At 40.7% G+C, this 60359-nt stretch overlaps 2 protein-coding genes across 2 annotated transcripts; one reads left to right on the plus strand and one right to left on the minus strand.

Moving 5' to 3' along the window:
- The first annotated feature begins 5892 nt into the window (after window positions 1–5892).
- CLDN10 (claudin 10) lies at window positions 5893–19046 on the plus strand. Its single transcript, XM_014881350.2, has 5 exons — window positions 5893–6181; window positions 12897–13058; window positions 13223–13304; window positions 17852–17959; window positions 18677–19046. Exons 1-5 carry the CDS (start codon window positions 5962–5964, stop codon window positions 18789–18791), a joined length of 687 nt encoding a protein of 228 aa, XP_014736836.1. The 5' UTR covers window positions 5893–5961; the 3' UTR covers window positions 18792–19046.
- Window positions 19047–19538: 492 nt separating this feature from the next.
- DZIP1 (DAZ interacting zinc finger protein 1) lies at window positions 19539–57488 on the minus strand. Its single transcript, XM_088159291.1, has 21 exons — window positions 57422–57488; window positions 55658–55757; window positions 54888–55191; window positions 54309–54803; window positions 49617–49701; window positions 47988–48112; window positions 45726–45887; window positions 45087–45224; window positions 44054–44116; window positions 42673–42813; window positions 40332–40380; window positions 38992–39060; window positions 33102–33161; window positions 29935–30080; window positions 29451–29646; window positions 26870–26999; window positions 26641–26691; window positions 25629–25834; window positions 25166–25296; window positions 21628–21799; window positions 19539–20874 (listed from the first exon to the last, which is right to left on the minus strand). Exons 1-21 carry the CDS (start codon window positions 57486–57488, stop codon window positions 20792–20794), a joined length of 2973 nt encoding a protein of 990 aa, XP_088015417.1. The 3' UTR covers window positions 19539–20791.
- Between the last annotated feature and the right edge of the window lie 2871 nt (window positions 57489–60359).

Consider the following 60359-nt stretch of genomic DNA (forward strand, 5'->3'; position numbering starts at 1 on the left):
GGTTAGGAGGGACCTCCAGGGGTCATCTAGTCCAAAACACATCTAATCAGATGGGCTTGTTCAGGGCCACGACCGGTTAAGTCTTGAGCACCTCCAAGGAGGTAGATGTCTCTCTGGGCAGCCTGCTCCCAGTGCTTGACCATGCTCCTGGTAAACTATTTATTCTTAAAACCTAAAGGGAATTTCCTGCCTTCCAACTCGTGCCCCTTGTCCTGTTGCTGTGCTCCCCGCAGAGGGTCAGCTCCTGCTTCTGTGTGTCCTCTGCTGGGAGCTATCCTGGTGCCTGTAAAACATGGCAGACACCTCATGCCCAGACCTACCAGGTGCTCAGGAAACAGCAGAAACCAGCTGTGACACACGAGGGCAGAGGACATGCTCGGTGGGAAAGCATTCCCACTGCAGGGACACCAATATTCAAACACTGTCCTGCTGTTCAGACACTGGTCAGGACTCTGTCTCTGTGGCTCACTGGCAAGGATGAGGCAAGGATGACTTTTGAACACTGACTGCTCTGGAAAACCATCTACCTCTCTGCCTGCTACCTCAGTTAAATCCTTTAAAATCCCATTAGATAAAATTCTTTTGTTTTGAAAACCTTCTAAAATTTTACAAGCTTTCTAAATTGCATTACATAGGGCTGCATGTTCTTAAAATCTACCAGGGGTTTCCTGCCTTTCCACAGCAGCCTGCTTGTGCTTAGCAAAACTTAATTTGATGTGGCGGCCACTTCTGACAGACAAGAGCTGCACCTGTGCTGTTGGCCAGGAGGAATGCACCTCCAGGAAAGTAAGAGATGCACTTCTTCACATTTCCTGCTGAGTTTGTTAAACAGGTTATATCTATTTTTAAAAGATTGTATTACAAACTTTCAGGGAACAACACAGGCTTTTCTCAACAAAATTAAGGCAAGCTGAAAAAAAAAAAAAAAAGAAAGAAAGAAACAATGCATTAATCACAGTGTCAAGAAACAAGGTCGGTAATGTCCGAATGCCCTAAACAGAGAGAGGGAGAGGGGAAAGTTTATTGGCATGTGGAATGCAATTTTTCACTGCTTTAAAATGCTCTGGTTTGTCAGTTCTTATTAATTTTTTACTTTTTGTTATGTAATGTATGAACTGCATAGCTAAAAATCATTCTTGTCCTGGCAGTTTACAAAAGACATGCAGTAATTTAATTTAATTCCTTTTCCCACCACTTAGGAAAAACAAAGATAGCAACCCCAGCAAGGACTGGTGATTATTAACTGATGTTCCCAATTTGATGGATTTTTTTTTTTTTTTTTTTTTTTTTTTTTTGGTGAGACAGAAGCATTCCTTTGTTTGCTCTCTTTTGAGGGAGAGGATCTGGTTGCTCATTTTTGAGGCGGCACTTTGTTCTGTGCAATGCAGAGCACCGTGCAAACTCCTCACCTACTGTTGTGTTAATCTCCTCTAAGGTACCTGCCAGTTTGGGGTGCCCTCCCCACACCCAGCACTGCCAACAGGCCTGACCTAGCCCAGGTGATGACAATCTTATGGGCCTGTCTATGTTACCCACATATCTGCTTTACTTTTTCAATATTCAGGAAAATCCTAGCAAACAAGGAAGCTGTCCTTCAGCCTAAGAAAAATAAAGTTGGGGCTTTTTTCCTTTTGCACAAGTGCTCTAGGCATCCTGGAAATCATAACATGGCAAAGCCAGCAAAGTGTTTCAAATTGCCCAACCTATGCATGGTAAAATTACAAGAAAAATTACTCCAGGACAAAGGCATGACGACCCTGGCCTGCTAATCCTGGCTGCAGAACAAATGCTGTTGTCATCTGGTGTTTAACTTATGAGGCAATTATGATTACTTGTGATTTTTAGCCTGTAAGAGCTAACATAATACTCAGTATTTCAGACTTGGGAGCAAAACTGTCTCTTGAAGGGTTCTTCTATGCTTGGCAATATAATAAAAGTTTGCACATTATAAAAATTCAACTATTTATTAATATTTCTGCCTGATTTGTAAAATGTATATAGTTCAAAAACCCCAGTAGCCTGGGATTGGTCTCTGCTGACTGGAAGCTAGCCAGTGTTATTCCAATCTAGAAGGAGGATGTGAGGGAAGACCCAGGGAACTACAGACCTGTTAGTCTAACTTCAGTTCCTGGAAAAATTGCAGAGAAGATCACACTGGGTACTGTCAAAAGGCATTTAAAGAACAATGCAATCCACAGGCACAGTCAACATGGGCTCACAAAGGGAAAATCCTGTTTAACTAATTTAATATCCTTCTATGATAAGGTCACCCACCTAGTGGATGAAGGGATGTGGGGGATGGATTTAAGTCAGGGTTTTCATACAATCGTCCTGTGAGGAGTGGCTGAGTACTCTGGGCTTATCTAGTTTGGAGAAAAGGAGGCTGAGGGGTGATCTCATTGCTCTTTGCAGCTTCCTGAAGAGGGGAAGATAGAGACAGATGTGATAATCTCTTCTCCCTGGAATCCAGCAACAGGATGTGTGGGAATGATTCAAAGCTGCAACAGGGAAGGTTCAGACTGGACATTGGAAAGCATTCTTTACTGAGACCATGGTCAAACCCTGGAAGAGGTTTACTAGAGAGGTGGTTGTTGCCCCAAGCCTGTCAGTGTTTAAGAGGTATTTGGTGGACATACCCTTAGTAACACACTCTAACTTTAGGTCAGTTCTGAAGTGTCAGGCAGCTAGATTAGGTGATCAGCACAGATCCCTTCCAACTGAAACAGCCTATTCTAAACACATACTAATATTTCTCTACTAAATGCCACTTTTATGCACAAGAGTCAATGAAACTTGCCACAAAAAATGAACAGTAGGGGTTCTTTTTCTTAAAAAAAAAAAGACATGAGCACCTTTCTTAAGTCCAAGGGAATAAACCCAGCCCCCAGTCCAAAGGAACAAACCCCATATTCAGTCAAATGACCCAGCACAAAACTGTGCTGTTGTATTGACATAAGAAAACGCAAATCAGTCCCACAGTGGTCTGAGGAACTTTCGAAAACTGCCCAAGTCATAACTTGTCCTGAAACACAGGAACAAAAAAAAAACAACAAACCCAATCCAACCAAAAAAAAATCCAAAACAAAGGCCAACTCTTTTGCTCTACTACATAAACTATAAATAGGTAAGAAAGCCAAGTAAGCAAATCCAATGCTAGAGCTATGGTGGCAGGAAAACAGAGGTTGAAAGGAGATGTAGAAATGTCTTCATATGGATGTTAAAGTTCCTACCACATCAACAGGAAGAAAAGAGACCACTGTATCCTGGAAAACTGGAAGATGCATGAGTTAAGCTCACGGTAAAGGGACTAGCAGTTGCACAAGAGAAAGAAGCTGAAAAAATTATACAGGGGAGAAACATAACCTCCCAGATGTTTTCCAATGTCTTATCCCTGAAGATTCCAGCCAGCAAGAAGAAAATGTCACAGGGGAACAGTGTATCTTGAAACTTCCCTTACTCTTCAGCCTGGGGTGAATGCTCAGCTGTGCACTGTGTCATTTTGGGTTTACATCACCAAAGATGAGATCAGAAGTGCAACATTTTGCTCTGATTTTATATGAGAAAGATGGTAACCACTGGACTAATTACATAAAACATCCTCAGAAGTAACAGTGTCAGGAGATGAAAGGAGGAACCTTTCCCTGAAGCTAAAGCCAGTCTTGTTCTCATGTACACTGAGGCCACTTCACAACATCCTGGATTAAACAAGGTTTACAAGGGAACAAACGTATAGATTAGTCCTGCTTGAAGGGTCCTTACGGGCAGAAAGAGAGTGAGGTTGAAATAATTTAATTTGCCCTAAGCCCCCGGCATGGGCTCACCCTGAAGTCCCTGGCAGCAGACAGGTGGCCCTGGGAGAGACGTGGATCCACACTGCACACGGCAGCCAAGTCTGGCTCTGTTGAAAGCAGCACGGTCTGGGACAGCCCAAATGGTTGTTGGACATCACAGCCAGAGGCCATGGCAGCTTCAGCAGGACTACCCACCCTGAGCAGGCTCACTCACCAGCCTGCCACTTCTGCTGGCCCTCTGGGGAGCAGTGCCCATGCTCCTCAGGAAAGACTCTCTTCCTCTCCTTCCCAGACTCAGGAGCTCAGACTCAGGCCTAGAGGTGTCCTGGTTGTGTTCCTGCCCTTCAACACTCACTCCAGCTTTCTGGTTATTGCATGACAGTGCACCAAAAAGTTCTGATGGGCCCTGGCCAAAACTTGCCCAAATGCTACTCCCTGGATTCACCAAGCAAAGCAGTGTTATCAACAAAAGAACAGGTGAGCTTTCCATGTCCAGAAAAGACGATGACCCAGGTTTGGACTCGAGTGTCTTACCTCAGACTTGATTAGATCCTAGTTGATAGCTTGGATTGATCTACTTTATCACCACCAACATAATTTCTGTCTGCAAGAGCTCAAAGCACTATGACGAGGGAAAATATTAAAAATCTTTCTTTCCTTTTTTCCCTTCTGTTGCTATGCCCTATGATAACTAGATCATAACATCATGGAGATGGGACTTGGATCTACAGTCACCTCAGTGTTCCAAAGTGAGCTCTGGCTACAGCCTGACACCACACTGGAGGGTGGCTCACCTTCTTCATGACCCTTTTTTTCCCTCCTGGGGAGAGAAGAAGGCATCTTGGCACAGAGGCTGAATGGAGTGTAGCATGCCCCATGCCCAGTGCTGCTGTGCAAACAAGCCTCCTTCCTGCTTTCCCCCCTCCCTCTTCCCTGCCAATGCTGCTGTGCGTCACCTGAAAGTCACAGGGTACCAAGGAGGCAGAGAGCCACTGTGTCAGCAGATGCATCTGTGGACCCCGTTTTTTCCTGATGGAGCATTAACAGATCAAGAAACACCCTGTTCCCACTGAGCTCTGACCCACATCCAAAGGTACACCCAACTATGAGGTTTTTCTTTTTTTTTTTTTCCTTTTTTTTTTTTTTTTTTAATATGGGTCTGTAAGGTGATTACATCCGGGTTTGTGACCACACTGCAAAAGAGCATTCATCAGAAGAACAATGATGCAAATGTGGCTTCTTATCCCCCAGTGACTGCCCATCTGGCAAAAAGGTTTAGAAAATGTAACAATAGTTTTGAAATAAATAGGAGGAAAGTAAAGACCGGCAGTGTACTTTACACATCAGTAGTATATTTGCCATTGATGTGGAAAGTAAACAGCTTCAAACAAGAGGAGAAACCACTGTGGATAATTCTTCACCTGTGAGCTGCAGGCTTGAATGCCACCGCATGAAAACTAAGGCAGAAAATCCTAAGTTCATCACCTCACATTGCAAAGACAGGTATCAAACGCTGTATCACCTGTGGCTGGATAATATCAGGAGCCAGCTGAAATTCAGGGGATCAAAAAACCCTGTTACGAGTTTCAAAACCTTACGTCCCTGCAGGAATACGGAGGGCTCACGGTCGGCACACCTGTATTCTACGGGCATTCCTCAAAGCCTCTTTCCTGGCAAGGCAGTTCGCGGGGAGGATGGCTCGGGGGCATACGGAAAGAGATGTAAACCTGCAGCTAGGGACGAGATGCTAAGGACGCACCTGTCCCGCTGCTGTCACCCCCTCCCGACCCGTGCACGAGCAGCAGCAGAGGAAGGGGGAATCCAACCCCAAATTACAGATCTCGCCGCTGTTTGCTTTCGGGTCTGGTTCAGTTCGTCACCCGGAGGAGCGCCCCGCCGGGCCGTGCTGGGCTCCGCTCTGGGGGCTCTGGGGGCTCTGGGGACTGTGGGGACCCCGGGGCCGGGCGGGGCAGGGCGGGGCCGGTCCCGGGGCGATGCCGGCACCTGCCGGTGCTGATTGGGCTGCGCGGCCGCCGCCACCGCCCCCGCCCCGCCGCGCTTGGTCCGGCTGGGCCCCGCTCCGCCCGCTGCCGCCGGGATCCACCGCCCCCGCCGGGATCGGCCGGGATCCGCCGCGGCTCCGCGCCGCCCGCCGCCTGCTGCCGGGCCCATGGCGAGCACGTCGGCGGAGATCATCGCCTTCCTGCTGACCATCTCGGGATGGGTGCTGGTCTCTTCCACGCTGCCCACCGACTACTGGAAGGTGTCCACCATCGATGGCACGGTCATCACCACCGCCACCTTTTGGGCCAACCTCTGGAAGACATGCGTGACCGACTCCACCGGCGTCTCCAACTGCAAGGACTTCCCATCCATGCTGGCGCTGGACGGTCAGGCTCCCGCTGGCCCCCCCCCCGACACCTCCCCGTGTCCCTGTGCCGCTCTGCGGGGGCTCCCGGGGCCGCTCCCGGGCCGGGCTCGGCGGGGCGGGGCGGGGGGCAGCGGGGTTGGGGGCTCGCCCAGCGGGGCCGGGGGGCGGCGGGGACCCCGCGGGCTCACGGGCAGGTGCCCCCGCGTCCCCAGGCAGGTGGCAGCGTGCTGCTTGCGCACACCTGTGGAAGCGGGGTTTTTCCTCCCAAAATCTCACTAGATGAGGTTGTATTTGGTGCCCAAGTGTCCGTTTTGGCTTCTCGCGCTGTCGCCACCTGCGTTTTTTTCCCCATCAGAAGAGTGTATGTGTGGATTTGACACAAGAAGAATGCAGGCAAATTTTTCTCGCCCGTTTATTTTCCGACTGTCGTGACATTCCTCTTTTTTATGGTTTTGCCAGCCATGCAACGGTCGGTGGAGAAGAACAAGCCTTGGCGTCGTTTTGTTTTAATTAATGTTCCTTTGCTGGTTTTGCTAAGTGGTTATTAACTCAGGTGTAATTGTTTCATTGATAAATGACAGTGTAAAAGCTCGGGGGCAGTCAGGGATGCAAAGGTATGCATAGCTTTGCTCAGCTTTAGGGCAGTGTTATTTTGAAGCAAAGCTGAGAGTTTTGCTATAGGGCTTGAAACCAAAGATTGAGTTGCTGCTGCGTTTCTTCCCTGGTTAAGGGGAAACATTTTTGCCCTTTAAGGAAGCAGTACTGGGAAACTGGTTCACTGCAGAAAATCTTTGCAACTAAACTTTTAGTTGATAAATCCACACTGATTGTGGCTATTAGAAACAGAAGTGTGTATGACATCAGTTTATAGCGTCAGAAGTGACTGTAAAGAAAGGGAGGAAAGGCTTCTAAAATTATGGCACCTTTTCTAAGTTATAAATGAATGCAATATGTAGTGTTCCAGTGGCTTTGATACTCACAAAAGATCATGCCTACTGTTAACATTCTGGCAAGACATTCCCTTTGCACTGGAGTCTGAGAAGGTATTTTCACGTAAGAGCCCTGTTTAAGAGGAAAGGAAGGTCTCTTAACCTAATCACTAACAGAGATTAATAGTAATTTTAACAGGGATTAATATGAACATGACGTTAGTACCAATATCAGGAAATCTTTAACCTCTGTATGTAGAAAGGGCTGAAAGAGGTCAAGATACCAAAAAGAGGTAGCACAGGCAACCCTTAAGCACCGCTATTGCAGGATGCTTCCCTCGGGGGGAGAAGTGCTGTTCCTGGACCTTCTTTTGACCCAGCCCTGTCGAGACAGAGGGATTTGCCAGGTCCTCCGAAGGGATAGGAGAACTGGCTGGCCTCCATTGACATCAGTCACTCTGTAGCTAAGAGTAGAAGCTGAGAGTGTGGTTTCCAGGACTAGGCAAGGAGCAGGGGATTTTTGTGCAGGCTGGCACGGAGTGATCATTGGTGCAAAACCTTTTGGATCCCTTGAATCCATTGTTTAGCAGTTCCTTTAGGTCTGGGTGAATCTGTTTTCAAAGTAAGAAAAGCATAGTTACAAAGTATGCAGGATTTGGAACATTTAAATTTTCAAAAAGAAGACAACTCTAAGCAAGATCCTTACCCTCCTTTCCCCCAAATGCTTGTGCATTGAAACCTTGTGTGTTGGGTAGCATGTTCCACTTGGACAAAGAATTAGTGTCCAAGGTGCCTTGTGCACAGTGAAAGAGCTCATTTTGGACAGAAGTGAATCTGAAATGCACATCTGGAAGGGCCCTGTCCCAATCCTTCTGGCCAGGTTGTTTATCAGTAGTGGAAAGTTCTTGGCTTCATTGTTTCTCAACAGCACATTTAAATGCTGTGGGGCCAGATTCTGGTACCCAGGCATAATATGAATGAGAGGCAGGCTGGAGGGAAAATGATGTACCCCCCCAGCACAGACCAGGCAATCTGGGTGGGGTCAGAGGGGCAACTGCTGCAGTCAGGGGTGCTTTCAGTAGGTAGCCTAGCCCAGCCTCCTTTCCTTGTAGTTACAGGCTCTGCAGGGAACCTGCCAGCAGCTGACTGTGGGTGTGTATGTCCCCTCTTCACCCTAACCCTTCCCCTGTGGGGGAGTGCACTTCAGGGCTTGTCACTTGTGGCTTAAAGAATTTGTGTCTCAACAAGTAGATAAATCTACCTCAGCCCTTGTCTAGCCTCTTCCTTCCCTCCTCTTCCTCTTTGCCCAGACTTACAAGTCAAAGGTGGATCCCATTCCCTGTGACTGGGAATGTGGGAACTTCCTGACTCCATCCTCAGGTGGGGGACTTAGAAGGTACAAACAGAGCAGATCGTTTCCTGTTCTCAAGGAAGGGTTTGTGAGCAGGAACAATAACCCTCTAAAGATACAGGTAGTGACAATATGTTGCTCTCTTCAAGTCACCAGTCATGCATGGTAGAGCATGACTGGAAAATTCCTAAAAATATTTCTGCTATCCTAAGGAAATGTGACTCTGCTCCACTCCTTCATCACACAGATGGAGAGGATTTGCATCTCAGAGCAGTTCTTCTTCTATTGAAGGGTTTTTTTGGTCAAACTGGAAACCTGTAAGTAAGCTGGACTTCTTATCCCAAGAGGCTGCCCAGGTCTTCCAGGGGATCAGAGACAAAATGAGGGGGAAAGAAATCAGGATGTGACCATGCTTTGAGGAACCTGGTCTATGTGAGGTGTCCCTGCCCATGACACGGGGTAGGAACCAGATGGCTTCTGAGGTCCCTCCCTACCCAAACCTCGATGACTCTATGATTCTACACCAGTTGCTGGAGTTCTGTGGAGTGCAGAAGTCCTTCCTTCTTCAGAAGCAGCGTCATAATTCAGGTCAGGGGTGCTCAGGAGGTGGTTCCTCTTTACCCTTGCTTTGGTTTCTATCATGGAGTGGGCTTGGACTGTCCTCCTTGGCTTGCTGAGGGATGGCACAGCAGTGCCCTGATGGCTTTCAGGCTATCACTCCACACAAACAGCTTCCAGAGAAAATTGCTTGTGGTCTCCTTCCACCATTATGCATTCCTGTAGAAGAAATCAATTTGGCCAGCCCTCATTAGAAGCCTCACATTCTGTGTGCAAACAAAAATGCTCTTCCTGTCTGTGGGGCTTAAAGTCATTTTGAGTTTACTTTTTGTGCCATTGGTCACAGGTGGAAATTTACTGATGAAACCACCTCCCCAAAAGAGAACGTATCAGTTTCCATGTTTCCAGCAGTGGATCTGATGACCTTTTGCAAGAACAGAGCTGAACAAAAATTCAATTATGAGCTAAAAGAGGGTATTAGAGCTTAGAAAGACATACAAAAGCAAAGGGTGTGTACTTCTGGAAGGAATCTGTGCTGTATCCGTAAGGCAACCTCTTACACTTCACGTGATGCAGACTGCAAAATGCCACCAGAGGCATTTATTGTGAAAGTGGCAGTCCCCAGAACTTTGTATATGTATTTTTTTTCCATAGTGTCATATGATATGATTATGTGAATGCCTTCTAAGTCTTTGTAAGCATGAGGCAAGTGTGAGAGCAGTGAGGCAAGAAAGATGAAGCTCTAACAAGATTAATTTGAATGCAAGACAAAACACATTTGTTTGAAACAAAAAAAAAACCAATCACCCACCTTGAAATAGGTTTCTCTTGGAATGCTGCTAAACATGACTTTATGAGTAATGCATGTTTGTCTGCTTGTCTGTTTAAAACACATGGCTTTTTGCTTCTTGGGAGCTTCATTTGGGTGGTTGGTATGTACATGACAGGTTTCCTGCAGGAGCTGGTGCAATACAGACAATAAACATTTGGAAAAGGACAGATCTTAGTCTTGAGTGGAGAAAGTGAAAAAACAGGCAGCTCCCTTTTACACTCCTCTTCCTTATCATAGAATCACAGAATGTTTTGGGTTGGAAGGGACATTAAAGACTATCTATTTCCAACCTGCTGACCATGGGCAGGGACGCCTCCTACTAGTGAGGGTTGCTCAAAGCTGCATCCTAACCTCAACACTTCCAGGGAGGGGGCATCCACAGCTTCTCTGGGTAACCTGTTCCAGTGTCTCACCACCCTCACAGTAAAGAATTTCTTCCTAATATCTAACCTAAATCTGCCCTTTTTCAGTTTAAAGGCATTTCCCCTTGTCCTACCACTACACACTCTTGTAAAAAGTCCTCCAGTTTTCCTGTAGGCCCACTTTAGGTTCTGGAAGGCTGCTGTAAGGTCTCCCCAGATCCTTTTCTTCATCAAGCCGAACAAGCCCTAAAAGTCTTGGTGACCAGTATAATCTTGCTTTCTTGAATGCAAAATAGAGGTTTAGTTCCTCTTACAGCCAAGTGCTGTATAAAGTTTGGATCTGGGATCTAAGCAATAGGAGGTTAGATTTGGTGAAAATGTTGATTTCAGCTTTTCATACTTCCTAATGCTCCAGTCACCCTAGTGGGACTACTGGAGCCTTCTGCTTTTCTACAGTAGTAGTGTAAATTGTGATTTTTTTTTTTTTTTTTTTTTTTTTTTTTTTTTTTTTTTTTTTTTTTTTTTTTTTTTTTTTGTATTTTGTTTTAGAAATGTGTGCCAGTTGGCTGATTGCTCTGGTGAACTCAAACAAGCCCTGCTATAGCTGGCCTGCCCAATTCCGTGAATTATTTAGTGAGAAAGGTTATTCATTCAGCAGAACTGAGCAGTCCTCCAGTTCATGCTGTTTATAATTGAAAATGATTTCTGAGTGAGTGAGTTAATTATTTCTTGCTGTCTCACTGCCCTCTCCCTATTTTAAAACTGTGTATTGACCTTCAGGAAAAACTGAATTTCAGCCCTGTGGTTACTAGCAGATGCTGGATATTTTAGTTGGGGTGAATATTTACTGGTTTTCCTAGGAGGTTCAGACATAAATAAAAGTTTACCTCCGGGTAAACATGTTCATGGTTCAGCACTTTAATGTGTCAATTAGCTAACTAACAATGTCAATAAATTGAACCTGTCCAAAATAATAGCTTCCTTTCCAGTCTTCATCTCATGCTTTACCTGTCTGCCACACCACCTAAAGCAGCGTATGCCAACTTTTCCATGCCTATAGCAAAAATTAACAAAGCAAGGCTGCTGTCTTCAAACCTGAGACTTGCACAAATCACTCTCTCACATTTCAACACGTGAACTGTGTGACAATCACACTTATTTCATTGTGTGTTTCTTGAGCAGTTGAGCGACAGAAGCATGTTGCAAATGAAAGAAGTCTGTCTATGTGCCAGCAGGTGTAGATAAATGCCAGCAGGTAGTACTAGTGCTAGTAGATCCTAGGTTCAGCAGGCCTGCTAAAACAGGGTGCTACAAATTGCTTTGTTGCTCAAAGCTGTGAATCAATGAGGGATTTAAAACATTGTTCAAGCACAGGGTGGTCATCCTAGAGCTGATACACCTTCAGCAGTAGCTAAAGGAGGTGGCAGTAAGCAGAGCAGAAGGTGGCCACGTGTCTGTGGTAGCCATCTCCATCTCAAAGCCCTGCCAGCCAGACACAGATTTCTCTGTCAGAAACATATCCAGTCTCTTTTTGAGACTCTGTAAACCCTAAGTGTACACACAACCTGTAGAAAGGAATTCCACAGCTTCATTTTACAAACAAGCACGCCTTTTGTTTTGAATCTGCTGCCTTCTGTTTTCATCAGATGCCCTTTATTTCCTGCTTTAATATATTGTTTTCTTACATATTAAAACTTTTATGCAGGGTTTGGTGGGGTTTTGTTGTTTATTTATTATTACATAAAATTCGGTGTAATAGGCAATGACAATGTGGTTTAGCTCTCAACATTTCCACCCACTGGAGATCAAAGCAAAAAGAATGAATACCCTAATAGTGGGAGTTCATTTTCATTTTAAATGAGATGTAACAACAGGTTATGAAGAAAAACATCTTGTGATGGTTATTCAGCTGTGTAAGATTGCAGCGTTCCACCCCGTAAGCAGCGATTTGAGATGATCACAGCCTTTCAATTACGAGATATTCTTGGAAGGGAGATGAGGCCAAGCAGCCCATTGTCCTGTTGAGGGGTCCTGCCCTGGGGGTCTCTCTGGGAGTAGTCTTGGGCAGCACAGCCAAATTCCTTGAGGCTGAAGCCAGGTGCAAGCTGTTTGTCCAGGATTAAATATGGCAGTGATTTACTTTATCCCAAGGGACTACTGCTGTCTATGGAGCTGAGCGCCTGGCTGACTTCCTTGCAGAATGAGGGCCTTCTGGGCAGATCCAAATCAAATCAGTGGGACATCCAGGGAGGCCCAGGACCCCAGCCAGGGTCACTGCTGCCAGCCTCACTGCCAGTCATGTTGTACCCATGACCCACATGCACAACAAGACTGATATAAGACTTGCTTTGAGTGCACAGGGTGGCTCTGCAACCTGCGACAGCTCCTCATCAGACCACGTGGAGCTGCTCTTCTAAACCTCATGGGTACAACCTCTTGCAGATGCTATACCCCCGTGGGATAATGTTTTGAAGCCCTGAGTGCCATAGTATGATTCTTATGAGCTGAGCATGGGTGATGATGACCTGTGAAGAGCACACATCACCTAGAAGAACACACTCAATGGTAAAGTGGTATTGTTCCAGCCAAAGTCTGATTCTATTTGCAATAGTGAGTGCCTGATGCTGCACAGAGGGAGGGAAATTATAGCAAAACTTGTCATGATCCCAGTTCTCATACTGGCCTTGCTCTTTCTCTCACAGGTTACATCCAAGCCTGCAGAGGATTGATGATCTCCGCTGTCTGCCTTGGCTTCTTTGGTGCTATTTTTGGACTGGTTGGGATGAAATGTACAAAAGTTGGAGGCTCCGATCAGACTAAAGCAAAAATAGCTTGTTTAGCTGGACTGATTTTCATACTCTCTGGTAAATATACTTTATTTCTATCAGTTTGCATATTTGAAGTCGTACCGGAGCAGCTTCTTTTCCACAGAAACCCATGAACAATCCTCCATGACTTCGTTGACTTCAGGGTCAGGCCCAAAGCTCTGCTGCCAGCCCCACTGAATGGTTTGTCTTATGCTTTTCAGGGTTGTGCTCTATGACTAGTTGTTCCCTGTATGCAAACAGGATTACGTCTGAGTTCTTTGACCCTTCTTTTGTTGCACAAAAGTAAGTACTTTCCTATACCCATAAATCTTTCAAAAAAGTAGATCTTGCATTTCCTAATGTGCACCAGAGCCTGTTTAGACAGAGAGCAGCTGCTTCTCCCCTTGGGCAGGGGAGGAGAGTGGGCTGCAGTTTTACATAATCACAATTTCTAACTGGAGCAACCAGGTGCTGAAATTCAATGAACAAACACTTTGCTGCACAGTGATTGCTCTGCAATCCATGTGCCCAGCTCTGCTGTGGGCTGGCAGGGCAGCTGGGGTTAATTGGGAATGAAGCCTGCCTGGATGCCAGAGGTGCAGCAAAAGGATTGCACAAGACAAAGGGGCTCATTAGGTGCATCATTCGATAGGGAAAGGAGAAAAGTATTTCCTTGAGCCTTTGATAGAAGGTGGCTTTCATGAAGGTGTTGAGCACTGCGCAATCTTGATTCCTCTTGAGAGGTTTCTGCAGGCTTGGTGGAATTTTGCTGACAGATTTTCAAATCCAGGTAAATGAAATTTGGATCATAAACCTTATCAAAACCCACGATCTTATAAGCACTAATATAAATGCTTTGCCTATACTTGTAATTAAATTTAAGAGAGTGAGTATTTACAGAATTTTAGGATCCATACCAGAGATAAGGAGCATCCCTAAAGACTCCCTTTAAAACAGTGCGAATTCTCAAGACCTGCAAAAGCAGTAATCCACAAAATAACGCTTGGATTTTGGATTGACATCTTAACTACCAAGTCTGAAAATGTTGGCTGTAAATTATAGCATCATAGGTTTTCTTGTTTTGCCTTCATACATGATGTAAACTCTTTTTTAAAGGTGAGGATTTAAAAGTTTACTTGGCAGTGATTCCAGGATATGTCAAACATTGGGTATGCTTTTCCCTGAGACGTAAGGGATCAGTAAGGAACCCTGAAGCTTTATGTTTCACTTTGACAGAAAGAAAATAGTCTGAATAAATAACACTAAAGGGATCTACATTTGCAGTAGGGTTGACACTGCTTTTTCTGTCTTGAAATGGTGTTAGTTTATTCCATATAGTCTTGTATTAGTTTTCTCCATAATTCCCCTATAGTTTCTGCTTATTTGATGCAGTGAAGATAGGATTGAAAGGCCTCCAAAAGAAAGAAGGATGTGAGGTTCTTTGAAGAAAATGGAGCCTGGCTATATAGACAGAAGTTAATTATTCATCAGGCTTACTGTTCTTAGTGAAAAATACCATGGTTGTTGCCAGAAGTCCTTTTCCTACACTGTATTCCTACCCTTGTCTGCTGTGAAAGAACAGGCAGACCTCACGGTGGAATTTTACTGTGAAGGAATGAAAAATCCAGTTTAAATATTGAAGTAATGGTAGTAAAACATCCTCTCCAAAGATTATCTTTTTTTTGTGGACAACCAGCATAGCTCAGCTGTGGGCAGACATAATCATGACTGCAAAATAAAGGCAGAAACGTAATCCTGAAATTTTGAGTTGTGCACAATACCCATAGCTCGTGCTTGCATCAGACTGAGCTAATGGTGGCATTCAGCTCCTTCCTCTCTCAACTGATGTAAAATTTCCATTTTGTTGCCATTTTTCTAGGCATCAGAACCTTTATTTGTTACACATTGCAGGTGCATTTAGTATGTTTGCTGGTATATTGTGGAAATTTGGAATTGTCTCTTCATTGAGAGAGAGTTTCAACCTTTTGCCATTTACTGCACATTTCTTTTCTGAAATTATTCTGGCAGTGTCAAAGACAGGCTTGAGATAATGTTAGTGGGAAACAAATGACATAAGATGTTCAGCAGCTTGTATTAGACATCAAGATTTCCCTCCAGCCTCCTTTACTATTTTTAATTGAAAAAAACTTAACTCTTATAGTCTTTATCATTTTTGTCCCTTGCCACAATTTGAAGCCACATAGCCATGATCATTCTTATTGATAAATAGGGTTGTTTATCCAAATTATCTGACTAACTTCCCATATAGACACTTACATGCAATTGAAAATCTTGAGTTTTCCTCTTAAGTACCAGTATAAATCAGAAAGATTGTTTTCTCTGAGGATGTGGAGGAAAGACCAATCAGGACAGCTCTGCAAAACTTTCCCCTGGCAGTGTGGCAGTCACCTGAGAAGGGCCATACACACAATCTGTTTAATCATGGCATAGTAATAAATGTTGCTTCAAAGGGTCAGACAATCCCAGCTACAAAGGCCAAACCCCATGTCTTCTGTCCCAACTAGCAGGTAACACTCAGGTACCCCTTTTCCACCCAATTCTATCAAATATAGTCATGATTTCTTTTCTGTACAATTGAAGAGTTTCAAGAAGAGAAGACAGTGCTTGGTCTCCTTAAATCCCTCAGCCTCTGGTCAACCATTTTGTGTTGTTAGATAAAAATATGGAAACTTGTGTTTCCCATTTTATAGGCAAATGGTCTTGCCAAATAAGTTGTTACTGCAACAGCCTTCCTGGATCTTGGTCCAGCACTGGTGATCTGCATCAACTTCTGTGGAGAACCTAATCCTGGTCCTGGTACCTTAGGTGTGCTCTGGCAATCCTGTAGGGATGGAGGGATCCCCAGGAGGGGGCTTACCTCACATTTGAGCTAGTCTCTTTGATCTGCTGTTACAGATCAACGAAAGAGGTGCCTTGAAAATATTTTAGAAGCACACTCTGTGTGTATTTCTTGCATGTTGACTATAATGGGATCTTAGGTGATGAGCTCTGATGTGGATCTCTGTTTCTAATTAGAGAACTCCTTGTCCGTGGAGAGACAGAAATCTCCTTGAGTCATGTGAAAAGTATACCAAGGTGGTTGGAAATGTGAGCATAAGTAGAATGAAAATTTTACAGTTTTGGCAGATTTTGAAGTAAAACAGGACTGAGTGGAGAGTTTTCCAGGGTGGAAGGAGCTATGGTTCCCAGCAGTTTAAATAGAGGATTGGGTCTGTGAGCCCCATGCTGGTGTTGAGCAAGGATTCTGAGGCAGAGTCAGTTTATTTCAGCTAGAGCTTGGTGTCTCCAGAGAGGGAGCCTGAACAAAGAAATCCCTGGGTCTTTATGCCCTCACAGTCTGTGCACCTGATCCTCACGTGCCCTTCACGAATCTTGCATGTGCCTCTTGGTCCAGTGATGATTTATGGTCCAGGGCTTCTAACACCTCACTGGACTCTTTTTGAGTTTTTCTGCAGTGCCATTTTGTAAAGATACAAGAACAGCTGACAGGCATTTTCAGTTAGATATTTTGATAATGTGGAATTAGGGCCTGTGCACGTGGAAATGTTCAGAACTAGATGAGAAGTGTAACTACACATTGTCGCAGTTGCACAGGCAGGCTGTTTTATTTGGCTGCCTCACCACAGTTTACAACAAATCAATTGATAGAACACCACAGACTCCTTGTTGATAATTGTGGCTGGATGGGGGACAGGGGCCTGTATTTCCATGCAGGATCCCAGAAGTCTGGAGGAGATAAAGATCTCCTTAAGGGGAAACTGCAGCAGAAAAAGAGCAAGAGACACACAAATGTGTTTTAAAGGTGAAGAACAGGAGACTCTGGTGACAGTTGGGCTGCAGCCTAATGCAGGTCATCCTAAAAGTGCTTTAAGAGTGGAACTTGGGCAAGGAGCTGGGAAATGGAGCAGACAAGGACCATACATGGTTTGCTGCTTGTCTTGAAGCTTCAGCACTGAGGGAAAAGAAGAGAGTCTCTTCCCAATGCCCTTCTTTCCCTTCATTTACTATTGTTGCTTTAGAAACATGGACTTTGTGGGATAATGCTTCTAAAGCACCACTGTCTCCTCTCAGGGACAGAGCAGTTCCTGGCAGCAAACAGTTTGTGGCTGGCCTGGGCAGCAGAGGGAATCATTGCTGGTGACTGGGAGCTTTGCCCATGGATGTGCCTGGGAGCAGTTTCTTCCAGATAGAATCTGGCCACAGGGACTAGAGAAGGAGAAAGATGCTGGAACATGCACCTGTGTGTGCAAATGCTTATACCAGACACACCTGTGCATGTATATTGCATATGCACATTATGCATATGTACAAATCCTCATGTTTTAAGCAGGCTGGTGTGTGGATGATGGAGGAGGGAGTCAGAAAGATCCTGAGAGCCAGAGGGGAAACTTAAGGAGAGTTGTAGGCAGAATTTGTAGTTTCTGGCCCAGCAAAAGCCCCAGTCCAGTTTGCTTTGGGAGCCAACAGGAACAAAACTGAAATGGAGGAGCTGGTGCTGTAAACAAGCCAAAGAATGACGTAACCCCACAGCAAAGCAATCCAGGAGGAGATGCACAAAGGCCAGGCCTTTCCCTAACCCATAACCCTGACTGAGCAGGGAGAGAAGCATTGCCCAAGTGTACTGCAGGGACAGAGTTTGCATCCTGAGTCAGAGGGAAATAATGAAAAGAATGTGGGTGAATGGCAGAGCTGCTGATTTTGTGGTGAATAATTTATGTTTCAGTGGAAAGTTATTCAAGAAAAATATTATATTTGGTTATTTTATTCTGGAAATAACCCAGTTAAATCCATGCTCTCTTTTGTTAAATACATTTATTGACTTCTTGTAGGTATGAATTAGGAGCAGCTTTGTTCATTGGATGGGCTGGAGCTTCACTCTGCATAATTGGTGGAATTATATTCTGCTTCTCAATAGCTGAAAACAGTAATTCTGCAAGGTAAAACACAAGTTGTACTAACTAAAAGAAATCAATACCTCTGAATTTTTATTTGCTATATACATGCAGTTTGATTACTGTTCCAAAACACTTTGTAATGAGATTCTGAAAAAGATTGTGTGGACAAAAGAAAATAAGGGGATTTAAGGATAACGCTCTGTCCACCATTAATGTAATTAAGAAAAGCTATTGACTCAGAACAAATACTTGTGAGATATATATATGCATATATATATTCCATAAATTTACTACAGCTGCAAAACAGTGCATTCACTGATGTAGGAAGAGTGGTCAGGTGGCTGTACAGGTGTGAATAGACACGTTTCTTTGATCTTAAATCATCAGATCAAAAGCAAGCAGTAGTGGCAGTGGCACCTCCAGCAGCTGAAGAGGGATGATAACAAAGAGGAACAGCTGTAGGGAGATACACCTGGGATCTGCCACAATTTAAATTATTTCATGATTAGGCCATAATTTACTTAGCTCTGAACGAGGGATATGTTACAGAAAAGTGTAAAGACAGATGCAAAGACAAATAGCTGGAGTGGCAATGTTTGACTAGAATGGGACCACACAGAGTAGGAACCTGCCCCCTCCCCTGAAATTTGTAGGTACACTCCCATTCATTTCTTCTAGCTTTATTACTAGAATGCCTGGATGCAGAGATGTCACCTGTCTGTGGGATAAGCTGTAAATTGTTGTTTTTTTTCTCTTCAGGAGGGGGTATGCCTATAATGGAGCCACATCTGTGATGTCTTCTCGTACAAAGGTCCACAACAGTGTCCCTGACAAAACCCCACCCAAGCACTTTGACAAGAACGCTTATGTTTAGTTGCACTCTTGGAAGACTCAAAGAGTTTTAAAACATGATTTTGTACGTTTCATTCAGAGTGATTCCCCCCACCCCAACCCCAATGTACTTACCACTAATGACTTTTACAAATATTAACTTGCAGCTTTTTACATATTGATGTAAATTTTATTATATAATATTTTAAGATTGATGTTGGTATTGTAAAGTTTGTACCTGGAAATCATGAGCTGATGTTGCATTCTTGAAAAAAAAAATAAATGAGGTATTTACTAATTCAGTTTCTCATGTCAGCTGCTTATGGGAATGGCATCACACACATTGTATTGGCATATTGCAATTCAAAAATTCAGCTAGTATTTATTCTTTGTCTGTCCATGGAAATACGATGACTTTTGAGGGAGCATTTGTACAAGTCAATAAATAAGAACAGAGATTACAAATAACCACAAAATGCTTTCTAGACTGAGTCCCTAAAATCAGACACAACTCAGGTTTGTTGTGAAGTTTGAACTGATGGACCTGTGGAGTTTCAATAAGAATTGGTTATTGTGGAACAACAGTGCAAATATTAAAAATGAACAGTCCTATTTAATAATGGCACGGTATAGAAAAAGTTGTGTTCTGATATTATCTAAATTACATTAGAACTACAAAGTCAAGGTTCTTTTTTACATTTTATGTGATTTTTGTACATCATTTAAGTCGAAATACTACTGTGTACTTTTAAGAAGGCAGCTAATACGGACAAACCAGAAATGTCAAGTATTTCTCCAATGGCAGGTCAGTGCTTTCTTTATTGTGGCTTGACATTGTAATTTTTTTCCAGTTGTCCTTTTATACTAACAAAGACTCAACTCCAATACAAAAAAACCCCAGCAAACCAGCTTCCTCATATAGAAGGCATTTAATGATGATTAGTTTTAGAGCTGAGGCTTTTTTGTTTTCATTTGGTATTTATTGTAAACCATGGTAGAAACTTAACAGTTTAATACATGGACATATTTTCTTTAAAATGTTGACAATTTTATATAAAGTTCATGATAAAATACAAGAAAATATGCATTAAAAATTGTATAAAGTAATACTCTGCAGTATATTCTATTCATTGGTTAACAGGCTTTCTTGCAAGACCAGTTTCAATCCTTAGTGTAAACATTAGAGGCAAAATCTTCACCTCAGAGAAATGAAAGAGACTTTCACCACTGAAATCATGAGTGTTCTGGTTTTGGCTGGGGTAGAGGTATTCTTCTTCACCATGGCTGGTATGTGGCTGTGTCTTGTATTTGTGCTGGACACAGAGTTGATAATAGAGATGTTTTTGGTATTGCTGAGCAGGGCTTACACAGAGCCTTTTCTATTTTTCATACCAACATATCGGCGAGGAAATTGGGGGTGCACGGGAGGTTTGGAGGGGACACAAATGGGACAGGTGACACAAACTGACAAAAGGGATATTCCAGACCATGTGACATCATGCTCAGTATATACACTGGGGGAAGAAGGAGGGAGAGGAAGACATTTGGAGTGATGGCATTTGTCTTTCCAAGACCCCATTATAGGTAATGGGGCCTTGCTCTCCAGGGATGGCTGAACACCTGTCTGCTCATGAGGAGCAGTGAATTAATTCCTTGTTTTGCTTTGCTTGTGTGTGTGGCTTTTGCTTTCCCTATTGAACTGCCTTGCTCTCAACCCACGAGTTTTCTCACTTTTACTCTTTCAAGTCTCTCCCCAGTTCAACAGGTGAGGGAGTGAGTGAGTGGCTGCGTGGGGCTTGGCTGGGGTTAAACTGCCACAAAGAGGGAGAAGAATTACTTTGCTTCCAAACAGACATGGCTAGTAATGCATATTTCAATATTCTTTTTCAGAGTCCGACTGAAAGACACAAGAGCTCTGTAAACAGTATTCCTTGTTATTACAGGACCAATAAAAGAAGTTACTGGGAAACACTTGATATTTTCACCTGCATTTTGAATCCCAGCAGATCCCAAAAGCAGGATCTCCCATCAGGAATGGAACAATTATATATCTGAAGAATCACTCCAGTCTGTCACAGTGACTAGGCTGCTTTTTAACGTGCTTGTATTATCAGCTTCATGAAGGCCTGTTAAAACAAACAGACAAAACAATTAACAACTAATAACACTCTTTTGGGGATATTTTTACTTTGTATTTGTCTATAAGATAAAATGACATGCAATGTGAGCAAACACCTGTGGACTTCAGGAAGTCCCAAACTGCAGCCAGTAAGGAAATGACAAGTGTTGATAATAGGTAGATTGTTTCTCTCACAGAACATAAAGCATAGTACAAACAGTCAGTGTCAACCTTACTTTCCCTTCAAAAAAAATCAAAAGTATCTTTACATAACTGACACAGCTTTAACCTTTACATACATTGAAAGGGTTGGAAACTCCTATATAAATTACATGTAAGATTGAGGCTTTTGCTTTAACACTAGTTCAAATATTTATCTCAGCCTGTTAAGTCAGTTAGATATCTCAAACAAACCTGAAATGTTGTTATTATTCTCAATACAAAGTGAGTTCCCTTCTCCCTTAAATTTGGGAAGAAAAAAAAATCTCCAATGATTATTTTTTTAAATTGGGTTGAAGCCTGATAATATTATGGTTTAAAATCTCAAATTTAAGTTGTCATCGCTGTATATTTATATGAGTGTGTGGTTTATGTATCATATAAATCATATATCATAAAAACACGATATTTGTATGGCAAGAAACCAAACACAGAGGAGTTCTTGTTCTTTTCTTACAAAACACCATCTATTGAATTACAATGTGTAATACACCGTATTTAATCCTCCTCTAGGTGGGTCAGTCACTTATGAATATGTTACCTTCCTCCTTTGGTGCACTTTTCTTGGGAAGGCCCCATGCATGTACCACAGATGCAGAATTGGGCTCATTTTTCTGAACTGTCATCGCCTTCTGACCTCTGTCATCTTTCATCAATAAAATGTCTTCCTCTACTGATGAAATAGCCCAATCATCTTCAACAGCTTCTGTGAGCTAACAGGAAGAAAAAACAGGCATTTTTCCTCTGTCTGTTCAAGCTGTGCTGAGTTCTTTCCTAAACTCAACAATGTGAAACTACTAAAGAAAAATGCACTGGCACATGGCCTTTATGAAATCTATCATCACAATTTTAAATTCCACATTAATTCAATTACCTAAATTATATTAATTCACTGTTTTCGTTCCAAAACTAAAGGATTATCTTTTCTGGGATATTCCAGTGAGAGCAAAGTCCTTTAAGCATTAGAATGTAGATTACTTACATGAAAATAAAGATATGACATGCAAGGTGGCAGTTTACAAGCATTCTGTAGTCAAACTTGGAAAAAATATTTCAGTAAAGGCCTTTTCAATTTAAAATTAATTTATTTAAAGAGAAAATTAAATAATGAAAATTTTAAAAACCACATGGTGCTCAAACTTTAAATATACATTCCTCTCAAGACTCAGTGTCAGCATGTACAACCATATTTTAATTGAGTGGTGGATTTGTATACTAAGTTCACAAAATGAGAGTCAATTCAAACAGATGAACCTGAAGGTAATGAGTCCATGGTCTCTCTTACCTCATCTGCCTGAGAAATAAATATCTTCATTGAGCTTTAGCAAGAAGAGCTACAGCATTTCCCTATTTTTCAGTCAGACATGGTTCGATGGATTTGAGATATTTTTAGAGAATTTAACTGTGGAAAGCAAACAATATTTTGTTTCTCACAAAGCTAAAACCTTATTTCACTGGAGTCTCCAGTGTTACAGTAAGTATCTAGATGGTGCTTCCATTGCACAGAAGGAGGGTTCAGAAGCTATTAGAAAACAATGTAAGGTATGTATATACTAGAGAAAAATCAACAAATATGAACGTGTTGTGTGTCTCGAAAGTGGGGAAGAGACTGCAGTAAAGCTTTATCTTGCAACATAACTCCATTTTAACATTGCAAACTGTTTTTCAAAACCTGACAGATCTGCTCAGTATGCTGTATTATTAACATACCAGAATTCATTATTGTGCTGTTTCAAATTATCTGCATTTGCAGGGCGTGGTAATGAGAAGGTCGGTCACATATATTGAGAAATGCTGGAGGAAGAGTTTCCTCAAACATTCAAGAAATCCCAAATGATTGTTAAAATAGAAAAAAATTACAAATAACCACATCAACTTCAAACAAAATTCAGTTTTGATTGAGTGTAAATACATGGCACCAATCAAAACTGTTAAACAGTTTTATTAACTCAAAGACTTACATAAAGACGTCTACATTAAACATATAAATATGAGCATAAGTATATGCATGTAATTACCAAAGCATACAAGATGGTCTTGTGTATGCTGTAAAGATTCCAGGAAAAAAGTAGCAGTGCCTACCCTGGTTTCATAAGCTTATTCTGAACTCATTGTGTCCATACAGGATGCATCAGGGACACAATGTATTCTAAATGAATTATAGCAACAATATTTTTCATAAAATGATGGAAAGGTGTGGGTTGGAAGAGACCTCAAAGATCATGGAGTTGAACTCCCCCACCATACACAGAAACACCTTCCACTAGACCAGGTTACTCAAAGCCCCCTCCAACCTGGCCTTGAACCCTTCCAGGGACGGGGCATCCACAGTTTCTTTGGGTAACCTGTTCCAGTGTCTCACAAAGAATTTCTTCCTAAGATCTAATCTAAACCTACTGTCTTTTCATTATATTCTAATTTTCTTTCCAGAAGGTTCTGTTCCATGATCTTTCTGGGCACAGAAGTGAAACTAACAGGCCAGTAGTTCCCAGGGTTCTCCTTCTTACTTAAAAAAATAAAGGGTTTATTTTCCTTTTTTCAGTCAGAGACTACAGATGACTTTTCAATTATCATGGAAGAACGGTTTGGCAACTGTTTCAACCAATTTCCTTAGGACCCTGGGAAGCATCTCATGGGGTCCCATGGACTTATATATGTTCAGGCTTCTCTGGGGATCTCAAACCCAACCTTCTACAACAATAGGAGGGATTTCATTCCCCCAATACTTGCCTTAAGGTTCAGGAGCTTGAAAAATGTGAGAAGGGAGATTATCAGTGAAAACCATGGCATTTTTAAAACATAGGTTTTAAGGTTTATTTTGCTACAGGTCTTTGCTCTTAAAGCCCAAATTCCTGAATACAATGACCCACCATCTAAAGATCTTTACAAAATCATCCTGCCAATTTAACTGTGAACACTTTATGGTCTTGTAAAATCTAACATTACAAAGAAATTGGAAGTAACACTAGATAGAAAATTGTACTGTAATAGTCATGTCTGCGTTGATAATTTTGAGTCTGGTGCGATTTGCAGCTCCCACACATCCAAAGGACAACTTAGGTGTCATCAATGGCAATTACAAGGACACAGGCTAAATGTCATTATGCTACCCTCATGGCCAAAGTTGATTAAGACAATCATCCCATTCGAGAAAATGAAATAGAAGTGTCTCTCTTTCCGGGGGGAGTGATGAGTTTCATATTTAACTCACAGTCAGGGAGCCCTAAGGTATCAGTTTTATTATAGATAACAGGATTCTCAGTAATTATTATTTGCTAATTAGGTGAAAAAATACTGTATTGAATGCTATAACTAGTACCTGTCTGTCTACTTCAATCTAGTAACAACTACTCAAACTGAAAATAAATCACTATCTGCTGTTCACTTCTCATTTGGAGTAACTTATGGTCCTTTTAAAAATTGCTCAGGCAAACATCCCAAATTGCAGCAAAATGGTGTACCACTTATAGTACTCTAAACTGAGAAGACCAGGACCTTAGGAGCCTGAGGGCTAAAGAATCCATTGTGTTTGTATTCTGCTGGTGAACACATGCCATGTTCAATGGACAGCAACAGATTTCATGTAGTCTGAAAGCAGTATGTGATTGTGGATTGATGCAGAACAAAGACCAATGGAATCTGTCCTCTCATTAAAATGTATTTGAGAGACCCATATTAGATAAAGCCCTAGTAATAATGTTTTTAAATATTAGATAAGCAAATTCCTTTTTTCCTCCATCAAAACAAGACACTAGGAAAACAAGTAAAGGATGACTCTCTATGCTGCTAGACTAGAAGAATGATATCATGCCCAAACTTTGAGCTGTAGTGATCCAAACCAATAAAGGTATAAGCTAAAAAAGCAGTGTGGATGAAGTCACTTGCCACTGGTCCCTTGCTAGCACTTTGCTATACACCAGTGCAGGTATACCCAAAAAGACTACTTAGCTATAATTCCAAAACTGTCTTGGAGAATTAAGTTCTTTGCTGCATCAAGATGATTTCAGCATGAAGAAAAAAAAGGAACATACATATAGGTAAATTACTTAGTGTAATAATGGTAATATTAAAAGTTATACCTTCGGTTCTTTCACTTCTTCTTTCTTAATAAATGCCTGTGCAACATTAATTCCTCCAGCTGGTTTGTTCTTATTTCCATGGTTAGAAAGAGTATCTCCAACTTGCTTGGCCAGTTTTTGAATAACTGTTCCTAAAATTCAGAAAAAAATTTAAATTGACAGTTTCTATTTGCAAGGAGGGACTTCACTGTAAACCCTCTAGAAATCTTCCCCAAAGTAAAAAAAAGTAAAAGAAATCTCTCTGAGACAAAGATTGTATAATTTTCTGCATTTGTATAGAAGCGCATGATACACATCTCTAATACATTAACAGAAAAGCATAAAGTGTTTACCTATATATATATATATACACTCAAGACTAGGTAGTCTGCCTTCATTATGTTTTCTAACACAGAAATATTACAGTGAAATGCAAAATCATGCACAACTGTTACAACATCCATATACAAATGCAATGAAAAACCTTTAGGAGTTTTGGCAGGTGTTCCAGTTTCTTCACTTCCATTTTCCTCCCATTTTGCATCCCCATCACTTTTGCCAGAAGGCTTCTGAAAAGCATGGACTATGCTGCTTGATGGTTTTGACCGCTTTTGCAATTTCTCTGGTGCTATATTAGACTGTTTAATATCATCTTCATCAGCTTCTTCCTCTGAACTAAATGGTGGTGTTCTAAGGAAAACCACAGACAACATGAGCACTCACTGGGTTTCAGTGCACGCACCAACACATACACGTTTAAGCTTCCTTGTATTTTCCTTCCCAATAATGTGCATTTTTCTTAGTGCAAAAAGGCAGAATCTCCCCTAAATTTTAACTATTGAAAAAAAATTAAAAGAAATCATACTGCTAATTAAACTCAGAAAGTTATCCCAAAATGCTCTCTTATACATACATGACTCTTTCCATTTATGCAACCATCTTTACAAAACAAGAGACTAATATAAAACAAATCTTGCCAGGCAAACACAGATGGGCTTTCATGGATCAGCAGGTAAAGCAAATTTCAAGGAATCTGTGCCATGACATGAAGTCTCTTGTGACATCAGCTAGATGTGGGAATTTTTCAGTGCAGGAAGTGGCAAAGTAATGTACCTGATGTGAATGGAACATGGAATACTGTACTTAATTTTGGTTGCAGTATGAAAATAGCAATAAATTGAAAAAATTAGGTCACCAAAGTCTCTAAATGCTTTTAACACAGTCAGAAAAAGCATCTAAGAGAGAAACTAAAGGAAGTTATTGATCTTATTGAATAGCTCTCTTTCTCAACCACAACAAAGAATACATATGCTGAAAGAAAAACATGCTATCTTTTCAGGGATTATAATAACACACTCAAATGGAATAACACTTTAAACCAAAAAACGAAGTATGCAGCCCAGAGAGCGTTACGATTTTAGCTTAATAATAGTTTTTGTGTGGCAAACATGTCACCAAAAATGTCTTCTTCAAAAAGGCAAGGGAACATAACATACGTGATGCTAGGTGTCTTTCTGGAAACTCCACTTCCAAGAATCTTCTTGGGTCTAAAAACAATGAGACAAGTTATTTCAAGACTTACCGCAAACATAAGGTTTATATGGAAGTTACAGGAATTCTTTCCTTAATTCTTACAATCAAGGAAATGTTCACATCAGCCACAAAAACCCAAACCCATAGGACTGTTATCTGAGGTATGAGAGTTTTTAGAAAGGCATCTCTTACTTTGGCGTAGAACTGTAATCAGGGATGATTGCTCTTTGTCCAGGTGGGCGGACAGTTGATGGAGACCACTTTGATGGTTTTTGAGGTGTGGCAAATGAGGATATTCCCAATGGATTGAACCTGTGTTTTTCTACAAGAAAAGTTATTTATGTCATTCTTACAATCAATGTTTGGTATCCTTCACATTTAATTTCTACAATTAAAGATGTCTCTGCTGCAGACTATAGTTTCACAAAAAAAAAAGAAGAAAAAATGCAATTCTTTTCTTCCAAGCACTTCAGAGTTACCGTGTGTTTGGTTAAAAAGGGTAGCAATTTGGCAGAAAATAAGCCTCCTTGTTTACAGCTGGTCCTCAGAGATCAGACATCTTTCAGAATTGAATCCTTGGTTATGCCAAGTGTTTTGACCCAGGAAATCAAGCCTGTGATTGAAATTGTATTGTTAGTGCTACAAAGAGCTACCCTGAAGTTAATATTTATACATATACATAAAAATGAGTATCTATCTATATCTATCTATCTATCTATCTATCTATCTATCTATCTATCTATCTATCTATCTATCTATGTATAATATGTGTGTATATATATTTCTGGCAATCCAAAAGAATCACATAGGTTGTATTTAATAGACTAGCTCTTTAGAATATAACCAGACCTATGGTTAACAGACTGTTCATGCACCTGGTATGGGGCCTTAGTTATGCTTTTGCATCACAGTGATACAACACCACATGGAGAAGACCCCATGGAGGTTGCCTGTACAACAGAAAAGGGGAAGAATGGGTTAACAGCCTTAGGTTTAGACATTCCTACATCCAAGTGTCAAGGGCCCAATGGAGGTTAAGTTTCCCAGAGCCTGATGGCTTCTAACACCTTGGAAAAATAGAGCATTGGTAGACTGTCTAGATTAAAAAAACTGCAACAGTTAATGGGAACTTTAGGATATTGGTGCAAACATCCCTGGTTTCTCTATTATTGCCTACTCCTTGTACAGTTTGCTTAAAAAAGGAAAGTCATGGGAGTGGACTGAGCAACACATGAAGCAGTTCCAGAGCTTGGTCCCACAGTGACCCTATTACAGCAAAATGGAGCTCTGTTGAGAGCATGGCACTGCAGCCTGTTTCACACTGGCCCTGATGGACCAGAGAGATTCAGCCCAACTGCATTTAAAGAGACAGAACAGAGATATTCTGAGCTGGAAAAAGGGACTTGAATCATTAGTCCGAACAGTTAAACAAGTTTAGCCACTAAGGGATAACTTGTCTGGACAAATCCTAATGAAAGCTGTATTGCTTTCCTTTTCCAGGAATGATACTGGGAATGATGCCAGCATATCTTCAATGAAGATCAAGTTAACCATCTTAGGACTGCTTATCCTTGTTGTAGAAGCAACTATTGCCATTATGAACCAAATTTGGTTCACACATCAACAAGCTGGACCTGCAAGGTGAAGACTCTCACTGCTTCTATCTAAGCTAATCATTATGGTGACCAGAGTATATTCTGCACCACACACACACTTCTCACTGGTAAAATTTACTGAAATATAAGGGAAGGAGATGAGGGCACTTTGCCTACTGAAATTAGAAAGGTGCCACTGAATTTGAAAGGGAATTTCAGTCCTGGTGGCATCTAATCAATTTTCCTTAGGACCTTGTTAAGAATACAGTAAGAAGTAAGATGGACAGCATCAGTGGTCAGACTCCCTTTTCAGATGGTCACTCACAGCTAGAGGAATTTCCAATAAACTACTTCATCCTGTTGTTGTTATGTTAAATCTGACTCTAATATGTTTTGCTTTGATCATAGACATGTATGTAAAAATCTGGATAATCTGTCAGAAATACATAAGGTCTCGGTGTGGTATAATGAAAGGTGTGGAGGAGAGGTATGAGCAATTGCCCTACAGAGACCCCCCAAAAATCCATTAAATAGGGGCACCAAATTGAAGGTGTGACTGTAGACAGGGTGGATAATATAGGAATGAGGCCTATAATGATGAAATATATGATGGAATTCCATGAGATATGCTATGAGATGAGTAGCTAAGGGATTCTGTGGCCATGATGGCATGCTGAGGGGGTGGTAGGTTATCAGGCAGAGGCTGGATGACCCTTATAACTGCAGTCAGCCAGCAAAGAGCAATTGAGGCTAAGGTGTCACTGTTGGCGAATCTGGGATCACAAAACAAGACCAGACTCAGACTGTAGCCCACACTACTGGTGCACCTGGGAACATGGCCAGACTTACAATGCTGAATTTGTTAAAAGTAGACATTAAGTGCAGCCATACTCAGCCCTTCACATCTGTGAGGACCAGATGGAAAGCACGGAGGTTTATTTGCTGCCAAAGTGCTGCACTCCCAACACAGCACTATGTATCTTGCCAGAGCTAAGATATTTGCTGTTAAACACCATGTCAAGGACTCTTTAAAGAAAACAGTTTAGCTGTCCATAACTATATTGAATATTGATATGGAAAAGCAGGAAAGCAGCTATACAGAAATGTTGTTAAATAAGACTTTAAATAGCAGTTATAAAACCTAAGACAATAAAATAAGCCCCAAAATCCACTGTAACCTTCACAGGGAAGATGAGCACAGGAATCAAGTCTGCTAGAAGATAATGATTTCTCTTCAACCCGAAAGCCAAGCTGACGTTGAAGACGCTCTCGAATTCCATGAATGGTGGGCTCCAGCTTCTCTTTGCGTTCTCTGGCACATTCAATAGCTCGCAATATTTTATTTAAGCGATCATTTGATATTCCACGAACACCCTATGGAAACAAATTGTATTGTAAATGCTCTTTTAGACTTCAGATATCACGAAGTTGGTTGGAAAATCACAGAAGTTGATAACATTGCTCACAAGTGTAGCCATATCCTCTGCAGCTGTAATTTGATGGCCATCCTCTCAGGTTAGTGGTTAAGGAATTACATTTATTTAAAACACAGAAATTTAGCTTTGGATTTTATAGGTTGAGAATTGCAGTCCAGGAGCAAAAGAGAACAGAAGAAAAGTTGTACAAAGATCACCCTTCTTTTAAATAATTCAATATTCTTACTGCTTTAATTCCCAAGGATTCCAGCTTCTCCTCCAGAGCTTGCTCCAAAACAACTCTCAATTCTTTAGTTAAAGAAGGATCAGACTTCAGAGCATTTATCAAATAGTAGTTACTTCTATCTGGTTTTAGATCAATTTTCTCAGTTTCTGAAATAAGAAGGAAAAATGCTGTTAAGACATATTTTAAAAATCCACATTACATTAGATAATTAAAAACTGCACTGAAGCATGCATTCTTTAGAAACAGCATAGACATATATGTGCACTTTTTATCTACATGGAATTGTGTCATTTTCCAAATAGTGGGCTAGCTTACAAAAGCCAGCTCATTTGGAATCTGTACCTCAGCACCTTGTACTCACCATCACAAGTATCTTTTATTGCTCTTGTTACAGAATCACTGTAAAGATACGGTGCTGAATATTTGGCAACAAAGATCTTTACTTTTAGCATTGTATTTTAAAACTTCTGATAAAGAAAGACTATCTTCTGATACTTAAGTTCTCTAAACATGGTATTTCAATGAAAAGCTAAATTCTAGCAGGAATCAGAATGAGAATACTACAAACATTTCCTTAAGAAAAGCTTCAAGCAACATGATGTTCTCTGATAAAATCATCTAATGAAATTAAACCTTTGCAAAGTTGTAACACTTTCAAAAGTCTTGGTGAAGACAGAATCCTAGTCTGAGGCAGATTGCTTCAGAAAACACATGATGGATAATAGTCATCTTCAAAAATCTTTCAAGGACAAAGTTCAGTGTCATGTTTTCATCTATGCAAGTCTATGACATCACACATATTTAAAAGCAGACAAAGAAGTTCCTTTCCCTTGCTTTAAGTGTCACTAATGACTCTTGTGTCAATAAAGAACTCTTATGCAAGAAATAAAGAATCATCTAGACAGATTCTTCCATCTAAAATGAAGAATGACATTTAAGTTAGGCCAAAGTATTATAGGGTCATACAGGAGAGTAAAGAAGAAAAACACACCCACTTGGAACCTGTCTATAAAGTGTCCCTGGCAAGACAAAATTTTACTGAATGTCACTTAAAGTAAATGCAGTGATAACCTGTGGAACCATGATAACTGCTGCTGTTTGGCAGTGATCAGCAAAACTGACAAAGAGTATAAAACATCCCAGGAAAGCATGCTGTAAATCACACTCCCAGCTCCCCTGAAACAACAGGAAAATCTTGGGCAGGAGTCTGTCTCTTCCCAGCACACCTTGCATGGCAGCAGAGTCATCTGCCACCCAATAGACAAGGATAGGAATGAAGCCATAATTCCATATTTGTGACTTTCAAATATTTTATTTTGAAACAGATGTGGCACTTTTTCTATTTGTAAACAATGTCAGTTTATTAGAAAGCAGTTTCATTTACTTTTCATTTTTCTTTAAGGGAAACACAAGCACCCTAAAGAGAAGACAGAAAAGCCTCAAAATGCACAAATGACATATCAGGCAATTTGGAGGAACTGGCTTCCCATGGGGTCCTGGAGAGAATTATAGGTAATGAAAATGGAAAGAGAGTCCAGCTGCCATACTATTAGATCTGTGTTGAAGAGGACATAATCAGGCTGAAATCTTATCTGCTTTTGAGAACTGTGTGGACAACTCAGTCCCTGACAGAGATGAGATTAAAACAGATTTGTCAAGAGAACTGAGTCCTAGAAGGGGCAAAAAACTGGTCTTAAGGAACTGGTCTTAAGGGCTATCTGACTATCCCCAGTCAGGACAAGATGGCACTATTCAGTACAAAATCCTCCCAGAAAGCCATACATGAGACATTTTAAAGTGGAAGTCTACCAGGAGCCTTCTGAAAATCCTGTCTCTTTCCAATGATAATCCTTACAATAAAATAGATACGTTTAAACTGATTTTTAAATTCCTAATTACTGCATACTAATAAGGGTAACAAGACTATCTATCATTATCCTAATTACTGACAATATGAATTCTTGCTAATTAACTCAAGCCAAATCCTCTTTGCCAGAGCAATTATTTAAGGAACTGTTTTCTTATTCATCCCTAAATACTAGATTTAACTTTTGAGACAAGGGACCTTACATCTGGTCCACTGTTTCAGCTCCTACATAATCCTAGAAAACGATGATCTGAGTCAAGAATTTTCACACTCTCCCTTACAAATGACTGTCATCAAAACCAAAAAAATCTTGGTCTGTCTTTTCAGACAGCATTCTTTCTTTTTCTCTTCTGCACTTCAGGCCATGCCTTTAGGCACAGCAGAAGAAACAAAGACAATCCATCAAGAGAGAAGATGGCAAGCAAGAGAAACAGCAGAAGGAACGGCAAAAATGCAAGCAGTCTTTATGTCAGATTGTTCAGTCACTGGATTTTCCCTGGGGAAACCTCCCAACACACACATGTATTCAAACAACGATTTTGTTTTCAAAACAGCATAATTCCTTTGAAATTTAAACTCACTAGCTGTAGGGTTCAAGACTGATTTTGATTTTCACTCACAGAAGAGATTTTTATGTTATTCAGCTATTTGGTGTTTCACCTAAGGCTGCCTTCAGGAGAAGAATACCATGCAGGATGAACCAGTGCTTTCAGTTCTGTCATTGTATATGTGGCCTTTTCCAAGTTCTCCTTGGAAGAGGCACAACAGCTGCCAGTGCTGGGATATGTAACTTTATTCTGAGTTGCACAATCCTGGCTAGAGCTGTGCCTGATTATGGGTAGGTGCAAGTTAGTTACTTGTAAAAGTATCTGCGATGCATTCATGAAAGCTGGCAGCTCCAACCTCCACCATCAACTTCCTTCCACCTGAACTCTTTATCCTCTTATGCAGAGTTTAAAAAGAAGGGAGCACATTTTGCAATAATGTCAGCACCAAAAATTTTCTAGTGAAGGGCATTTCCCCATCAAACATTTTTGCCCTGCTTAGTTCAAATCCACTTAGGCATTTGGAATGTGCCTGCTTTAAAGAAGTTAGCCAGATTTTCATATAAACATTGAACTTGGATAAGGAAATCATAATATTTACAAGCAATAGCAAACAGGAGACTGACACAAACACTGTTCCCACCCAAATCACACAAATATAATGAAATACAATGAAAAATACTGTAGGAATCAAATAATATTTTTTGTTTTCAAGAAACACATGCCAGCATATTTTGAGCTGAATCAATCATTACCTTTTTCCTCTTCTGAAAGCTCCTCTATAGGCTCCAGCATATGCACCAAGGGTGCCTGCTCTAATAATGAGGAAGAACAGGAACACCAGACAAAAAGGACAGAGAAAGGTCAAGGTCCAGGGAGGGAAAGTCAGGAAAAAAACCACCACACTGATGTCAACTTTCTTGATTGCTGACAACCTGCTTAACCATCACAAACCCACTGCAACATGACTCTTCACTGCCTTGGGGTTACATTTTTGTAGAGACCCTAATAAAATAGTCACTTCAGCAGTGATTCTGTTGTCCAAACACAGGTGTATGGTGTCATGCCAGATATATGAGAGTTTTAAGCCATCAGTGCAAGGCTGACTGATACATCACACCACTTCTGGAATGGCACCAGGTAGGGTTTTTTTAGATGTCTACAATGACAGGGCCACCCAGGATTATGTAAATCAATATTGTCATTAATTTCTCATAAGAAGCAATTTTTAAATATGTACTTTAAAATATTGTTTATGTGCAATTTTATACTAACAGTTTAAAAAAAAGAAGTGAAATGGACAAACTAAACCTCAAAAATGTATGAAAAAATTTATTAACTCACTATATCAGAGAGTTATTAAGTACTGAGTCCATTCAAGACAGATTTAACATATATATAGAGATAATTCCCAATAAAACCAATTTTAAAAATCTCCAATCACTCCAAATGAGAAAGGTTCAGTATAATCATGTGTTTTAAAGAATCCTTGAAATGTCTGTGCTGCAAACAGCTTCCTAAACACACTGAATTTACCATTCTATAGGTTGTCAGGCACAATTTGTTGCATAAAAATGAAGCCAGACTACAGTTTATTTACAACTTTATAAACTTCAGATATAAGACACACTTGAAAATGATTGTATGTAGGTATGTAGACCAATAAGTATTCAGGTTTTAAATTGTTAATATTCACCTTCTACTAATTAATTGACATCAATGAAAACTAGAGCTTGAGTGTCTTATAGGGTTTGCAATAAAAACAGGTATGCAAACTGTACTTTCAGCATTCAACTACGGGTATTATAAGAAAACAATTTATTAATCAGTATTTTGGAGCTACATGCATTTACCCCATTCTTCACAAAAAACCTCTTGCACTATAAATGGTTGTTATGCTCTCTGGGTAGAAAGAGAGGAAATGATGCTGCATGAAGATGTTTTGTGGCACTTCTTGTACACCAGGTACAAACATGGATGAACTGGAATCACAGTGAAATGAGCATTTGGAGCTAAGTGCCACTGCCACAATATTTCCCAAACAAAGGGGATTAAATCTGGTGTCACAAATGCTTGGGTACAGGAGCTGCTCTCTACATGCTTTCCAGGCCTGTGGTGATATTCAGCCTCTCACTTACTTTTCCAAGTCAATTACCAGACTTAAGATTTGCTCCCACAGAACTTGCACTAAATAAGAAGTTTTAATAAAATGCTTATACCATCGCAAGTCATTAACAAGATGCAAATATCAAGATATATTAGAAAAACATTTAGAAGCAAAACTCTGAGAGACAAATGGGCTTCTGGTCTTTCAATCTAAGGCTGTAAAATTTACCAGTGGCCAGAGCATTCCTGATCCTCCACAGAGCAGATCCTCCACACTACTGCTCCTGGCACACTGCTGCCCTTCACCAACTAAGATTCTCCAAAACAGTATTCAGACACAGTTTGGAATCATTCCCAAAAGCCTGAAATGTGTCTGTTTAGAAGGACAGAGCCTGAAGCACAGATGAAATGTTCTGGGAAGATTATATTAAGCTGCATGGGCACTGAGGCCCCTGAGTTTCTTGGCTGGACTTACCAGCTAGTAAGGCAGTTGCTGTGTAGTTGGATGTAATCGATGCTTATTTTACCTGTACTTTACTCAAATGTTTTCTGCTTAAAGGAGCAGACTCATCTATGCACAAGCCCTTAACAAGTGACTTAATAATAGGAATATCCCAGTCCCCAGAACCTAGACCTGCAAACAGTCTGCTGATTGGGCATTAAGGTACATGCTTCTCTTCCTCAGTGTACCAGAAACAGAGGAAATGAAAAATCAGTAATTACTAAGAACAGTTGCAAGAGCAGGCCCAAAATGTATTACTATTATATGTAATACTGTTATTCACTGCATGGTAACAGAGATCAAATGCTAAGGCACGAGGGAGTGCAACACCTGAAAACACCAACTTCCCTTACATAAACAAGCCTTTTCTTTCTCTTCACTGCACACATACTTTAAGAGATATCTATCAAACATCACATTGGAATTACATTTAAGAGAAACCATTACTCTGGTTTATAGGCAAGTGTGGAGATGACTCCCTTTAAGGAGTCCTTGCCTTATTGAGATTTACCAGAGATGTGCTTCTTCTGGCCATGTGATGAGCCATATTAATTCTAGCCATCATTAAGGCCAGCAGTGATGGATCTATCATCCCATATCTTCCAGAGTCTCTCTTCTGCCAGCTAGTATGTGTGGAGACACAGAGCAGATGTATCAAAAGTACAAGTTACCTTAATTTCTTAGTGGATAATTATATTACTGAAAAATTATGTGTCCAGAATACTTTAAGAAATAATTAAATACCTGTTTTAAAGAGTATTTGAAAACAAATTCTAAGCAGGTGGAATAGGAAAATATATTTAACAACAATAATAAAGGATTCAGGCTGTGTATGTTTCATGCATGTCATGTATTATTTGTTATTATCCAATAGCTAGAAAAACCCCAAAACCCCAAAATTCTGACAGTACTACTGCAAAAGCAGTCTTCTGGCCAACACTTAAAGAAGAAATCCCATCTATTTATGTTGAAATATGAAATGCTAAAGAACTTTTAGCCTGAACAGAAGCAATAAAATTATCTATGGTGTAGTGTCATCTACAGTAAATATTTTGCGCTTGCAATGTAACAACCCAGGAAAAAACGTAAAATTTGTTTTTTTTAAACTACTGCATTTCTTGAAGGTGTAAGGAATGTAAGCCGTGGCTACACTCATTATATACTCCTTGAATTTATACTCAAATTACATATACAAAGAGCTGCCAGACTTAATCTGTGATACCTGTAATTTGGACCACTGTTTTTGAATTAATGCACTTCATATATTTTTTTCTCTTAACTGATCAATAGAAAGCCACGTACTGCACAAAAGCAGCAGAAATGTTAACTTTAAACCAGTATTCCTAAGTGTGATTTTTTTTGGCACTTACCTGAGGCCTCTAAGTTAGGAGCCTGGTCACCTCAAACTCCTTCTACAGTCATTAAAGAGACACAGGCAACTCCAAAGAGCATTCAGATCTTAGTTCAGCTGAACCAAACTCTGAAGGCAACCCTTTTCTCTATTTACTGTCTAGGAAGAGTAAGTACTTTAACTAAGTTTTCCTCAGATGCTTCAGCTATGTCCCTAGTGATAGCTGAGCCTTGGTCTCCACACCATATTTGTAGACTGAGACATAAGTTTTAATGAACAATCTAATTGGTAGCTTTGCTTTTTAACTGTGTTCAATTCCACCTAATATTATTGACCTAACAAAGACTAAATATTGAACAAGTATCAACGTTTCAAGAGTAATATAGGAGACAAAGCCTTATTTTAAAATATTTTTATAAAAAATAAATTGTCATTAATCTATTGCCTTTTTGTGAGACTGAAGTAATCTTTGAAAGTAAGACCTAAGTAATATCTGCATAAAACCATACAGGTAGCTCAGAAATGGACAGAAGAATGTTCTGCCAGGATAGCATTCAAGGAGCTCTACTAGCTTTCACAAGAAGTCAGGAATATTAACATGTAAACACCAGACTAATGTGGTTATTCTCCTGCTTTACACCTAAGATAACGCACATTTGCAACTTGGGTATCTTTTCGTAACACAGATTTAAGATGTGCAGAACGAATATTAGGATGCAAAAGCTTCTGAGTGGCTTTGAAAAGTGTACTTAAGTTCACATTAGAGAGCCTTTTCTATAATTAATTAAAAAAAAAAGAATGAAGATATTTTATATGCAGGCAATTATAAGATGATCTGTGCTAAATAAATTTGTCTACAGAAGTTACCAGGAAGTGCTTTCATTTTCATAAAGGCATGAGATGCAGCCATGATGTCTTAATTCAGTAAATCAATCCCTTGGAGAGTCCTGAAAACTTCGGGAAAGACACCATAACTTCTGCTAACCTCCAGAAAATTAGGTAAGGCAAGTTTAAAAAACAATCCAGAAGGGAAGAAAGGGGACAGACAGAGAGACCTGCAGAGATAAATAAAATAGTAATCAGAAAAGGAATCTGAAGGGAACACCTTCTTCGAGGTTTCATAATAAACTGATGGTGAATCTTTTGTGTAACAATGGCAGGAACAGCCTTTTCTATCTTGAGAAGTTTCACAAGATGTCACAAACTTCATATTTGAAGCAGCAAGAAATTATGAAAGATCTAAATGAGCTGATTTAAATTGTCAGAGTACAGAAAATACTAATATTCACAGGACTGTTTCTGTCCTCAATACAAATGAAAGCAAATGCACCAAATAACTAGTGCTTGACAAGCCTGGTGGGTAAGCCCTTAGCAGTAATAATCTTCATAAAACATAAATCTTAAATTCAGGGTGATTGCTAAACTACATGCTGTGAGACTTCTTAGCCAGAACCAGAACTACTGTTTCCGGTGTCATGAGGCTGTCTTAAATGAAAAATAATTAATTGTTTAAAAGGCTATTTCCTAATTGTCTATACTTATTGTACTATTACTTTTGTCTACACAATATTCATCCATATAGTTTAGCTTAGAAAGCTACAAGCAATGAACTACTAAACTTTGCATAGCTTAGAAATATCTGTATTATTCAAATAATGTTGCCATAGAATAATTAGCAACAATATAATCAGTTTTCCTTTTTAAAATAATTATTGTCAAAACAAATAGTTTAAAATTAGCACTAGATGAGTTTTTCATTCCTCATCAAGTTATCAAAAGCTTGATATAGAGTGCCCTTTCTCCACAGAGGCATTTTCAGAACTTTTTGTATTTGCTGAAAAATTATCTACATTTTTCACAGACAAATTCCATTTAGTCTCCCTGTGACAGATTTAAAAACTAAGAGAAATAATAATAGAAAAAACCACATTATTTAATTATAATTCAAGTTAATAAACTATTTTTAAACATTTTGCTTGCTCGTTTTTCATTACTTTATTACTTAAAAGGAAAATAAAGAATTAGTTGATTGCAGAATATTGGTATGGTAGCAATACTCTCCAATAATTTGCATACTGATTAAAAAATGAAGCTATTTCCACAAAGTACAAAACAATGCAAATATAGCTCCCTTGTCCCCCTCCCCTTCTAAAGGATACCACAATGCCACAAGTCAAAATACCTAAATAATGATCTCTATGTAACCACAGATATACTCTGGAAGAACCAGGACAAGATAACTGTCTATTTTGATTATTTCTTCTGTATTTCTACTTCTTGTCATTTGAAGTCACCTGGAAAATACAGTATTTCAAGACTTCTAAACAAGCATCTCCACATGTTTCCCTATACAAATTCCAGTAGACACATGTATCTATCCAGTATATGCATATATCAGATAAGCATATTTTCCAATAGAAAGTACAATTTTTTCCGTAATAAATTTCATCTAAGTGCTTCAATAATATACATATTCTAGGAAATATTCTCAAATTATTTTGTTTTTCATTTTTTCTTCTCAGTAGTGCATCCTTAGAATTATTTCATAGAAATTCTCAACTCTGACATACAAATTATGTTCTTTCAAAATAACTACTCTTAGACCCATGATTTGACAAACAACATATCTAAGAAGAGAAAGTGTTAGATCTGAAAGTACTGGATCTGGACTTAGCAAAAACCTTACCGTGTGGTAAGTGTGGGGTAACTGATGGACTTGGTTTAGGTTCTTGAAGACGCTCTACAGAAGTGCTCACTAAAATACCATAAGAGTAAAAAAAATAATGGAATTGTATTATAGTAAATAGTAACAAATATAGATTCCTAAATGTAGCAATATTTAATCATATTCATTAATTTATTAGTTTTTTGCATTAATGGGAAAAATAAAACATTTATGAAGTAAAACCAGTTTCTTCACAACATAAAAGTATATCTCTATATATGCTTAGCATTTTTACACTTCTGTAATTATGAAAAGAAACTTCTAACTAAATCATCACTGGACTGGAATGTGATCATGTTTTTGGTCATAAGTGCATGCTGGTTTTGTGTTACAGGGAAGAAGCCTTGGCCCAAAGCTACTTAGCCAATTCCTGACTGAGGCTCATATTCCCCAGAGAGGATCTGCAGCATCCACACTTGACATCAACGAGTGCAAACCCTCATACATCTATAGATCATGTACAGAGCATAGCCTTGGAGTTAATTTGCACTTCAATCCTACATTTGGGGCTAGGAGCAAATTTGCCTGTGTGCCATGATCTTTTGCTTGTCTGTGCTTCAGTGTGAATGGTGAATGAGTATGACCAGCTGCAGCTGAAAAGCCACGTGGCCATGCTCTTACTAAGCCTTCCTCAAACTAAACCTACTCCCTGCTGTTTGACTCAGTTCAAGCCAGTGCCTTGTTAATACAGCAAAATGGTTTCCAAACTGAATCAGAATTCATCTGTCATCACCTACTGCAATAAACTTACTTTAAGTCACTGCAACTGCAGCATTAACTATGTGGGTGCTTGTGGTGCAGAGCAACATCCTGAAATATTATTATCAGGTTTAGCTATTTGTAATAGACTTCATATGTTAAAGTATTGCACAGATAAAAATGTAAGAGTTCTTAACATTCTTTGATCATCTGTCTTAACTGACAAATTAACCAGTTCTGTCTAGTCTTTCTGTGTTTTTCCTTTTGTGAGTTCTGCAGCCTAAGAGCAGTCAAACATGAAAAAAATTCGACTTCATAAAGCAAATCTGGAAGTTTTTCACATAATACAAAATAAAGTTGTTCTATTTCACATCTCTTCACTACTCAAGCAATCAACTTTGTACATTACAAGTCTTTACAGCTACAAAACATGATCTTCATAAATCGTAGCATGGAAACAGGTAGGTACTCTGTGAAAAACAAATACATTTCCAGTACTGATTTTATTTTAGTATTTTGTAAGTCAAGTTGATGCCTATATTTGTTACAGACAGGCTGCAGAAATCAGAAACTGTCTGCTTTTTCTTACAGTTTTTACTCACCATCATATGTTTTAACACTTGGAGGTGGTTTTGTGGACAATTCTTTTATCTAAAGGAGAAAACACAGATACATGAATAGATATAAATGTACAGGATCAATATCTAGAATGAATATTTAGCATAAAATACCTAGTTTCAGTACTATTCCATAACAGAAATTATTGGTTACGATTTGGGGAGAAAAATACTACTTCTGTGCCAAATATGTATTTTGTTTATGCTTAATGAATGTTTTGTGTTGTCTTAATGGGAACTCATGCTTTGTACATCCTGTTATTGCAAGTTATAAAGTCAAATGAGAGCAGACTTACAGGCCACTTCAGCACTTAAAAGTTTCAATACTTTCTTCCTCAGCAATTCATGTTCCATTTTGCAAGCCTAACTCCCACTCCAGGGAAACACTGGAGTGTTTAATTACACGTTGATTTTTAACTGCATGAACAGCACTCTCTGCTTTACAGGTTTGTCTATTTGACACCCCAGGACAAGCACTGAACTGACAGAGTAAAGGAAACACACTGGCTGTAATGTGATCTAAAGAAAACAGGAAACTTGTGAATCCTATATCATTAAACAATATTCTGCAATCCAATTCCCCAAAGAGAAGAAGAACACAATTCGTTCAAACACATAGCCACTGTCAGATGGAGTTGGCACAAGATATTCAACCCTAATCCTCTTTTATTTATCAGTTTGGTTATAGTCAGTAGTATTCATTGTCCATTAAGTTTGGATTCTGTAAAAGTGTTAGCTATTTCTCAAGCCCTTCTATTTTCCAGATTGAGATCTGCATCACTGTATTTCACAGACAACAAACTTGGACTCCTCTGAAGTTATTATACATCTGTGGTCATATTGTTATCTTTCCAAAGGTCACTTTGCAAAGTGACCACTTCAGTGGTCACTAAAGGAAATTCATCTATGATTAAATCCTCCATTTCTCCAGCTATAAAATTTATGAAGGTGGAGATGTAAAAGCTATTATTTATCTTTCCATTCTTTAAGCATTCAAGTATAGGTTTAACATGTATCTCAAGCAAAATGTGTAAAATCAGATGTTGATTTACAAAGAATGCACCATTTAACAGAGGAATAGGCAACACAATCATACCATAGTCTAAATTCCAAACTACCCAGATCTTCCCCCACCAATCACCTCTAAATTCTATAATTATGTTTCAACTAAACCTTATTTTAGGCAAAACCAACTCATCTCCAAACATAGAATCATAGACTATCTCACACTGGATGGGAGCTAGTGGATTAAGAAAAGGATCAAGTCCAATTCCCACACGGGACTACCTAAAACTTAAACCTAAGAGCATTGTCCAGACATGCCAAGAGCTCTGACATGCTTAGTGCCATGATCACTTCCCTAGGAAGCATGTTCCAGTGCACAACCCTCAGGGAGAAGAACCCTTTCCTAATGTCCAATCTGAACCTCTCCTTCATTCCATTTCCTTGTGTCCTATCACTGATCAACAGAGAGATCAGCATCTCCTCCTCCACTGCCCCACTTGATGCTGTGATGAGATTACCTCTTAGCCTTCTCTTCTCCAAGCTGAACAAGCCAAGTAACAATATCTGCTCCTCCTAAAACGCCCTCAAGACCTCTGATCATCTTGTTTACCCTCCTCTGGATGCGCTGAAATAGTCTGGTGCCCTTCTTGTAGTGAGGCACCCAAAACCGCACATAGGACTCGAGGTGAGGCAGTGTGGGACAATGACATCCCTCAACCAGCTGGAGATGCTGTGCCTGATGCACCCCAGGACACGGCTGTCCCTCCTGGCTGCCAGGGCACTGCTGACTCACATTCAGCTCGATACCACATCAAACCCCCAGATCTCTTTCTGCAGGACGTCTCTCCTGCCTCCTGCTCCCCAGTTTGTGGGTATAACCAGGGTTACGCCATCTCAGGTGGAGAATCTGGCACTTGGTCTTGTTACAATTCACATGGTAACACTTTAAATAATTATTCTCACAGTAATGAATATGATACCTTTTTTTTAGTGTGAGAAGTAATGCATTTGCAGATTTCAAACACTAGATCTCGTTATGATTATTTTGTAGCAGATTAAATCCCTTTCACTATTAAAAAATTTTCGTTTATTAAACCTTTCTTTATCAAATGTGTTTTTATTCCTGGTTTAAATTCCTGTGTCTCTTTTCCAGATCTATTCTTATTTATCAACATAATTTCACGAGCATAACCACTCCAGCAATACTATTACAAACTGTGAATATTAAATATGCCATCAGAGAAATATCAAAGATCAAATTCTAGTATAGTGTTTCTCTGTGTCCTGTGATCTCTGAAACAGAGTTTTTCACAAAACAGACCTTCTTCTTCTGATAAATAACCAGATCATTCTGCTCCTGAAGCCTCTGCTCCAAATCTTCTATCCTCTTCCTGTAAAAGATGTTATTTCTGTTCAGGTCTTCTCTCGCTGATGTTTTGATTGTCTCAATTTGTGACTGTAGCTAGAAAGCAATCAGAAGAAAAGTAACATCATATTAACACTATAAAAATATTTTTAATGCTATAAACTCTAATCAAGGAGGTGTTATGCTTAGATACTTTTACTATTTTGTTCTCAGCAAAAACTTGATGTTTTCTGCAACTTCACTAGGACTTGTGTATATTATAAAACAATTGTCCGGCTCACTTTTGAATTACACAAGGAAGAAGCCTAAATCTCAATATAAAGAAAATGACACATAAACACATTGTTGAGATTTCCTAAAAATAAGATTGCAGGAAAAAGTGTATAAATCTATAAAAGTGTTTTAATTATAAACAGTGTCCAATAATGATACTTTAAGGAGGTGATGTGTGAATTTATATATTAAACCTAGTATATTAATTCCAGATGTGGAAGAAAGAGAACATTATTTAGGTGCACCATCCCAAAAGTAATACTTACATTACTCCTCCCTTATTCTATTCTTGCACTGTATGTGGGTGTATCTTTAACTACATCCTTTTTGGGGACTGTTCCATGGTTCCTCCCCAATGTTTTCTTGCCAGAGGAGGAGAAGCATTGGTCAGACCACTATGATTTGCTCAGTTCTTACATGGTCACGCAGATGAAAGGAAAATGAAAGGAAAAGAAGCAAGAGAAACAAAGCAGGAAAGAGATTAAAAAGAAATGCAGATGTAAAAAAAAAATCTGAGGAATAAAGCTTTGTATAGTAAAATATATACACTGATGCAAAATAAAAAGCTATGGTATTTACTCCTGGAAAAGCTGAACAGATTCTAAATTAGAAAGCTACAACAGAAAAAGCAATAGACAAGTGACAGGAAAGAGAAAAAAAAGACTGAGACATATGCCATAGGTCCATGGTAGCAGCAGCTATAGGGTGGATGAAAGCAACATGTTGGCAAGTCATATCTCAACTATAAAGCTTACCCACATAACACAGAAAATAATGTATAATACAGTGCTCACAGAATCAGCTGTAAGCTCTTCAGAAGACAGATACAGTTTCAGTTTTCTGTCAAATTCTGAAATGATAAATTCAGTTTCAGCCCTGGCCTAAATGAAACACCAAGATCCTACCATAACAGAAACACAGAGATGATAAATACTGCTAAGAGGACACACTCTTATAAACTCTTGATGTCTGGCAGATGTACTAGAGCATACCAAGAATTACTAAAAGGGTAAAGAAAAAAAAAAGTCTCCTTTAGGTGTAAGCAATTTGCTGTGCCACTTACCAGGGACTTTTCTGTCTCATGGTCATGACGAAGAGCTTGTAGTAAAGTCATCCACTTTTTTTCCTGCATAGAGGAAGTCTATGTTAATTCCTGTGAACAGCGCATTTAGTTCGATATATGCAGCTTTGTTTTTCTAAATAAAGCATAAATACCAAAAAGATGACAGATTACATTAAATTTGAGTAGCCCAGTATTTAATGCCTAGAAGAGTTATTAGCATGACTTATGCATCCGAGTGTGGTTTTCTTACCAATCATTCTAGAAACTGTATTTGCTTTTCAATTTGTATATGCAGTCACTGTGAGTGAGAAATACACAAGCACTTGGATACATCTCTATGTATCAACAAAAAGATTAGTAAGAGTAGGGCTCTTATTTTCCCTCTTAATAATGTAATTTTGAGCACTAATTAATAACGTATTTTGCATAATAATGACAAAACCTCAAAATCAACATATGAGTTTTAGAGCAAAGCAAATTTTCTTTGATGAAATAAAAAAAACCCATAAAGCAGAACTAAGTTTTGCACATCTTTGAACAGAAGTGACTAAACTTCTGTACAATACCAGCAGTAAACTAAGACCTTCATATCCCAAAAACCATGAAAGTAAACAAAAGGCACAGGTTGGAAAATCCTGTCAGAAAGTTTCCTAATTTTCTTTTTCATTTTGGGAAATGGATTTTTCTGTAAGTGGCCTCACAGATGAGTAAACATAAATGCTTTATTAAGGCCTTCTGGAATTGAACTGCCACCACACTTGGCAAAGACAGATATACTTAGTCATAAAGAATAAGAGAATATCAATAAATAAGTAACAATTAATTCATTTATAAAGGATAAAGAAAATAAATCCTTGTTTGCCATTATATGGATAGTATTAAATAGTATTAAATCTTCAAAATCAGCTATTTTTGGCATTGAGAAGAATGAGAATTTTACTTGGAGATTTCATATCCTACTCAGAGATGAACAAAAAAAAAAAAAAGAAAGCAAGTAATCTGTCAAAAACAATACATTAAGTTACAGTGTTACCTGCTTTTCCAGAAGTCTAACCACATCTGGATGTTCCTGAGGACGCTGAGGTTTCTCCTCTGTAAATTCATGGCTGTCTTTCAGTGTTCCTAAATTGGATTTTTGTTCCAGATTGAACTTTTGTAATTCTAACAGTTGCTAATAGGAGAGAGGAGGAATACAAACATTTCTTTAAACACAGTTATGCAGAGATTGCATCAGATACTTCTCCCATTTCTCACGAGTTCAGCATTTATCAAACTTCACATAATTAATAATATCTACATCTAACATAAATATGACTTTCAAAAGTACACAGGACATAGCAGCTACAAAATATAAGCTGCTCTGGTAATGCCATGCAGATTTGTTTACTGACCCAACCACAATTTTATAATTCTCTTGCTAGTGAGCATTTCCAAAGCATGTATTGAAACACGCAGATTCTATCAGGACTATAATGCAGAGGTTAGTGTTCTCCATGCCTCTTATGAGAATATTAACATAAGGATACCTAACATGCAGGAACCACAACAATATCTACTAACCTATAAATAGTTTTGTAGGAAGAGCTTTATCACATTTCAAATATGTGAACTTCACTGCCATCTATTGTAAGAGATTCATGCTTTAAAATGTTAGAAAATTTGAATTGCTTACATTTTCTAAGGTTGAATTTCTTGAATATAACTCCTTAAGCTCTTTCATAAACATATCTTTCACTTTTTCTATTTGATCAGCCAATTTCTCTCTTTCTTCCTCTTTCCACTTATTAAATGATTGTAGAATCTCTTCTTCTTTTGATTTTTGCTGCTCACATTCCTGAAATTTTTTTAAAAAACATTATTTGTTATTTTCCTCACATTCAATACAAATTCAAGCTCCCAAACTATATGTAGAATGCAGTCACTTTCAATATTTGGGAAATACTGGGACATCAGAAAACATAAAAACCAACAGTTTTTTAAGAATTCTACGGTAACAAACTATACATTTTGCTAGCTAAACAAGTATGCTTCAAAACAGTTTTGGCCTTTCATTATTATTATTTCATTATTTCTCCTTCACTGTCTCTAAGTTGCCAGCTGTTTTCAGCTCAGAGGACTTCTGAAGCCTGATACAGTTCTGTGAACTTCATTAAGTGCATGAACTTCAATACATTTCTCCTCATACACTTTGCAGTCATCTCCTGAGGCTTCATCAGCTTTTAGCAACTGCCACAGCTTTCACCAATGAGCTCCACAAGTTGCATGAAGAGCCGAGTACTTTTCTTATTGCAGTTGTTTGAATCTGGCTCCTTCTAGGAACATTTGATGGATTCTGAGCCCTGAACTGGAGCACAGAGGGAATGGTTCATCACTATTCACTCTGTGTAACTCATGACTTCACAGGTATCAGTATCCTACCCTCCATCTTCATCAAGTGTTTGTCTCTTCTTCAGACTGACAACTCTCAGCATGCTCAGTCATTCTAAATACTGACTGAACATCTTTGTAGCCCATCTTCACAATTTTTATAGCTCTATCCTCTCCTTTTTGAGATGAAGGGACTAGACTCACACAACATATTTAGGCTGTGGCTTGCACAGTGATTTTTCAGAATAATTAGTAATATTTGATTTTCTTGGCTAGCTGCTACTAACATTTCCCCATGGCTGTGTATTACAAGTTTAAGATCTTGCCCTTCAGTAACAGCACTCAGCTCAGAACCCATTGTTTCACAGAAAGAATTAGAACTATTTTATCCCCATATATATTTACCCCACTTTATCCATTAGATTACTTCAACCATTTCACTACATAGTAATGCATTTTTATATAGTTCACAAATTGTTTAAAGTCCTACATTTCACTGCCCAGGACATACATATCTTTTAGGAAACACCTACATTATTCCATCACAGCATTCACTCTGAATTTGTTCTCTAACTATAACATGCAATCATTGTACAACTAGGAAGAATGGGATCATCTGTACCCTTTCACATCAAAGGAGCAGAAGGGACTAATAATAGGAAGCATGGCAGTTTATACACAAATTCCCCCCAGTAGTGCTCTTAAAAAAAAACCAAACTACATGGGAAAGATCCTCTGCTCTTTCAATCAAAAGACAGTAACGTTATGACAGCTCAACTGACAGTGGATGTCAGTCACAGCAGACTGTAACCAGTCACACATTTCTATCTTCCCTGACATCCCAGAAAAACAGAGAAGTTTTGAAAGATTCTTGTTGTGTAACACTGCAGACGGTAGCTTCAGGACATTCCAGGTAGTCCCCTTGCAGTTAGGAGTCTCAGCTAAGACAAGTGACTTCAAAAGGGGCCCCTAAGGCACCAAAAAAATCTACACTGTACTGTTATGAATACTCCAAGTTCCACCTCACAAACAAAAAAATGCTTTGGGGGCAGGAGAAATAAGTTATAGATGTACATCTCAAAAGCTAGGCACAGAATGAATGAGTAGAATATCTTCCATATGTTCACATAGGGCCAAGACCCATTATTCTGACAGTGCCTGCACGCCTAAGTGAAACTCTACCAGCTTTTGATTTGGTCATTCAGTACTTTTGAAAACGGAAGCTGAACACTTCCAAAAAAAGGGGAACAAAAGGACAGAAGAAAGAAGTCTGAAGTATTTTTTCAGGGGAAAAAAATACTCTGTGTTTTACAGAAGATCAGGGTTTCCTCTGAAAACAAGGAAGAAAATCATCATCCATCATAGACTATGAGACTGGAAGGGATTAACCTCCAGGATAATCCGGTCCAGCCTTTCTTGACAACAGCACAAACTGACAAGGTGGCCCAGGACCTCGTCCAGTTGCATCTTGAAAGCGTTCAACGTTGGGAAATCCAGTACTTCTCTGGGATGAGTGAACACAGTCTGAAGTGCTAATTCTTTTGAGACATTACTCAGTATGTATTACCTTAGACAACCTGGCCAAATTAGCCTGTTGTTCAAACTCTAACTGGGACTTGGTAAGCTGCAACTGCTCCTTCAGTTTTTCAATCTCATCCTGCAATTTTTGTATATTTCCATTCTTCTTCTGTTCTGTTTGAAGGAAATAGAGATTTTTAAAAGGTTTGTTGCAATTTCTGGAACTGTAATACTTACTGCAAATACATTTCTAGTGTTCATGAAGTGACCATTTCCTCTCCCACTACCATGATTCTCCATAGATACTTTTAAATATATATATTCTCTGGACTGCAAACTTACCCTCAAATACTTGTACCACTGACATATGAAATAGTTTATGAAATATTTACATGAAAAATATTATATAACCTAATTTCAAAGGAATCTAAGCAACACAGGCTCATAAAAAAGATGCATGAAGGACAAAGTGAACCTGAGCTATTCAATCTCTTAGGTTAAGTTTATGCTAAATAACTTTTGTAAAGAGTCCACTTGGAATGCAACAAATTATTTATGTGGAAAGAATGGAGGAATATCAAACAAAAATGTTAAAATATGCAAAAATCACAACAATCTTCAATTGTGAAATAGTCCATTGATTTAACAAGGATTTACTTGCCCGTCACCTGGGAATCTGAATATTATTTCAGGAAGAACTGCATGGGATATTTTCCCCATACAGCCATTTTGGGCTAATCCTTGTATACAACAATTACTTCAACTGTTTCTGCAGCATCTTCCACTATCATTTTTATCAAGTATAAGGTGCACAAGAGCTTCTTTCTTCTTCCAATATATTCACACTTCCTCAGCCATTTATTCAGACCCCTCTCACTCTTGCTGCTGTTCCGTTTGCCTGACAAGCTACAGTTCAGACAATATTAGATTCATTCCACTTTTTCTCCTCCCAAATGCTCCTTTTTTCCTAACTTATTTCTAATTACTGTTACTTGTCAATACTTGTTAGTCCTTAGCAATAAACCATAAGCATGCAACCTAGGAGAAAGGACAGAATTTCGATATAAATGAAAGAAATTTTGAGAACATTGTTTTTCAAACTAAACATATTTTAGTGAAGAGAGAAAAAAGTATGCAAGTAAGTGGTGCAAAAACCTTGAGTATCATGGATGATGAAGGTAGACTGCTCTTAACAGTTTCTCTTTCTCAGTACATTTTACAGTCAGTTTAGTCCAGGAAAGCCTGATCCTATTCAAACTGATTTCAGATGGGGTGGATTATTTCTGTATTAATTACTATATATTTACAAAAGTTATTTTCCTTAGTTCAGCTTGTTCATTTTACCAATGCCTTCATAACATCCATGCCTAAAGAGAAACTGTGCTCTGAACTGTGCTACTGGCTAAAGTAGCAAACTAGCAACAGAAATGCTAGTTTGAAAAGATGCTGCACCACAGGTTTTTGTTAACTATTTTCCAGAGACTGAAACATATGTTGCCCAATACATTGTATCAGTCAGTGGTATTTGCATTCATACAAACTGGAGTCTGCCACCTAAAAGTGAAAAGTAAAAACTTTTAATCCAAGTTACACAAAATCACGGACTGCACATCCTCACTATATTTACACTTTTCTAAACTACCTCTCTCAATTTTTGGGATAACATTAAAGTACATACCGATCTCAGACACTCCTGGGTGACGCCTTTGAATGTGACTTTGTAAAAAGGAATACGTCATAAAAGCCTTATCACAAAATGGACACTGAAAAAAAAAAAAAAAAAAAAACCAAAAAGAAACAGTTAAAAACATATTAGAACCATATTTTTGGAAAATACAGTGGTTAAGGTTTTTAACAGGTTTTTACATTTTGTTCATATGTAAAAAGAAGGTAACTTTAACAAACTCCGTCTCACAAGAAAAAGAACAAAAATTCTCATGGTACCCAACTTTTGTAAAGTCATTAGTATATTAATGCTATCTAAAGTTTCACAGTGATGGTCATGAGCAAGAATCTGATTGTGCTAGGCACTGTTCAGAATAGACTCTGGCCAAGTAAGTTCAAATTCAGATATAAACCACAGACAAGATATGTAGGTAGAGAACTATAAGGAAAAGGCATGACAACCCTCTTCAGCAAAATACACAGACTCCAGCCAACTAGCAGCTTAGGGGCTCTTAAGATTCATGTAACACTACAAAGTAGAGCACCACATAGCTGGAAAGAAACAATAAAGATGGGTTTGAGTGTATGAGTTGTAACATGACAATACTCAAAGGACTTGTAAAATACTCAGACATTTCAACCAAGGTAAAGTAACAGTACACAATTTTGTAAGAAAAGGTATGTAGCTACATTAGTATGCTACCTAGAATCCTTCTGAAGCACAAAGTTGTTTCAATTGCTGCTTCTAGTATTTACCTACTGTTTCTAGAAATTTACCTACTAGTTTTGAATATAAATTTGAAGTCAAACTTGGATTGCACCCATTCTGAAATATCCTTTTTGTTCACCTTCAAAATACATTCTACTAATATTCAGAATATATTGAAAATAGATGAATAGTACACAGGCAGAAGCTACATCTACAAACTCATGTTACAGAGTTTAAGACTATGTATGAGGCTCCTCATCACTTTAGGGTTATTCATTACCTCTATCTCATACTTTTTTCCCAAATAAATACATTTTAACAAACTACAGACACTCAAAAAAGTTATTTTTACTTATCAGTGTGAAAAGACAGTAAGAAATCAGATTAATGGGTTCAAGATCTTGTGACCACAATCAATGCCAGGAGGATGATGTGGGGAACTACAGGTCTGTCAGCCTGACCTGGGTGCCTGGCAATGTTCTGGAAACAAAAGCATCTTCAGTGTGATCACATACAGGACAACCAAGCAATCAGGCCCAGCCAGCATGGGTTTGGGAAAGGCAGGTCCTGCCTGACTAACCCGATCCTTTTATTACCAGGTGACCTGCCCAGTGGTTGAAGGAAAGGCTGTGGATATTGCCTACCTGGACTTCAGCAAACACCATCTACCACAGCAGTCTCCTGGAAAAGCTGGCTGCTCATGGCTTGGACAGGTGCACTCTTCTCTGGGTTAAGAACTGGCTGGATGGACAGACCCAGAGATTGTGGCAGTGTCACATCCAGTTGGTCACTAGCCATGTCCCCAGGGATCAGTGCTGGGGACAGCCCAGTCTAATACATTTATTGATGATTTCGATGAGGGGATTGAGTGCACCCTCAGTAAATTTGCAGACAATGCCAACTAAACAGGAATGTTGATCTGATGGAGGGTAGGAAGGCTCTGCAGAAGGATCTGGATAGGATGGATTGACGGACAGAGAGGTACAGCAAGACCAAGCACCAGGTTCTTTACTCCAGCCACAAAACCCCCTGCAGCATTACAGGCTTGGGGCAGTGTCTATAAAGCTGCTCAGTGGAAAAGGACCAGGTAGTGCTGGTCAACAGCTGCTGAACATGAGCCAGTGTGCATCCCGGTGGCCAAGATGCCAGTGTCATCCTGGCTTATATCAGCAGTGCTGTGGCCAGCAGGACCAGAGCACTGATTGTCCCTCTACACTCAGCCTTGGTGAGGCCATACCTCAAATCCTGTGTCCAGTTCTGGGCTCCTCACTACAAGAAGGAATTGAGGTGCTGAAGCATGTCCAGAGAAGGGCAGTGGAACTGGCGAAAGGTCTGGAGAGTAAGACCTATGAGGAGCAGCTGAGGGGGCTGGCGGTGGTTAGCCTGCAGAAAAGGAGACTCAGACCTTATCACTCTTTACAACTGCCTGAAAGAGGGTGTAATTACACAGGGGTCAGCCTCTTATCCCAGGCAACAAATGACAGGACCAAGAGGTCTCAGCATCAAGCTGTGACAGGGAAGGTTCAAGTTGGACATCAGAAGGAATTTTTCATTAAAAGGGTGGTGAAACATTGGCATGGACTGCCAAGGGAGGTGGTGGAGTCACCATCCCTGGAGATGTTAAAGAAATAAATGAACACAGCACCTTAGTGCCATGGTCTAGCTGACAAGATGTTGATCAGTCAAAAGTTGGACTTGATGATCTCAGAAGTCTTTTCCAAGCTAAATGATTCTGTAATTATGTGAAATTCCCAGATTGCATATTATATTTAAAATGCTGCCACTGTTTAGTCGGGTATCCTATGAAATACACTTTTCAGCAAACACTAAAGCCATGAATAATTAAGACAAATTTTGTTAAGCAAATGCAAGACATAATATAAAACCAAAATAAAGTTATATAGTATGGCAGCAAAGCATTACTGCCAGCCAAGAGGGAGCTTACAGTGTAACAAATTGCACATGATTTACTGAATTAAATTGGCTGTGAAATAATGTTATCCATTCAAGCACAAGCTTCATGTCAGTTTGACTTGCTGGTAGTGAAAGAAAGCTCTTACTACAGGAGACAGGATTAACAAAGGGAATATTTAAGTTTTGAATTATGCAATACTTTTCTTGCAACTACTTTTCAAGTGTTAACCATAACATGCACTTTATGCCTACATTGTACATGAGAATGTAAGATTTCTGAACAAAGTACCAAAAAAGTAAAAAATATTATTTAAAATTAAATTTGTATTACTCATATGAAGGTACTGACCAACAAGTCTTAAATTTATGAGTTGTAGGTATCAGTACCATTTTATAGTAGCATTTCATGGTTAAACTTATATTGGTGTTGGATTAAAGGCATTACATCTGAATTCCAAAACATTCACATTAGCTGTAAAGTGCACCTCTGCTAAAAATTGCTTATTTGTAAACAAGTAACAGGCTTATTTGAGAAACATCCAAGACTTTGAGGGGATGGGATCTGAAGTACCCTCTCAGAAACATCAAGTAAAGCCCCTATTATCTGGCAACACAGGATCATTGCACAGATAAATATCACACAGCTATTGTTTACTGATCACACAGCTACTCTGCATTTACAAACATTGGGAAGAGTTTAATTAATCTCTGGCATTCAAACTCAGAATTCTGAAAACACTGCAGGAACTTCAGGTATTGTTCAACATCGTTCCCTGAACTCATGTGAACTTAAATAACTTCTAGAGAAAAGAAATTAGTAACAGAGAAGAAAGAAAGGGAGAAGATCAGAGGTTTATATGAAATCAAATTATAAATGGGAAATAGATTTCCATCTCTGCTTTACCTCAAATGCCATTGAATAGATTAGCAATGAGACAAGTTCACTACCATGTTTTTCAGCTTCCACAGAGCCTGTTGCACACTACAAATATTTCCGGAAAACTTGATAATATTTGGCAATCACAGTATGAGAATTATTTAAGTTTACACATAAAATGGCACATGCAATCTGTTTTCTTTTGCAACACAGGACAAACAGCTTTGTGAGTTGCATAAAGGTTGGGTTTTTTTTCAATAATATCATATCAGCAGCTTGTCCTTCAGACTAACACTTGAATGCATGAACCTTGCCTCATGTATAGTTGGGGCATGAGGTACCTTTTCCCTTACAGAAACATTTGAGCCAACTTAGCTGGTGTCTTAAATATTGAACTTTGCCTGTAACTTTAAACATACAGAGCTAGCCTGAAATCATGTCAAGTCTGTGCCCAGTCTACCCTTTACACTTCAAATTACATTGGAAGCTGAAATTTGCATTCCTGAAACCTTAAAATGCTGATGCTGAAAAATACTTAAACTACCACACCGTTGTTGTGAGACAAAAAATCCTCCCAATAAAAGCAAAGTGCCATGACACTGTCAGTCAGAACAGCTATGTACTAAGGCTCTTAAGGAAGACTCTTTAGGAACAGATTGTTGTGGAATCAGAGCTGAGCTAACTCACTGAAGCTCTTTACCATGTTGTCTGAGTCACCTTTGAGTCACACACACAAGCAGAAACTTTGTGCCTGGAGAACATCAGTGCAGGACAGTGACTTCTCACAGACAGTACATTACTGCTCAGCATCAGTTCTGATGCATTTGCCTCGTGTGTTTTCTGACCATGCAGTTGACAGACAAGGAAAGAGCAACACAACAAAGTAGAAACACGCTCATCACAAGTTTTGTATGTGTGTGTATCTGACACTTCAGATGCATCTAAAACGAATCCAAGAGTAAAGAGCACCTGTTAGTTAAAAGAGGATTTGTTAAAGATGATGTAGCACTCTCCCAAGAGTCTCTGAAACACAGATGGAAAACAAGTGCCAGCAATACAATTTCTTTTGCAATTCCTTGCAGTTCCAGCCTTTCCCCCAGCAAGTAACTGCACCCCAGCAGAGTGGGACTGCTCTGCTACCCACCCCAGCAGGCTCAGAGCTGACCAGGTGTGGGTGACTGGGTCACCAGGTCCTCTCCTCTCACCTGGTGGTAGTTGGCTCGTGCCTCCAGCATCATCTGCTGGGTGCTGATCATCTTCTTCCTCCGCCGGCATTCCTCCTTGAGCCCCTGGATCTCCTGCAAGCGCTGGGCCACCTCCTTGCCCAGCTGGTCACGCTGGGCCTGTGTCTCTCTCAGGGCCTCCTCCAGGTTGCCGAGCTGGGCGCTGAGGTACTCCTGGGAGTGCAGCAGGTACTCGGTGGAGAGCTGCGCCAGGCGCAGCAGCTTCAGCAGCAGCGGGTCTGCGGGGCCCTGGCAGTGCGGGCAGCACTCCCGATCGGCGCTGCAGAAGGTGACATGCTCCAGGTGCGTCTGCAGGGCCGCCACGTCCCCCTCCCGCGACACCCGCTCCACGTCCACGGTGCTCAGCCGCCGCCAGTCCGGGTTCTCGTGCCGCCCGCGGAACTGGAACGCGGGAAACGCCGCCGGCCCCGCGCCGGGCCCGGCCGCCGGCGGCTGGTAGGTGCGCTGGGAGAAAGGCTGCGGGAGAGAGACACGGCTCAGCCCGGACCGGCACTCCCCGCCCCGCCAGCCCGCCCGTCCCGGCGCTCACCATGTCCGGGCTCCGTCCCTGCGGCTCCGCTCGGCGCCGGCGTCCTCCGCGTCGCTATAGCAGCCCCGGCCTGCGTGAGGGGAGGCGGCAGTGACGCCGGGCTGTGCCGCCTCCCGCCCGCCCCGCCGCTCCCCGCCGCTCCCCGCCCCACGGCGCCGTGCCCGGCACAAATCCCGTCCTTCTCCGTCCCGGCATCCTCCTCCCGCCTCCACAGCCTCCCGGCAGCGCTGCGCTAAGGAGCTCTCTCCCGCGCGTCCCGGTGTTCCCGGTGTTCCTGCTGCCCCGCGCACCGCATCCTCTACTATCGCCACTACGCTAATCGCATCAACAAATGTATCCTCGGCTCCGTTCTCAAGGGTTTATGCGCCCTTAACACAGCTACACAGCGTACGCTTTCTCTCTCCACTTTTCCTTCTCTTCTTTGAAGTCTGCACAGCCACCCTCCTCGCACGTTCAACGTGCCTCCCAATCCTGTGCCTCGTCCGTGCTGCTCCTGGCTCAAACCTTTCTCACTCCGCCATAACTTACACTCCTCTACCCCGTGCTGTCCTGTGCCCTTCTCCAGCCTCGCCTACTCAACTTTCTCTCAGATATGACAACACCTGTCACCTCCCCAACATCAGCGTTCATACGCGTGTCGTTTCTCTGTGCATCTTCATGCTGCTGCACCCTCGTGCCCCTGCTACAGCTCTGTGCAATCTCTCCAGTGCAACTCCATACCCCCTCAATGGCCACACACCAAACTCCTGCCCCGTTGCTTTCAAACACCTTCCTTCCTCACCTTAGCACAGTCACACACTTTGCACGCCGCTTCCACATGCTGTCCTCACCCATGTAATCAATACACCTCTGTCTAGTACCAGCACACACCAGACCCACTCCTGCAACCAGACAACCCTACAACCTCACCACATCCGTCATTCCTGTCTCATTCTACCAATCCCAAACACTTCAGCCCCATGAAGCACCTCACCTACCTTACCATCCATGCCCAAATACTTTTCTTCGAAGCAACCAACAACTTCTGCCTATATCCCTGCCCCACCTCAATTCCCAGTGCTCCCCAGTTTGGTGTTTCCCTTTCTCCTGCTCAGTTGTTTCAAACACTGTTTCTAAGTAGCAGCATCTTTGTCCTCCATCATACGAAATTACCCTATTCCCGCACTCATCCATACCACTCTTCTCCAAAAACCTGCTCTTCCTGTTATAATTTCTTAATATTTCAGTCCCCTAGCTATGTCTGCCTCACTGCTATGTTCCACGTTTATACCTCTGTAAATTTTCAGTCCTTTCCACATATATTTCAGTTTCTCATCCTCTTGGTCATTCCTAGAAACATACCTCTCCAAGAATAGTCACACAATACATATCTGATCATACACTCCATTCCATAGGTTTCTCTACATCATGCATTTGAGACTCACAGAGATGTTCTCAAGGGACCTCTGGTGATCATCGTCCAGTCCAAATTTCTGCCGCACACTAGTTCACATCACCTGTAGCATTTAAGATGAACAGACAATCCATAACCTCCCTGTACAACCTGTTGTGTGTCAGTGCTCTCCTCCTCATGAAAACATTTTTCTGAATATCTACCAAGTATCTGCTATTACCAAAATTTAAAAACGGTTTGCATATTTTCTGCTGCAATTGTTCAAGTAACTGTAGGCCACAGCTGTGTAATGTTTGCAGCATTGCAGTCTTCTCCTGCAAGGATGACATTTTTGCCACCCCCTTTTCCACAAGCAGGGTCTCCATCAAATCTTCAAATAAATCTATTTAACATTTTTTGACATATATCAAATATAGATCTGCCTGGTTTACCATTGAACTTTGCACTACTTTAAGTCCTGAAGTAAGAAAAAACCTGCTAATCTTCTTCAGAGCTATTTCTAATATAACACACACTCACTTCCATTTAGTGTATAAATACACTTACATTTATAAGCAGATAGATCTTTCAAAATGCTCAAATACTGGCTACTGTCCAAAATGCTCATGCCTCAGATTCTTTAAAACACCTTGAAAAACAAGGTATTCGAATATTTTTCTAATCAAAGGAACTGTTAAGTTACACATAACGAAATCTAACTCCCAAAGATCTAAGCCTAATATGTGCTCCATCTATCTGACATAGAAGAAATTTCTTTACATAAAAACCATGTGAATTCTGAAAGCTACCACTTTGTGTGTCAAGCAGAAGGACCCTGAAAAAGCACACATTAAATAAGGGCCTTTCACTGACAGATGCAAGGGTTTAATTAGAAAAAAATAACCATATATTATTTAAAGCCAGCAAAGTAAACCATGCCTGAGGGTAGCTTATTCTCCTCAGCTAATGTATTTAGTCAGGAATATCCATACAGATTTGCATGCTGTTCCAACTAAACCTGCTCTAACTGAACGTGACCTTGCAGTGGTACATCATCTATGCATCATCTAATGGTCTTTACTGGAAAGCACGTTAAAGATCTTCTAGTTCCAACTAGCTGCCATGGGCAGGGACACCCTCTAGTAAACCAGGTCACTCAGAGCCCCATCCAACCTGGCCCTGAACACTTCAGGGATGGGAGGGGCACCGAGTTGAGAAGAGGCACAAGCCGCCCAGGCATCTCGACGGAGATGGAAAAAGTACAGAAGGACGGAGGAGGCCCTTTTCGATCTTTTTTCCCTTTCTTTCTGCCGGATTTACTCTATTCTGGGAGCTGTGCCCATGAGGAATTTAGGGTCATCACCCACCCGCGAGGCCCCCTCGGTCAGGGGTGGCCCCGCCTGCTCTCCCAACCACCCCTCCCCTCCGGGACGACCGGCACGAGGGAAAAGCGGCGCTTCCCCGCGGCTGTGTCCGCGGGCCAGGCCCGGACCCGGCGCTTCGGGAGGCGGCCGAGCACGGCCGGGCCTGCGGGAGGCCCTGAGCCGGGCTCCATCTGCTTGCCAAAATCTCCGCTTCGGAGAGCGGTCGCCTCGCCGCTCCCTCCCGCCTGCCCCGGGGGAGAGGCCCCGCCGGATTCTGCCTCCCGCCACCCTTCTGCACATCCTGCGGGGTGGAGGGGAGAAACGGAGACCCCTGCGGCTCACCTTGGGCTGCAGCTCCGCGGGTCTCGGCGGGCGCCGCAGGGCGCGGAGGGGCGGCGGGGCTGCGGCCGCTCCCGCCCCGGCCGTTACCGGCGGTGCCGCGGCGGCTGCGCCCCCCGGCCTCCGCCGGGCCCGTCCCGCGCCAGCCCCGCTGCCCCGAGGCCGCGGGTGGCGGCTGCGGAGGGGTCGGCGGCCGAGGCAGGCGAGGGCTCCTCCGCTGCTCGCCGATTCCCGCTCCTTGAAAACCTGCCCGGCAGATGTTGATGCCCAGGCGGAATGTCCTTTGTCTGGGTCCGGTCCCGAGCCTCTCCGTCCGAGAAGCAGCTTCTCTCCCTTTTTGTATAAGGCAAGAGAAGTTACAACAAACTTTGGACAGGCTGCTTTTCGAAATTCAAGGCACGTTTTGCCACGCAGTCACCGAACACGACACGTTTAAACCTGTGGAGCAGCGAACTTCTCAGCGGGATGGGGAGTCCCCGCCGGCGCGGGGCGGTCGGCGCGGCAGGGCAGCGGCGGGGCGGGGGCAGGAGCCCGCCTGCCCACCGAGATGGTTTGGGGGCTGTAGGAACCCTCCTGCCCACCGAGCTGGATGGAGGGTCTTGAGGAGCTGCGGGATCCCATCTGCCCGCCAAGCTGGAGCAGGGTCTCGGGATCTGCAGCATCCTGCCTGCCCACGGAGATGGAAAGGGGTTTGTGGGGCTGCAGAAGCCCGCCTGCCTGCCGAGCTGGAGGGAAGCCCGAGGGACCGAGAGTGTAGTGATAATCTCCAGCAGGAGAAGGTGTGGATCTTTCACGAGAGTTTCCTGACGTGTGCAGGGAAACACCATGTTCCAGTACAAGGATAAGGCCGGGAGTACGCTTTCCTGCAGGTATCTTAAACGAAGTAATGTCAGGTGAAGTTGTTATTTTCAATGAAAATATGTATTGTATCATGCAGATAGAATCATTCCAACAGCTACAGACTACATCAGATCTTTCTGATTCTATTCCTCTTCCCTGTAAGGGTTTTGAATTGTGTTTTTTCCATTATAAATGCTGTGCAGCCTTTGTGGCCACAAGGAAGGTTTCAAACAGTGTGCATTTATTATAAATTATGCTGGCAAATTCAGTGATGGAGGTAATCATTAGATATTTAATCTTCATTTAGGAATTCCATTTCTCCAGGTATACACCACTGTGTTTTCCCAAGTGCACAGAATTACTGAGACACCAACTTACCTCACTGAACCATGAAGTTTTGTTGTGACAGTGTAAATGTGGGCACATATTCTGTGAACACCAGCTTTAAGAAAAGAGGCAGTCATTCAGGTGCTTCAGTTTTTGATGATCCAAGGGTACCTCAGCATGTTCATGTCATTAATGGATGTTCAATCTAGTGGATCAGACTAGTCTGAAGGAAAACCTGAATGTATATCAAATGTGGACATCCAGTCCTCAGTACTAGTGACTTTTGCTACTGCAGATCAGCATCTGTTGGGTTACTAAAGCAGGCATTGCCAGAGGAAGATGCTTTATGAAGGCTTTAGTGTGGTAAACCTTAATTAAGAGAGGACTTTGAAAATCTGCAGTGTGATAGTCACAGCATCTATGGATCAGGCCTAGATGCAAATATGCAATACAAGTTGATGAGCACTTTATGTGAATGGTTGGAGCACTCAGAGAGCAAGATGCACAAGTGCAGTCCCTTGGGTGCCCAAGAAATTTCATACCTCATGCCCTTAGGATGGATGCCCTAATGGCAACACCACAGTCTGTTCAGCATACCTTCTAAGGATTTCTCTTGCTATGAAAGTAGTTTTCATATCAAAGTAAATGTTAATTGTGTGAGAAAATGCTGGAAATGATCTTTAGTTGATAAGGGGAGTGGTATATGAAGTGTGCAGAAATATGGATTTTGGTTGCTTATTCTAGTATCTGTTTAACACAAAATACAAAAGCAGGCCTTGGATGAGAGCTATAACCAAGATTTTTATGCTGAAAGCGTAGCTCTCACCCTGTCATTCTTTCACTTTTAATTTTTCCAGAGCTTGATTAATCTTTAATTACTAGCTGTAAGTGGTACAGCCTCACTTGGCAAGGGTGAGTATTCTTTAACTCACATTAGTGCTGAGTTCTATGCTTATATACCTCGGTGACAAAAGTACTCTTCTAAAGCAGATGTGGATTTACTAGGAGAGGACCAAGAGCATTTGCAAGGTATTTGTGAGGCTCATAGAAGGTACCTGCAACTGGAGAACACAAAAATGAGAGTACTCTGATTGTGGGGTGAAATACCATGACATCTTGGCAATGGCTATTTGGGAAATAACCTGAGTAGGAGGGGCACTGGGCACTGAGGGAGGCTGGGCAGGGACAGCCAGGCCTGGCAGTGCCCTCAGAGCACTGATGCAACATGTTAAGTGAAAAAG

The sequence above is a fragment of the Sturnus vulgaris genome, chromosome 2 (genome assembly GCF_052056855.1).
Source record: "Sturnus vulgaris isolate bStuVul1 chromosome 2, bStuVul1.hap1, whole genome shotgun sequence".
Classification (NCBI taxonomy): domain Eukaryota; kingdom Metazoa; phylum Chordata; class Aves; order Passeriformes; family Sturnidae; genus Sturnus; species Sturnus vulgaris.

What these genes read in the sequence shown, in the direction of transcription:
- CLDN10 (XM_014881350.2), top strand. Translation starts at nt 5,962, where the DNA reads ATGGCGAGCACGTCGGCGGAGATCATCGCCTTCCTGCTGACCATCTCG. An exon ending in CCTTCTTTTGTTGCACAAAA is followed by an intron (nt 13,305 to 17,851) that starts GTAAGTACTTTC and finishes GACTTCTTGTAG; the next exon opens with GTATGAATTAGGAGCAGCTT. An exon ending in GAAAACAGTAATTCTGCAAG is followed by an intron (nt 17,960 to 18,676) that starts GTAAAACACAAG and finishes TTTTCTCTTCAG; the next exon opens with GAGGGGGTATGCCTATAATG.
- DZIP1 (XM_088159291.1), bottom strand. Translation starts at nt 57,488, where the DNA reads ATGCCTGGGCGGCTTGTGCCTCTTCTCAACTCGGTGCCCCTCCCATCC. An exon ending in AAGTGTTAAAACATATGATG is followed by an intron (nt 39,061 to 40,331) that starts GTGAGTAAAAAC and finishes ATGGTATTTTAG; the next exon opens with TGAGCACTTCTGTAGAGCGT. An exon ending in GATTACAGTTCTACGCCAAA is followed by an intron (nt 26,692 to 26,869) that starts GTAAGAGATGCC and finishes CATTGTTTTTAG; the next exon opens with ACCCAAGAAGATTCTTGGAA.